We start from the raw sequence: 72,089 nt of genomic DNA on the forward strand, positions 1-72,089 counted from the left end.
GTGCAGGGGGTATATGGCACCTGAATATCTTGTTCGTGGGCAGTTATCAGAGAAAGCAGACGTTTATGCCTATGGTGTGCTGATTCTTGAGATTGTATGTGGTAGGAAGAACTGTATTTTTGTGCAGGGGTCAGACTCAGTTCTGCAAACAGTAAGTTCCATTTTCTTTCCGCATAGGAAAATTTTCTGGCCATTTTTTTTACTAGGATGATTCATGTCATCCTAAAACATTTTAGACATAGCTTTTAATTTGATCAGTCTGCCATTTGTAATCACCAAATTCTTGAATATTAATTCTGCTGCTTACCAGACATGCATCAATGCAGGGTAAGGTATTAGGCCTAATAGATGATTTCTGACCGGTTGATTTTGTCATTCTTATCTTTCTAAGGAAAGTTTCCAAATGACATAACAACTGGAGAGTATCCAGTGTAGGGTGATCTTTGGCATTGGAAATCTTCTGAATGTATGCATGTTTTGGTGCTCTGGCCACAGGTTTGGAAGCATTATAAATCAAATAGCGTTGTCCGATCTGTGGATCCCTCCTTGAAAGGTGATTTTCCACTGAATGAGGCAAGAAATGTGGTTCAGATTGGGCTGCTGTGCACGCAAGCTTCCTTTGCATTAAGGCCATCCATGTCCCAAGTAGTTCAGATGCTAACCGATCAAAACAGTGTGATTCCTGAACCTATGCAGCCTCCATTCCTGAATGCCAGTGTTCTAGACCCGAGCAATTCCCTCAAAAATTCTATTACCAGAAACTTGACTCCATCTTTTCACACAGCAACTGAACCACCATCCACTCATTCAAGCAATTCCTCTGCTATGGCTAGCCAGGAATCATACACTCCTTCAGCAATGGATGTATCAGGACCAAGGTAGATTTCAGTCTATAGAGGATCAGAAACACATGTTAGCAGGGTCAAGGGACTGGTTTTGGCAGCCATGGAAATGGACTTCTAAGAATCCATTCAATGTGGCTGTGTTTATTACTCCAACAGTTGATTAAGTTGCAGAGACGCAGGATAGGGAATCAAGCTAATGAGATGTTGGGGATTTATTGCACATAACATCAACAATACAAAAAAGGTTGTTCTTGTGTAGATAAGGCTTGAGGGTATTGCATAAGAATTTTGGTTCTTTTGTTGTATCTTACTTTTTCATTTCTAAGTAGAGGGGGAAATTCATATTTCAGCTTTTAGATTTTTATCATCATCTTGTTACACTACTTTTCCTGTCAGTTAGTTTGTTTTTTGTTGTTTTAGACATGAATGTATATCTCTTCCTTTTTGCCACTTCTTCATGTGTTCAACCATTTGTTTAATTTCTGTTGGAACCAAAGGTGAGATTCATGGTGATCTATGTGCTATAATGTGAAAACCTTTATGAATTGGGATCAATGCATTGTTAGGAAAAATCATACTTCCCATCATGCTCAGATCAAATCTTATAGATGATGAACAGACTAAATTACTAGCTATTCCCATTCTGACATGCAAGGAATCAATCTCATGATCACCTGCCATCATTGCAGGTTGACCCTACTCATAAGCTAGTGCGCAAAAAAATTTAGTGGAAGTATGCTCCAAAAGAAGTCAAGGGCAATGATGGAAGTATGTGTTGATGATGTGCTTGTAAGAAGAAGGAAAAGGCATATGAGCATTTCAATCAACTTCTTAAAGCCTTTGAGGTCCTAAAAGACTATAGTATGAAGCAAACATATGAAAATGCACAAACTCACTATAGGGAGCTTTAGATGGTTAGATGAATCTAGTATCAAATAATTCCTTAAATTATGTCCTTAGTATTTCAAATCAAGCGATGTTTTCTTGTAAGGCGCCATCCTAGGGGCTTAGATCCTATCTCTAATACAATCTTAAGATCTTTCTTCCTTCTAGGTAGAAATTTATTAGGTAAATCTAGTGGTATAACTATTGGAAACACAAGAATCATAAGGGTGCATGCTCTTTAGATCCTAAGGCTACTAATCTAAGCAAAGCAGAAGCATTCATATAAGAAAACTTAGATCTAGGTGTTATTAAAACCATACCGCTAGACTTTGGATGTTCCTAGTTCCTACTCTAATTAATGTAGCAATCAAGAAAACTTTGAGATTTTCTACTTGATGGCTCTGTCTTTAATCATTGGCACATGTGTAGAGTGGTTACATACCTAAGATAAAGGGATGGAAGTTAGAACTCGTTCTTTGGAAGAATGAAATGAATGGATTTACTAATCCTAAACACTAAGGGGGTTTATAATACCACTCTTGTGGGCTTAAGTGACTTTGGCTCAACCTAAGCTTAGGTCATTTAATCAAGTTTATTGGGTCATAATTAATTAATTAGATAGGTTGTGTTCCAATTAATTCATTAGCCAAATAAAAAAACCCAAAATTATTAACGATTAAATTCTATTTAATCTTGCACTTTTACCATAATGCCCTTATGTATGTAAATGGTTTATTCTCCATAAAACCTCAAAATAAATAATAATAAGCTCTTGTGCAACCTTGAACTTTTACCAAAATGCCCTCATACATATATATGATTAAATCTTTAATTTCTCTCAAGCCTTTATGTTAATAAAGACTATGAGTTCAAGTGGGGACCATAAAGACCCACAGGAAAATAATGACTCAAACATAATCTAGTTCTAAAGTTGACTCAACATTTCACTAAAAAAATCAATTGCAATTCAACATCCTACAAAATTATATTGAGATGAAAATTGATTAAAACCATTTTAATCAATTTCTTAGGTACGTGACCTGTTATTAATTGCAAGTAGATTTTCCATGAATTGGTATTCATAATCTAATAAGGTAGAAGCTATTAACCTTTTAAAGATTATCTTTACCATCCTTGAACTTCAAATCCTACTATTTTATGATCAACTAATATACTCTAATCCACAAATGACATATGCCAAAACTCACTTAAGAAATTATTGTGACGTTACAAATTTTATGATCACAAATCCTTTGGATCACCTAAGGGAACACATTGTCTCAAACCTATGAGATATCATGGTGCTTATCTTAAAAATACCTATTACCACCTACTTTAATTAATAGTGACCTATATAGGAAATATTTGGATAACTTCATTCCCATCCCTAAATCTTTTTAAGGTACATGTAACTAGTTCTAAGGTTCTATAGATCTATGCACAATAGAAAAATGAAATTAAAAAATATAGATCTAGAGATTAGGGGTGTTTTACCTTAGATTTGGATGTTCTCAAATTAATTCCAATCCGATAATGAAGTTGTGTAGACATTGTAGATCCTATAAACCAAATAATTTTTTGCCTAATCCTTATTTATCGCGGTTATAGGCACTAGAGAAAGACGGTCTTTTCTTTGGAGAAAGAGACTAAGGTTCCTCTTTAGAGTTTGAAAGACAAGAGCATATAATGAAACCCTAAACTTTCAAAGTGGTTTATATAGGCTTCCTTCTAAGCTTAAGTGATTCAAGCTCAACTTGGGCTTAGGTTACTTAATTCAACCCATTTAGGTCTTAATTAATTAATTAACCCTATTGAGATCCAATTAGTTAACCATATCAGTCTAGAAAGACCATTTACAAGATTTAGTGCAATCTTGAATTTTTACCAAAATGCCCTTATGCACACCTAGCCACCATTAATTAAGAGTTTTAACGGGGACCATTGGAACCCATAAGAAAACACTAACTCCCTTAGAATTCAATTTTGAAGTTGACTTAACATTCCACTACATAAGTCAACTGAACTTTAGTATCCTATGATATTACAATTAGATACAACTCAGTCTGTGACTTATTATCCACTACATGCAGACTCCTTATGAACTAATGTTAATAATCTATTAAAGTAAATGCAATCAATATCTTAAGATTACCTTTCTAATATTTGAGTTACAGATCTTTCTATTTGTAGACCCTCAATTTTGTCCCTTTAGCACATGCCTCTAAGTTCATTTTCAGTGCTCCACAATAGTTCTTTGGTGGCCCATTACTACTCGTATGACTTACCCTTTTTTGAGTCACCTCGGAAACTTTGGTTGAGGGATTATTTGATTCCTTATTGTGACCCTTGGCAGCCCTAATTTAGACTTAGGCTTTTGTTATTCTTTTTAGGATAACTTTTAGGCACCACACTTGGCCCATTAGGCATCACCCTAGGTCCATTTAGACACTTGGCCCATTAGGCATCACTTTAGGCCCACTTAGTTACCCTAGGCCCACTTAAATCACTTTAGGCCCATTTAGTTACACTTAGCTCACCTAGGTTTACCTAGTCTTACTTAGGTCACTTAGGCACCTTTTCATAATAGGTCACTTGGACACTTCTTTTGGCATAGTCCACTTAGGCGTGTTCTAGATTTTGGTTACTTCTTTTTTTGAGATGGGGATGTATTTGCCCACTACAGATAATTTAATCCATGCAAGAGATGGACTGGCAGATTGTAGAGCTTTGTGAGGTACACTCATTGGTTGCCTGGCATTAATGAAGGAGAAAAGAGCTGCTTGGAAGATTGTACAGTCACTGTTTATCCTTGAATCTGGAGAGCAGAAATGCCATCATAATCTGTAGGTAGAAAAGATGAAATCAGAGATGCTCAACCTATAATTCCAGCTTCAGAGTATGAGCACCAATTCAAACCGTGGTAAAACTTCTCCCAAGAATGAAAATCTAGAAGAGGCAGAATCTGGACAAGTGGATGGAAATTCTGAGAGAGGTGATCTGGGAAGAGTAATGAAGAGAAAGTTGACATGGATTTAGAGGCACCAAGGGAAGATGTCTTGAGATCTGGAAATTTTGACTTCACTAGTGATCATGTGCTCAATACAGAATTTGTGACACAACTAAAGGATGACATGCAGGCTACAGATTTAAGAAACAACGGCACCAGAACTCTAATAGCAGTAATATTCACAATAACCTTGCACCTGTAAATAGCTTACCTCCCAATGATAGTTCTGAGATGGAGATATTGGTGGTTGACTCATCTATGGACGAGAAACTCATCAATGATCAATCCAAAACTCAATTGCCTCAGCAAGATTCTTCATCCATCCAGAAAACCCAAGCCAACCTTTACCATAATGTTGAGGATGCAATTGAAGAGTGGAGAGAAGGAGCCGGAGTTGTCTTCTGATTTGCAGGAAGATAACACAGAGTCTCTGGATAATGTGGACGATGAGAATGCAGATGGATACAGATATTTTTTTGAGTTTGAGAAAGGAACTGCCTAGGCATTAGGACCTGCAACATTTGACTAGATTGACAAGAACATCACTCAAAATGAACCTGATGTTGATGGAATTATGACACAAAAAGAACACCTCACTAAGGAGAATGATAAATAAAATTCTGAAACAGAGAAAAGAATAAAGGAGCAGATGCAAGTTTTCAAATTCAGAGGTCTCACTTAAAGGCTCATCCCCATAAACCCTTTCTGCCCCCTTAGTTTTCATGTTGGTTGTAGTTTCAAAGAGTATTGCTACTTTTTTTTACATATTCAGCAATTAGGTGTAAGATCATGATTCGGACAGCAGTTTCAAATGATGATGAAGACAAGAAAGATCTACAGAGATCCCACAAAACAGTACATGGTGCTCTCTATGTTATTTGGAGAAGAGAAAGGGGACCGAGGTTCTTTAAGGAATTGCAAGCTTAGATCCTGAAAGTCGTACTAAGCTCAGCATTGCTTTTGATGATCAAGGAGAAAATTGCAGCAGGCACTTGAGTACTAATACTTGCAGCCGCCCCAAATTAAGCAAGAGCTGGAGTTGTCATTTCCTGTCAGTTCCCATTGTTGCCCATGATTAAATGAAGCCCTCAAGCTCTCTTCCAGCAATATCTTTGACATCAAATGCCCACCAGAATCTCCATTCAATAACTGCTTCAATTTGAGCTCATGGATCCAAGGAAAACATGGATAGGGAAAGTTGGTTGCACCAAGAAGCCCTAGAAAGTGCCAAGAGAGAGAGAGAGGGCAGAATGTATTTGGGGATTCAACACCAGCAAGATAGTCTCAAATCTCATTCCTAGGCTCCAGTCCATTATGGCTACCTTGCTACACACACTTTCCCCTTTTCTTGCTTCTTTGCTTGGGAATTTACTGTTTTAAATTGAATTTTTGAACCATTGTTCAACTAAACATTCCCGGCTTTGAAAAATTCATCTTAGGTCCTTTCTAGGTATAAAATCCATATTCTAACACACTCTTGCTGCCATTTTCCTTCCGGCATGCATTTTCACTATTTTATTTGATTTTCAACCGATTTTCTTGATTTTTCTCGATTTTCTTAAGCATGAACAAACTCCATAATTCCATGTCATAGAATTTATGGAACCAACTCATGCGAAATTAATTAGGGCTTTGGTGGGGGCCCGACTTCCATGATACCTTCTTCAATATTGTTTGCTTGATATGTTGATTTTTTATTCTTCTTGATGATATACATGAATTTGTTTCATATTTATTGTTGAGATGCTCTAGATTCCCATAGAGGAGTACTAGCTTGCTGTCCAGGTACGCTCTCTTCTCATCTATTTTTTAGAACTCTATGGACTTGTATGCCATTGATGACCATATCCATATTTGACGTGATTCTTGGATGTCTTGATATATGCCTGATTTGCTTGAATAAAACAAATGTTGTGTGCTACATTTCTACACTAACTTTTATGTTTTGTGATGGCGCTTGAGAAGTCGTTCAGGTACGCACTTTGACTCTCTCTTATAATCAGATTTTCTTGTTAAACATGCTATTTTATTTGGAATCACCTAGCCTACTTAGGTATCCATAATTAACCGGTTAATTGCCATATTCCCCTTAACTTAATTAGTAGAGACCTTTTTAGGGCTTAGAGGGGTGCTACCTCCTAGAGGTACCTTCCCAATAAGTAACCTGATCCCCGGACCTAGACTCAGGGTTCTCAAAGACATGCTTTTTCCAAAACTATGGAGTCACTTTTTAGGGTTTTTCTTTCTTGTTTTATTTTCCCTTTAAAATAAAAATAAAATAGGTGGCGACTCCAACTTTTTCAAAAAAAATCAAATTTTCACAAATAAAAAGCGAGTCTCGCCGATCGAGTGGGGACGCACGTGAAAAATGCGGGTCCACACTATTATGTGATCAACTAACATATTGTAACTCAACAAGGAGTATATGTCAAATTATAATTAAGGAATTACACCTAAGGGTGTTCGTTATCTCAAACTCATGAGATATCATAGTGGTTCTATCGAGAATACCTATTATCACATGCCTTAATTAATAATGACCTAATCCATAAGGAATATATGACCACCTTAAGGTCTCATTCATAGAGAATATATGACCACCTTTGGGTTTCATTCATAGGTTAAAACCACTAAAAACTCCAACACAAGCTTAACTATCATGGCCCTTTCTTGATTTTTCTTTGGCAACATATTGACTTTTCAACCATTTGTCTCCTCACATTTGACATGCTGGCTTTCAAAGGGTTTTAACTTGGAGGAGTCTGCCCTTTTAAGTTATATTAGGGACTTTATTATTTTCATGGTTGTGGCAAGGTCTTGGACACCTTGGCACCTTAAATCTTACTCGATCTAGCTCTATTTGTTATTCATGAAATTGAATGACAACTCATCTTCTATCATATTAAGAATCTCAAGCTTAAGTGTAGAGAATTCATTGACATTTTCATGGATCAAGCCTTATGCTTGAGACATCTCTAGGTGAGCCACATCTGATGATAAAATTGTCTCTTGATCTTCTTCTCAAATTTTACTATGTGTCTATGGTGTAAATTTCTTTCTCTATGTCAACGAACCTATGATGCCATCATAGGGTAGCAATAATGGTGGGGTAGAAGGTTACAGTTTGTCTGTAGCCTCATCGATTAATGGTATCACCTTAAAATACTACTCCATATGCCATAAAAATTGTCTTGCTCATTGACATCCCATTTGTCATTAAAGGAATGTGGTTTTGGCACCTCCACCTAAGGTGCCTTATGAGTGGCCATGTCTAGGGTTGAAACCTTAGTCTTGTAAATGACTATCTCTTTGACAAATATCTATTGGATCATTCCTAAAAATGACTTAAGCCCTGGATTTAAAAAATATGTGCATGTTATCTAGATCTTAAGCGTAATAGAATAACGATGACCATTAAAACTTCAAGGTTCATAGAAACTCATACTTGTGGATTTATATGTTCTTAAATCCTTTTTCAATTCATAAAAGACTCAATGATCTTGTGATCTTTGACTTGATGGTTCTCTTTTGTAACTTAGCAATAGAGAAGGGTGGATTTCTCCCTATAGGGAATGGTGGCTAGGATGTTTCCCTTCAAAAGATAATAGTGAATAATGCTAATAGAGTGTTTAACACTAAACTTTAAAAGAGTTTATATAAACTCTCTTATGGGCTTAAGTGATTTGAGCCCATCATTCTAACCCACATGGTCCTAATTATTTTTAATGAGTTTCAATTAATTAATTAGCAAAAAAAAAAAAAAAAAACGAAACCCAAATCATAAGTTCGTATGCAATCTTTTATTTTTACCAAAACGTTTTTTATGCACACATGAATAGAAACAATTTTTCCTTAAAATAAATGTTATGAAAGAGCATGAGCTTGGGTAGGTACCATTAGGATCTATAGGAAAATACAAGTTCCCTCATAATCTAATTTTGAAGTTGAATTAACACTCCAATAAAGAAAGTTAATTGTATTATAGTTGTTAACATCTTAGATCTAAGCAATTGAAGCAATACCAATTTTTGAAACAATTGATCTTTAAGATTAAAATACTAATATTTAGGTTTGAATGTTCCTAAACCTTAAATTCCAAGTGTTGAAGAATCAAATTGATGCCCTTAGAGAAGTCTTGTAGACCCATGATTTTTCACCCGATGACTCAACCTCATTCCTTAGTATACAAACGGTGGGGAGTTTGGGTGGTGGAGGCTAACGCTCTAGATGGTGAAAGACAAAAGTGATGAAAACCCTAACCCTTAGGGGGTATTTATAGGGTTCCTAATTGGGCTTAAGTGACTTGAGCCTACATGGGCTTGGATAACTTAATCTAGCTCAAATTAGGACATAATTGATTAATTAACCTCATAGAGCCATATAATTAATCAATTAGTTCAATCCAGAGTAGTCGTTCACTAACCCATGTGCAACTTTGCATAGTTATCAAAACACTCTTATGCATATAAGTGAACTAAAAGTCAATCTAATCCTCATAAACTATGTTAACAAAGTATATGAGTTCAAGCGGGGACCACTAAGACCCATATGATAGTACTTGCTCTTTCAGAATCCAATTCTAAAGTTGATTCAACATTCCACTACAAAGAATCAACTACACTCTGATACCCTATGTAAATAATAACGAGACACAAAGTGCTTAGATTCGTGATTTGCTATCCATTGCGTTCAGTTTCTCCATGAACTGGTGTCTATAGTTTAACAAGGTGAAAGTTATCAACCTTTCAAGACTATCTTTACTATCTTTGAGTTACAAACTCTCTTATTGTATGTTCAACTGACATATCGTAACTCTCCAAGAGTTTATATTAAGTTCTGCTTAAAGAATTACTATGATCATAATTTACATGAACATACCTCCTTAGGATCACCCAAGTGGATATTCTGTTTCAATCCCATGAGATATCATGGTGCCTTTATTGAGAAGACCTATTGCTACTGAGTTATATCAACAATGACCCAATCCATGGGGAATATATGATCACCTTACAATCTCGCCTAGAGATTTGTTGGGAACCTCGGATCACTATGTTCCCATGTCATAGATCTTATAGGGTGTAAGAGAATATATTCTAGGCTATCTAAATCTATCATAGCGGAAAACCAGGTATTCAAAAATCGATATTGATACCACAAAAATCATAGATCTAGAGAATAAAGCCACATACCTTTACTCTGGATGTTCTTGGACCGGTTCCAATCAATGTAAATAACTCCAAAGTAGTAATAGATCTCGTAAACATCATGATCTTCCGCCAATGACTCTTTCTTGTGTCTAAGCACTGAGATATTAGATATTTCAAGGGTAGAAATGAGAGTTCTCTTTCTGGATTGTAGGGAGAAAATGGCAAGACATGAAACCCTAACCCTTAAAGTGGTATTTATAGGCTCCCTACTAGGCTTAAGTGACTAAAACCCCCCATGGGCTTGGATCACTTAATCTAACCAAAAAATGTTGCTAATTAATCAATTAGCCCAATCTAGAGATACTACTCACTTATCACTATGCAACCTTGCGTAATTATAAAAAACGCCCTTATGCACAAAAATGAACTAAAAGCTCATCCAACCCTCATAAATTGTGTCATCAAGGAATATGCGCTTAGAGCGGGGACCACTGGGACCCATAGGAATATTAACTCATTCAAAATCAAATTCTGAAATTGACTCAATATTTCACTATAGAGTTAACTGTACTCTATTACCCAATGTATATTACAACGAGACACCAAGTGCTCGGATCCATGACCTATTATCCACTTCATGCAGACTCCCCATGAATTGGTTTTCATAATCTAACAAAATGGTACTATGACCTATCAAGATTACCTCTCAAATTCTTTAGTTAAAAATCTCACTTATTATGTGATCAACTAACATATTCTAGCTCCAAGGAACGTATGTGAAATTCCATTAAAGGAATTATTATAGTCATAGATTTCATGATCACTTGTCCTTTGGATTACCCAATGAGACACATTATCTCAATCTCATGAGATCTCATGATGCCTCTATTGAGAATACCTATTGTCACTAATCTCCATCAATAGTGACTCAATCCATATATATGATCACTTTAGGGTCTCACCCATTGGTCAAAACCTCATGTTGATTTTGGTATAAACTTAATATCTTTTTAAGGTTGAAAGTCCATAAAATATAGTAACTTGGTGAATTATGAAAATTAATAGTCTTGCGTCATGATTCACCATAGGTCATGTCTAGTGTGTATCACATACACTAGTGCACTTACCATGTGAACCCATTCTGATGGCCAAGACAAGCCATTCCTCCAAGTAGGAGATGGTGTACTATAATTTATATTAGATTGTCCAAATTCATGAATTGATTGTAGACAACTTATTTACTTACAAGGAACTCATGACTTGTATCTTCTATGCAACTCCTAATGCACCCAAGTCATATACAATGTAATAGACATGGGCTGAATGCTCAAATCAATGTTAATACACTAAAAGGATAGTAAGGAGTCTAACTTTGTTACATCATATCTTGCTTTTAGGGACTCAATCTTAACAAGATCAAAACCATTGTTAAGTTTAGCACAAACTCAGTATTCTCTTAAAGTTGAGAGGTAACACAATGAAACAACTGGGTGAAGTCATGACTACTTGATAACCTTATATCATGACTCACTGTAAGTCATGTCCAATGTGTAACCATACACATTAGTGCACTTATCATGGGAAACCCATCCCTATGGCCAAGACCAATCATCCCTCTAATCAGGAGGTAGTACACTACAACCTCTAATGGATTGCCTAAGTCCATAAACAAGTTGTGAAGAAATCATCTATTTACAAGTAACTTATAGTTTAGATCTTTCATGCAACTTCTAATGCGCCCAAGTCATGTACAATGCAAGAGATGTTAAGTTAGAATGTTTATAAAGTATAATGCATAGAATAATGATAAATAAAAGTGAAACTGGAATATCATTAAATATATAATGAATTCCAAATCTATTACATCATGTCATGCTTTTAAGGAGTCTATCTTAACACTAGCATTCTATGATATTAAATCAAGATGAAAATTGATTAAATCAAATTTAATCAATTTCTTAGGTTTATGACCTATTAACCATTGCATGTAAACTCCTCATGAACTAGTGTCCATAATTTCATGAACTGAAAGCTATTAACCTTTCTAAATTACCTCTATAATCTTAGAGTCTCATATCCTCCTACATAGTTTAGTCTACAAATGATATATGCCAAGTTCTATTTAAGAGATTACTACAACCACAAATTACATGATCACAAGTTCTTAGGATCACCTAAAGGGGCATACCATTTCAATTCCATGAGATATCATGGTACCTATCTTAAGCATACTTGTTGTTAGTTAGGAGGTAGTGCATTACAACATCAAATGAATTGCTTCAATCCATGGATTGACTTTGAACTATTATTATCTTTCAAGGAAACCATGACTTATATCTTTTGTGTAACTCTTAATGCACTCAATTTATGTACAATGCAAGTGATGTAAGCTTGAGAAATTCAAATTGGCTTTTTAGCCCTTCATTTCACTAACAAAGAAGCCATTTGGAATAAGTGTTGTAGAAGCAGTAGTATGGACCATAGGCGAGACTTCCCTTGTCGGGGGAGGATTTTAAGTGGTGTTTGCTCTAATTACAGTTATCTTTGCATCCTTCATAAAGCAAAACTAAAATAATAATATATTAATGGAATCTTATATTGTTATATCATGTTATGCTTTTAAGAGTTCTATCCTAACAACCTCCTAGTAACAAGTCATACTTGTAGTGAAGATTTTGATCTTTCTCTTTAGAAGTATGTCCATTACCTTGGCTTAAATGTGAATGAACTCACATAAACCAAGGTGTAACAAAAGCAAAAGCAATCAAAATAAAATAAAAGCATAAGAAAATTAATACCTTCTCATTACCTAAGCCTAAGGGATTACTTTGAGAAAAAGAGGAAAAACCTTGCAATTGGAAATAATAAAGCTCAAACTAGAATTGAGTAGCTCAAAGGATGTAATGAGTGTCTAAGTATAGAAAATAAGGAAATTTGTCTTTTTATATATCCTTCCTTCTACTCAAGGATGAAATGACACAGTGATGTAGATTCTTAACAATTGTAAGGAATCCCAAATCTCTTTATTCCCTGTCTAGGATTAGGTTAGGTGCATGCAAATCTTCCTAGGCTTTTCTAAATCTTATGCATAATGTAAAACATGCATTTTAAAACAATAATAGGATTCATATTTTAAGATCAATGTGCTTATCTTAAATTTGGATGTTTCTAAATCTATTCCATTTAGAGAAGATGGAATTTGGAGTATCCGAAGGTCATGTACGCCCAAGATTTTCCACCTGATGGCTCTAAGTTGATTTTGATACTCAAATGGTGAGGAGGTTTGGGAAGATGAAGGTTATGACTCTCTTGATTCTTTGAATGGTGGAAGATAACTAATTGGAAGCCTTAATCCCTAAGGGGCCATTTATAGGGCTCACTATTAGGCTTAAATAACTTGAGCCCATCAAAAGTTTGAGTCACTTAATTTATCCCAAAACGAGTCTTAATTGATTAATTAACCCCATAAGACCTTCTAATTAATCAATTAGCTCAATCCATAGACTTGGTTCACTAATCTATGTGCAACCTTGTGTAATTATTAAAATGCCTTTATGCATAAAAGTGAACTAAGAGCCAATCTAACCTTCATAAATCGTGCCAACAAGGTATACGAGCTTGAGTAGTGACCTTAGGACTAACATGATAGTTCTAGTTCCCTCATAAGCTAATTTTGAAGTTGATTCAGTATCTCACTATAGAGAATCAACTATACTCCAGTATCTTATGTAAATGACAATGAGAAAATAAATGCTCAGGTCTGTGACCTACTATCCATTATGTTCAGTCTCTTTATGAATTGGTATCCATAGTCTAACAAGATAAAAAGTATCAGGTTTTCAAGACCATTTTTACTATCCTTAAGTTACAGATCCTCTCATTGTGTGCTCAATTGACATGTCTTAGCTCTCCAAATGCTTATATTAAGTTCCAATTAAGGAACTTCTATAATCGAATTTTACATGAAAACACTTCTTTAGGATCACCCAAGAACACACTTTGTCTCAATCTTGTGAGATATCATTATGTCTTTATTGATAATACCTATCGTTATTGACTTCCATCAATAGTGACCTAGTTCATAGGGAATATATGATCAACTTATGATCCACCTGTAAATCAAAGCCATTGTTAACTTTAACACAAGCTCGGTATTCTCTTAAAGTTGAGAGACAACACAATGAAATAATTTGGTAAAGTCATAACAACTTGATTACCTTATGTTATGACTCACCGTAGTTCCTATCCAATGTGTAACTATACAAACTAGTGTACTTACCATAGGAAACCTATCATGATGGCCAAGATCAGTTATCCCTCCATTTAGGAGTGTGAAACCAAGGTTTGGTTAATCTTGATTTTGATGATAACAAAACAAGGTTTAGAACTAATGATCATATTTTAAGTGTGATTAGGCAAGACAACTTCCAAAGTGACAATCCAAAGACAAATCAAGCCAAGGAGAAATCATGAAAAAGAAGACCACCTCAAAGAGAAGAGTTTTTCAAGACCAAAGCTTCTTAAGATCTCTTTGTAAGGTTGTTGGTGCACTAGGACTTTCATGCATTTCATTCTTTATTTATGCACCAAAATCATTCAAGAGTAATATTGTTTTAAATATCTTAAGAATTGGATGATTTCATGTTTTCAACTAAAACCTTGTGTTAAATGATTTTCAAACTTGTGTTAAAAGGTTTTAAGTTGAAAAATGTCGAGTGTTGAGCCAAAAAAATGGCTCAATCAGTTCAACCGGTCGATCGGTTGTGCTCGTCCGGTCGAGGACCGGTTGAAGGAGGCTAAAAAGTTTCTCTCTCTCCCAGTGGCCTTCTTTTCCCGGTCAAGGTTGAACCTCAACCGGTTGAGGTCGGATTGAGGTCTGGTTGAGGCCCAACGATCACTTTTCCTAACGGCTAATCAACCGGTCGACCCCTAACTCGACCGGTCGAACCCCCAACGGCTAGTTTGACTTTTTTTCTTCTATAAAAAGGCTCCAATCTTCATTGTTTCATGAGCTTAACCTTCCCAAATCATTCTTGAATATATTTGAGCTTTGGAAGAGTGTTTTTGAGTGTACCATTGTTTCATAACTTGCAAGTCTTTAGTGCACCATTCAATCATAGTTTTTCTTGTATCTTTGAGCCTAAAGTTCTATTACTAGGATTTTTGTGAGATCGATCTTTGTATATCTTTGAGAGGAATTTTCTCAAGTGAGGGGTATCTGTGGACCCGCATTTTTCACGTGAGCTCTCACTCGATCGGCGAGACTCGCTTTTTTTATTTGTGAAAAATTAATTTTTGGAAAAGTCGGAGTCACCACTTATTTTATTTTTATTTTAAAGGAAAAATAAAACAAGAAAGAAAAACACTAAAATGTGACTCCATAATTTTTGGAAAAAGCATGTCTTTGAAAAAAACCTGAGTTTAAGTCTGGGGATCGGGTTACTTATTGGGAAGGTACCTTTAAAAGGTAGCACCCCTTTAAGCCCTATAAAGGTCTCTACTAACAAAGTTAAGGGAAGTGTGGCCATTAATCAGTTAATTATGGGTACCTAAGTAGGCTAGGTGATTTCAAATATTGCATGTCTAACAAGAAAACAAACCATAAGAGAGAGTCGAAGTGCGTACTTGAACGACTTCTCAAGCACTATCATAAAACATAAGAGTTAGTGTAGAAATCTATCACACAACATATGTCTTATCCGGGCAAATCTAATATATATTTAAACACTCAAGAATCACATCACGCATGGATGTAGTCACCAATAACATACGTGTCCATAGAATTCTCGAAAAAAAAAAGATGAAAAGGAGCGTACCTGGATAGCAAGCTAAAGCGCCTTTATGGGAAGCAAGGTTAGCCCAACAACAAATATAAAACAAATTCAAGCATATCTCCAAGAGGAAATCAAAATCAATTAAGTACCAAACAATCACCTTTAAAATCCATATTAGTGAAGATATCAAGAATGTAGGACACCTACCAAAGTCCATATTACTTTTGCACGAATTGATTCAATGAGTTCCATTGTTTGGAATCATGAAGTTTGTTCATGCTTGTTGAAAATCGAGAAAAATCAAGAAAATCGGTTGAAAATCAAATAAAATAGTGAAAATGCATGCCGGAAGGAAAATGGCAGTAAGAGTGTGTTAGAATATGGATTTTATTCCTAGAAAAAGACTTAAGATGAATTTTTCAAAACCAGGAATGTTTAGTTGGACAAAGGTTCAAAAATTCAATTTAAAACAATAAGTTCCCAATCAAAGAAGCAAACAGAGGAGAAGGTGTGTATAGCAAGGTTACCATGAAGTGAAGTTGGGGAATTCTGGATAGAAGGGACCAATTCACTGCAAGAGTGTTCAACTGTCAAATGCTTCAACTTAAAAAGACATCTTGATTTGTAAGCTCAATTGGAAGTTGAATCGTTCTCCTCTCCCATCTAGCGTCAGGAGTCGGGTGTGAAATATCCGGAGAAGGTGGAACGTCGGCCGGATAGAATGGCGGCTGTGAGACATCCAAAGAAAATGGGATGTCGGCCGGGTGGAATGGCGGCTGAGGCATCCGGGTGGAATGGCAGCTGAGGTATCTGGGTGGAATGGCTGCTGTGAGACATCCAGAGAAAATGGGATGTCAGCCGGGTGGAATGGCGACTGAGGTATCCGGGCGGAATGGCGGCTGTGCGACATCCAAAGAAAATGGAATGTCGGCCGGGTATGATTGCACTGAGATATCCGGGTGGAATGGCGGCTGTGAGACATCCAGAGAAAATGGGATGTCGGCCGGGTATGATTGCTCTGAGATATCCGGGTGGAATGGGCGATGCCATAAACTAAGAACCCTCAAGAACTATGGTAACCTCTACATCTGTTTAATACCAAGAAAACCCGTTTTACACAGCCTTTATCAAGTTCCCACCTTTCTCGGAATGCTCATGGTCCCCATATCCGAGAATACCAAGGTAAAGAAAGGGAAGAAACGTAGATACAGATGCACACAAAAAGGACCAAGAAAGAAAAGAAGAGAAAACAGGGAAAAGGAAGATGATAGGTGGGTAATCAGAATAAGTCACATTTTATGCTTTTCAAAATGGCTTGAAGAATTGAACACATCAAGACAAACTTAGTTCAGATTATACAAGATTTCACAAACATTAAAGCTCAGCCGTAAATCTTTGTTTCAACTAATCGTAGAAAGAATCTAAGAAATCAAGAACACAATCATAACAGAGCAAGCTTGAAAGAAATTTCGATTCAACAACGTAAATAAGTGGCCTTCAATGTCCACTCCAATTAGCAAGAATAACTTCTCGAAAACAGCCAGAGAATCTAGAGTGGAATGTAAATGGGAATACCAAAGAAAAAAAAAATAAAAAAAAGAACAAGAAGCGTACCTGGCAGATTTCTGGCTGCAATCTCCCTTTTCCTGCTCTTCTGCACCTTTCCACCCCTCACAATCAAAAGAATCTCTCCCTCTCCCTTTCTTCTCTCACATATATATGTCAGTCTCTCTCTCACAATCCAAAGAATCCCCTAAATATGCTAGAGGAAAATCCCCTCATTCCTTCTTTTTGTAATCTACTTTCCTTTCTTATTTTCTTCCCTTTTATAACTGATTCTCCCATGGAAATAATATATGTGCTATCCTTCTAAAAACAAAATCTCCTATTTTTTTTCAAAATTCTGTTGATTTTCCTTCCAAATAGATGACGGCTCGTTTCCTCATGCCCAAAAAGCCAAGAAATATGATGTAGAAAACTTGTAATAAGATAAAATAAAATAAAATAAAAATAATAAAGAAATCCATATAAGCCACACAAGTCATGTAGGCCATGCAATCATGCAACTCATATAAAAAGTGGGTTTAAAAGTGCTTAAATGGGCCTAAGTGAACTAAGCCTAATGAAGTGTCTAAGTGGACCTAAGCAGACTACACTAAAAGCTATCCTAAAAAAAGACTGAAAAGCCTAAGTCTAAAACAGGGCTGCCAAAGGTCACGATAAGGGGTCAGACAATCCCTCAACCAAAGTCTCCGAGGTGACTCAGAAAAAGGTAAGCCGTATGAGTAGTAATGGGCCACCAAGGAGTTACTATGGAGCATTAAAAAAATGAATTTAAAGACATGTGCTAAAGAGACAAAATTGAGGGTCTACAACATCACTTGAGAGGTTGTTCAAGAGTGGGATAACTCTTGAGAAGTGTAAAGGGTGCTTGGAGCCAAAAGTCTAAGAAGGTGAATTGGAACCATAATCTAATTGTAAAGAGATTGGAAGCTTGGTTGAAACTTCAAGATAGTTGAACCCTCACTCGGTTAGGAGGTTGAGGAGAGTGGACGTAGGCAAGGAAGTGTCGAACCAATATAAACTCTCGTGTTTGCACTCTCTCTTCCCTAACTCTTTTAAATTATATGCAATTGTGTTTATTTTGTTTATTATATATTTGCATATAATTGTCTCTTACTTTTGCATAGTTTAAATTTGTGAAAAAGAGACCATCACCTTATTTACCCCCCCCCCCCCCCTCCCTCTAGGGTGATTACCATAATTTGGATTAGCCTCAAATTCCTAACAAGGAGGTAGTGCATTACAACCTCTAATGGGTTGCCTAGGCTTAGGAACTAGTTGTGAACAAGTCATCTACTTGTAAGGAACATGTAACTTATATCTTCTGTGTAACTCCTAATGCACCCAAATTATTTATAATACAAAAGATGCATGTTGAAATTCTTACAATGTATAATGCATGGAATGAGGATAAATAAAAGTGAATTGAAATTTATTAATAAATAATAAAATCCAAAAATTTATTACATTATGTCATACTTTTAAAGACTCTATTATAATAACAGTTGCCTAAATTGACAACTACACCATTGATGTGGGCATGTGGCCTACACTTTAAGAAAAAGTTAAATTTTTCTTAGTTACATGTTCATAGGAATAGGAACAACAATAATGAGGGGTAAATAAAAGAGTACTACCACATGTCTTGACAATTTGTCACCATGTGACTGTATAAGGAGCTTAAGTCAAGCAACATGGCCATGAGATGATTATTCTTTTATAAAGCCTCGAGGCATGCTCGAGATGTAAACTATGGGAAAGCATTTGAGTTGTTGCTCGAACACCTTGAGCTCTCTCCTCTAGGAAAGTGAATTAATCTTAACTAGAATAAAAGTTTTTCCTCCATATAGATTGTCCTCATCTTTATCCTTTACTACCTATGTATAAAGATCCATAAGAATATGGTAATTATCTCTTGTTATTCATTTGTACTTATCAAGAGGACGGTAAATTGTTGGTAAGACATACTCATTATAAGTACAAGATATTCATTGACGAATATAACTACCTTAAGTATCAAAGGGTTTATCCTAATGAACCACTTTAGAATTAACTTTATTTACAAGTACATTCTTTTTGGTGATTAGAAGGTAGTAATACAAAATCAGCTTCAACATTTATTATAACTAGTGTTATATCCATTATAATATAAATATTCATATGAAATGTGCAATACTATGGACCAATATTTTTCAAGATGCGTCTTTATTAATAACAAAACTTTTTTATTTTGGAAAAATTAGTTTTACTTTTGAAAATTGTTTTTTATTATTTTCTTTTGGAGTTATCATTTATTTTATTTATTTATTTTTAAAAAAAATAAGAAAGAAAATCCTATGTGACTCTAATAATAGAAAAAACAAATCCACGAATAAAGAATGAATTTGAGGGTCAGGTTGCTCAATGAGAAGGTGTTAGGTGCCTCATTAAGCTTGAAATAAATTTGCTCTTTACTAAGTTGAGGAAATTTGGACATTTTATTAATTAATCTATGATTATAAAAATAGAAAAAATTACTATACAATAAAGGATAAACATAGCAGAGCATATTGGATGCTAATATATAACAAAGAATGTGAAATGCATGAATGGATTGAATGAGATTCAAGATCAAGCCATAATGAGATCTTTTAATTTTAAAAGGGTTTCCCATTAAAAACCCATGTCAAAAACCTATTTTGGAGAGTGAAAAGGTCGATGAAAGACTAAAAGCTAGCTTAAATGGTGAAAGGATGGAAATGGGCAAGGGATATTCAAATCGATACCACAAGTTATGGAATCTAAATTTCCTACATCAAGCCATAGTTAAACAACTCTCAATGTACGACAAAATCAATGATGGATTCGATATCCTAATTGACATCAACACAAGAACCAATATTAGTTTCCATGTTAAATATGGCGTTGGTGCTCAAAACCAAAATATGGCCTTGGTGGAAAACTTATAATGGGTTCTAGTAAAAATATTGCCAACACAATCTATGCTTGATTCTCATGATTTTCCAACCATTCACCCCAACCCCTTTACTATTACAAACTTTACATTACAAGAGCAATTTTACAAAATTGAAGCATGAAAAATGTGATTTATCACATTTACAACCAAAAGTCCAAGCTCCATAAAACAAGATTTCTCTTGAACATATTCAATCAAGGTGTGGACCCCGCATTTTTCAAGTGCGTCCCCACTTGAATGATGAAACTCATTTTTTTATTTATTTGTGAAGAATTGATTTTTAGAAAAAGACTTGGAGCCGCCACTTATTTTAACATTTTTTAAAGGGAAAACAAAATAGGAAAAAAAACCTTGTGTGACTCCTTATTTGGAAAAGATATGTTTGCAAAAATAGAATCTGGATCCAAGGGTTAGGTTACGTATTGGGAAGGTACAGTGGTGACCCGTAACACCCCTCTAAGCCCGTATACGTACGGTCTATCCTAAACGAATTAAGGTAATTATGACAATTAATTAATTAATTATGGATACCAAGAAAAATAATCATGCAAATGAGTATGTATAAGTCATGGTGAAAATCAATATACAAAAAAATAATGATGAAATCTAATTACAAGAATATACAAAATAAATAACAAGAGAATTATGTAAAATGATTTATTGAACTCAATAAAAAAATATATTTTAAAAAATAGTTTTCAAGAAACTTCAAAGGATTTTATTAAAAATGATTTTGAATTAATGATTTCAATTTATTTATTTATTTACAAAAAAAGAGTCAATTTATTTTCTCAATTTCATTTGTATTCAATTTTAAAAAAAAAATTATTTACATTTATTGTATCAAAAGAATTTATTACAAAATTTCAATTTAACAACAAAATTTATTTTACTTACTTTTACAAAAAATGAATGATTTTTTACAATTTTATTTACAAAAGTATTTTAATTTGTTTTCACTTAAGAAAAGTGATTTATACAAATGATTTAAAAAGACATAACTTTATTTGCAAAAGGAATTTTAATTAAAAAATAAATAAATCCTCTATTTCTAAAAAAATACTTTTAATCCCATTTTAATTAAGGAAAAAGAATTCATTTAAACAAAAAAACATTTTTTTGGATAATTTTATTAAAAATTAATTTTTGGGACAACTTTATTTACAAAACAATTTTTCAAATTCTATTAATTTTTTTTTTCAAATTCTATTCAAAACAATTTTTTTGGATTTTTCTAAAAGCATTTTTCTGAATTTTTATTAATAAAAAAAACTTTCTTTTATTAAGAAGAATATTTTAAAATTATTATTTTATTAAAACATATTTATTGAATTATTCCTTTTATTTAAACAAAATTTCTGATTTATTCGATATTCAATTTTATAATAAATATTTACAGAAACCAACACAAATAAAGCCAAATATAAGTGAGAAATCAAATATTTACTCAAACAAGCTTACAACAAGCTCAATGTCTTCCTACAACTTTTTGATTTCCACTTTCTTCTATGAAATTCCATGCACCACGTGTCATAAATTTTTACTGAGCCAATAGATTTACAGAATGGATCTATGCAAAAACAAAAATAACTCAAATTCCATATTAATTAACAAAGTTAAAAAATTTCATATTAATTCAATAATTCAAATATCACAAACAACAATTACTATTAAAATTAAATCAAGAAAAAATAAAGAATAATAATAATAATAATAATAATAATGAAGATAATAAGAAAATGGGGGATGGAGGGACGCCGGTGTCACGCCATCAACAATGGCGACAAAGACCGCCAAAGATAGGAAGTGGTTGTTCGAGTGGAGATGTGGGTGTTGGGGGAGGAATAAGATGGAGAAGAATGAGAGAAATAATGGGGCAGAAAAATGAAGAGAGGAGAGGGGGCATGTGGCCAACGGGTGTGGCATGGCAGTGTTTGGGAAGGGTTGTCGGGAAAAGAAGAAAAAAAATAGAAGAAAAAATGGGGGTTGACTGGTGTCTTTGCTAGTGGGTGGAGTGTGTGTGTTGGGTTGTAGGGAGAAGAAAATGGGAAAAAAAATGAAGAGCTCCTGATTGTTGGTGTATGCTGGAACTGGTCGCGGAGTGTGGGGAGGGGAAAATGAAAGAAAGCGAAAAGAAGAAAAAAAAAAAAGAAAAAAGAAAATGAAAGAAGATGGGAAGAGTGTGACAATGGGAGTCTTTAGAAAGTGGTAGTGTAGAGGGAAGAACTGTGGGGATGAGAAAAAAAATGGAAGAGAAAATGAGGGCCAACTACCAAAAAAAAAAAAAAAAAATGGAAGAAAAAAACTAAAAAAGAATAAGGGCCATGATAAGAGAGAGAAGAGGGAAGAGATGAGGGGGGGATGGTCTTTGCACGTGGGGGTATGGGGGGTAGGTGGAGGAGAGAGAGAAGAAAGAGAAAATAAAAATAATATAATATAATATATTATGTTATAATAATAATAACAATTAAAAATAAAAATAAAATAATTTATAAAATAATAAAAACTAAAAATTAAAGGGTGAGTGGACAAAAAAATATCAAATGTAATTGGGATTTAAAATCTAAGGACAAAATTGAGCTCAAAATTAATGTAAAAATAAAATTTAGACAAATTTTGGGGTCTACATAAGGTATCCTTCCATTTCATATACATAAATTATGACAAGTTTATAACTCTAATATAGTGTTAGGTAGTGTCTTGGATTCCTAATCAGAATATACTCTTTTTTGTAAAAGTAATATTATATAGAATATTTCATAAGTTAATATAAGTGTTTGTAATTAGCGTTTTTATTAAATAAGGAAAGCTATTAGGTGTATATTTATAAATATTTTAGGGCATAAGGGGAAATGGTCATGCAAGAGAGAGATGGGATTACAAATGTGAGGAAAGACGAGAGACACCTAGTGAAGCAAGAGAGCTCACTAGGGTGTAGATGTGAGGAAAAGTGAGAAACACCTAGCGGAATAAAAAAATTTATGGTTTAGAGTGGAGATACGAAGGACGTGATAGTTGTATATATTTTTTTATCCTTTATAATATTTTTTTTCATCCATAAAGACAGACATGGCTGGCTAAATCATTTTAAAACTTCATGTACTTGTTAAATGATTTGCTTTATTTTTGTGTTCTTTTATATGTTTTCATTGACCTTTTTGCTTGCATAAGATGTACATCCAAAGATTTTATTTTCTTTTATTTTTTTTTCAAAGGTATAAGTAAGAAAACAGATATACCAAAACGCCCTGGTGCCCCACTTGATGCTGATGGAGGACTAGACTTCTTTAGTCTAGCCTAAGTCCTCTTCTCTATTACTTCATGATGCCAATTGTTTCCTCTCATACTCATCCATGTCATTCATATTATTATTATTATTTAGTGTGTTTAGTAATGGAAGGTGGACCACAAACCCACATTTAGGTTCCATCATTAATGGTCCATAAGATTGACTGCTTTATCCTATATTTGGATTTTGGAAATTTAAGAAAAAATATAAAAAGAGAAAAATAAAAATAAAAGAAAAAATTAATTTAAAATTAGTTTTTTTTTTATATATATATTTTTAAAAATTTATTTATTCTTTTTCTATATTATATAAAAGATTTATGATTTTTATAAGTTTTTAAACAATTTTCATTAAATTTGATTTTTTTCCATAATTTTCACGAAAATTTTATTTCATTCTTGCTTTAGGCCTTTTGTCCTATTCAAAGGGACTTGCCCTAAAATATATGAATTCCTTACCCAATCAAAACCGATCGGAGATTTGTGACGCACAGGCTGCGCATGTTAGCAGCTCCCACCTGGCAAAACAACTATACCCACGTGTCACCAATAAATCATAAAAGCCTTCCGAGAAGGTTCGAATGGATAACAAACACTGAGGGCAGGAGCCAGACGACAAAGAGCGCACTGGGAAATACAAGATGCAGCTGGTGAAAGTCTCCTGAGCCTATACCAAAACGTCGCCGTTTTGGAAGCAGCCATGACTCTCACTACGGACTCTTCCTCTTCCTTGCAATGGAAGTTTTCTCAGGCTTTCGGCGAACGAGCTCCTGGAGAAGACGTTCAAGATAGTAAGGGTTTCTGCTTCTCATTCTCTCTCTATATGAATGATTACAGTGGTTGTTGTTATCTGGAGTACTCTGTTTGGTTACTGAGAAATGGTAGGAAAAGGAAATTAAAAAATATTGAAAATTTGAATCTCGGATCTTTTATTATTCAAAACTGTAGAGAATTACTCCTCTGATTAAATAAGCGTAATTGAATAAGTTGGCTCAGTGGAGTTCGGCTCTCTCTCTCTTAATTTTTTTTAGGGAATTGTTGTGGCAGTGGAACCTTCAATACCAATTTGTTCCGACGACAGCAGAATCTCTAGTACGAATTTGTTATGGTGGCAAATTTTTGACAATATTGCCAGGCTCATCTTTCCGCACTCTTCCTATCTGTATCTTGAACCTGAACTCCGAAATAATACGGAGATGTTTCTAATATCTTTCCTTATTCAACAACAAAATCTATTTCCGCTGGAAATATGAATGCACGAAAGCTCCTGCATAATATTATCTGTTATAAGCAATACTTATTGAATTAGTAGTAGAAGCATTTTAGGAAAGTGAGATGTTTTTAACAATTTCTGCCTTGTCAAATTCCATCAAGTTATACACACGTGTTCTCGATACGAGTCTTCGTTGATGACTCATCCAATCTGACACCATCAACGAATACTTCTTTTCCTTTTACAAATGTAACATCTGTTCCCTATAGACAGACCTCTCCTTTTAGATGATCCATGGTGAATATCTTTCCCCATATTGCTTCCCATCCAAAAAACCCTCCTCTCATCAGAATCCACAGGTTCCAAACAATATCAGTTGGAAAAGGCTCTGAACCCAACCCCTTTTGGCCTATCTATCTCTCATTTTTCATTTACACTCTTAGCTACCCTCGTCTATAAAGCCCCAAAAATGAGAAGAAGGCTTTCACTAAGAACTTTTCACTCTTTGAATCTAACCAGCTGATCTTATCCTTTGTATTCCATCTTACTATTTCCTTTTGAAGATTCCTCTTGTGAAATCCAAAAAGATTCAAAGAAAGAGGAAGAAAAGAAAATAGAGGATTTCTTATTATGAACACTCTTTTAAAAATAGGTACAACACCATTAGAGTTTAAATAGGCCTAATAAAATGAAATAAAATAACTTACTTTTATTTCTAAAAGGAAAGAGAATATTTCTAATCGTAAGAGAATAATTCTAATATAGTAACTAAATAGATAATTAACAATAACATGCCCCACTAACTCACAATGTGGTTGCAAGTAGTATGGAGAGTTTGCCAACCAAAAACAGAAAATGCAGAGGTGGATGTGGCTTGGTAAACAAGTCTACAATCTATTGGGAAGAAGGAACAAAAGGCAAAGTGAGAGTGTCATGTTGAAGGTGATGGCAAGTGAAGTGACAATCAATTTCAATATCCTTAGTTCTTTTATGAAAGACAAAGCTATGAACAATCTGAATAACACTCTTATTGTCGTAATACATAAGACTAGAACAAGAAAGATAAATACTCATATCAACAAGTAACTAACATAACCAAACTATTTCATTGGTGGTAGAAGCCATATCCCGATACTTAGCTTTTGTGGAAGATTGAGAAATGATAATCTATTTCTTGATCTTCCAAGAAATAAGAGAATCCCTAAAAAATATATAAAATCCAATGGTAGACTTACGATCTTCGAGATCACTAAATCAACATTAGAATATGCATGCAACTCTAAAGAGGAAGTAGATAGAAATAAAAGACTTTGAAATATAGTGTCTTGAAGATACCTTAGAATATGAAGAACAATAGCTCAATGAATTGTTGTAGGAGAAACAACAAACTGACTAACAATGTGAACAACAAAAGCAATGTTCGGGTGTGTAATGGTGAGATAGACCAAATTTCCAATAATAGTACGATACAAAGTAGGGTCTGACAAGGGGTTACCATAGGAAGAAGAATACTAAACATTAACATCAGGAAGAGTATCGACAGTCTTAGTATCAGTTAGGTGAGCACGGTCAAGAATATCAACTATGTACTTAAACTACAAGAGAAGATGACCTCTTGGAGAAGAAGCTACCTCAATACCTAAAAAGTATAGTAGAGAACCCAAATCCTTCATTTCAAAACAGGAAGCCAAATCTGATTTCAACACCGGAATCCCATCAACATCATCATCTGTAATAATCATGTCATCAACATATAGAGAAAGAAGAATATGACCAATAGTGGTGCACTTTAGAAAGAGTGTTGGATTGTGATGACTAGGGTGAAAGCTAAGAGAAGTAAACACATCAGAAAACTTTGCAAACTAAGCATGAGGTACTTGTTTGAGACTATATAAAGCTTTCTTGAGCCTACAAACTTCTCCAAGGTTATGAGAAACACTAGGAGGGGGGACTATGTAGACTTCTTCTTGAAGATCACCATTTAAGAAGGCATTTTTAACATCCAACTAAGATATGTGTCACTGAAGAACAAAAACAACCGCAATAAGAGTACAGATAGTAGTCATCTATGTAATATGAGCAAAGGTCTCCTCATAATTCATACCATATTATTGAGAAAACCCCTTAGGAACCAATCGGGCTTTGTACCGCTCGATTGAACTATCAGACTTAGTTTTGATTTTATAGACCCAACAAGAACCAATTGCACTCTTACCAGGTGGTAAAGGTACCAAATCCTAAGTATTAATCTAATACAAAATAGAAAGTTCCTCAGTTATAATTTGCTACCAAATAGGATCAAGAATAGCTTCTTTATGTGATAGAGGCTTAAAAAGGTTGCGAATATAAGTTAAAAATGATGTAAAAGAATTTGAATTAGAGGAATAAGCAAAATCTGGTAATCAAATAGACTTACGAAGACGTAGAGAAGAATGTGTGGGAGGAGGATCCACAATCTTAGAAGGTGCTAGAGTAGCCATAGGAGGGGAGGGAGGAGCATGACGATCAGGAACCAAAGTACTAGTATTTGCAGGAAAACTATTTGTATCATCCAATAAAGGATTAATGTAAACAAGTTCAGCCTTAGAAACATTAATAGAAAAGAAAGATATATGGTCACGAAAGAAAATATGATGAGAAACATATAATTTATGGCTAACCATATCAAAGCAACAATATCCCTTTTGACTTTCACCATATCCTAGAAAAACACAAATGATAGAAGGAGAAGATAACTTTCTACGCTCTGCATGAGGATGAAGAATAAAACAAGTACACCAAAAACCCTTGAAGAAAGATAATCAGAAGCATAACCATACAACTTTTCAAATGATGACAAACTAGAGGTGTGGGATGAGGGGATTTTATTAATTAAGTGAACTACAATAAAAATTTCTTTCCCCCATAATTTAGTAGGAATATATGCTGGTAATAAAGGAGAACTAGAAGTTTCAACAATGTATCTATGTTTTCTTTTATTGACACCATTTTGCTCTAGAGTGTCAATACAAGATGTTTGGTGAATAGTTCCATGTAAAGCAAGTAATTCATGGAATGCATTGGAAGTATGCTATCCACCTAAATCACACCTAAAACATTGATAACAACAGAATGTTAAGTTTTGACATAGGCTCGAAAGGCATTATAGATATTTAAGAAATCAGATCCATGTTTCATAAGATAAACCCAACAATAACAAGTATAATCCTCAATGAAGGAAACATAATATTGAGACCCTCCTTTTATAGAAATTGGAGAAGGTCCCCACACATTAGAATGAACTAAATCAAATGGTGTGGAAGAGGAGGAAACACTTCTATTAAACGGTAAGGCAACAAATTTTGCTAGTTTACAACCACTGCAATCAGAAATATGTTGTGTTTTCAAATTTCTTAATGCTCATATAGAAACTAAATATTTTAAATGAGAAGCTGACACATGTCTTAAATGAGGATGTCCTAAATAAAAACTGGATGAAGGAGGACTCAAATAAAAAGAAGACAAATCAAGACTAGGAATTGCAATTGCTGGTACTTTTAGCTAGTCCAAAATATATAATCCCCTGGTAGCCTGTCCTAATCAGCTTTTGGGATTAAGGATCTTGCACAAAACAAGAAGTAGAAGAAAAAGACACTGAGTAACCAGAGTGACATAATTGACCAATAAAGACAAGAGTCAATGTAAGATTGGGAATATGATAAACACGAGAAAGAGAAAAATGATGTGTAATAACAAAACCAACGTCAGCTAAGGGCATAGGAATGCCATCAATATTCATGATAGATACAAAAGATGCAGGGGATAAAAAAGAAAAAGATAAAAAATTAGGGGACATAAGGCGAGAAGCTCCAAAGTCTAAGACCCTTATGAAGGAAGACATACTTGAAGAACTGAGGGTTGACAAATTTGAATGGGCAGACATCACACATGGTTGTTTGGCGAGGAACTTCTGGAATTGTGTAGCTAGGGAGGTTATTGTGGTATTTGAGGATAGTGTGGGTCCAATTCCAGACAAGTCAGATGGATGAACAACTATGGTGGTAGACTGTGGAGCCTATAAAAATGTTGTTGGCCAATATTGAACTAACTCTACTAAGACTGTTGAGAAGGTTGGTTTGCACTGTTTTAAGGAAGAACTTCGGACATTGAGCCTTCCAGTGGCCTTTTTCCTTATAGTAGCTACAATCATCCGCGACAACCCTTGAGTAAGGCTTGTTTTGATTGTTGGAAGGTGACTTAGAAGGTATTGCCAAAACAGATGTATGAGGTGTGGAGAGAATTCCTTTTCTTGCTTAAGACTTAAGATGTATCTCCTTAGCTAATAGTCACTGACTACTGAATCAATAGAGGGAAGTGGGTTACGATGCAAAATTGTCCCATGCAATGCCTTAAAATCACTATGAAGGGCTATCAAAAATTGAACCAGACATTGTTCCTCTCTATGAGCAATATAAGGTGCAAAAGCCCGAAGCTCTATTGATTTCGTGAGAGCCAATTGGTCTTAGAGATAAGTCATAGTAGAATAAATCTCCTGAATACTCGTGTCTTTTTGTTCAAGGGCCTAAATATCAATTTCTAATTGATATTGTTTTGCAAAATTAGACTGTGTATACAATTTGTCCAAATGTTCCTAGATCTCTTTGGAAGTTTCATATTTCGTCAATTGAGTACCTATCAAATTTTTAATAAAGTTGTTGATCCAAGTAATAATTTTTGAATTGCTTACTTCCCAAACATCTAACTGTTCTATATATTTTTCATCCTTTTCATTCCTAGGTTTACGTAAAGTGTCAATAATATAAATTGAAGGGAATAGTTTTTATCACATAACTCCTATTTGAATAGTTTTCCAATTAAATCTCACACTAATAAATTGAAGGGAATCGTCTCATTAACTAGCCTGACAAATAAACAACAAATAGTCACCAAACAAAAGAAAATAGATACGAATCACATAAAACGAAAATAAAATCAAATACTATGATCAAATAGGAAAAATCAATGTGATTGCTCATTGTGAAATCCCACGATCAAATATGATGAAAAGGAATTTCATGATCAAACGGATATGAAAAAAAAAAAAGGTTCCATCAATTTTGCTTTGATACCATGTGAAATCCAAATAGATTCAAAGAAAGTGGAAGAAAAGAAAATATAGGGTTTCTTATTGTGAACACTTTTTTTTTTGATAAGTAAAAGAATTGTATAAAAACTAATGTTTTCAGAACTGGACCGGTCATCGAACCGGAAAAGTTACCGGTTCACGATTCACTGGTTAGACTGGTGGTCGAACCGCGGTTGAACCGGTGACTTCATAAATATGTAATTTATATATTATTAAAATTCAAAATAATTATAAAAAATTTAAAATATATATGAATAAATTAAAAATCAATAATATTATTTTATATCTTTGATATTATCAAATTAAATCATATTAATATTTTAAATTTTATTAAATAAAATATGTACAATATTTAAATGTGAATATATTAAAAATGAAAATTTAAACTAATTTTATAATTTTTAAAAATATTATATTATTTTTATTTAATATTATAAAAAATGTTAAAATCTAATATATATTATTTTGTTTGGCATATTAGATAACAAAATGCATGCAATCGAGTGGTGCCCTAGGCTGATAGTGGAACTTGAAGTCCAAGGGTCAAGCCCTCTTGGTGGATGCTTGTTATATTTTTTTCATTGATAATTAGTTAGGAATCCCATATCGGATTTTGAGAGGAAACATGATCCAAAGGATGCCTATAAAAGCCATCCTCACTTAAGGCAAAGGCATCATCTGGGTTCAAGACTCAACCCATAAAATTGTGGGGGTGGGTGTGGGCTTTGTCGTAATAAGATAAGGCCCAACATGGGCTTTAGCCCAAAACATTTAAACCCAATGGAACCCTTCCATGTTTGCAAAATAAGGGGGATAACTTGAATTGCTCGGTTCGTTTAGAATCGTCCGGTTCCATCGGGTCAGCGGTCCGACCGTTGGTTTAGGCGGTTCGATACTGGTTAGTACTTAAACGGTTTAATAGAGCAAACCGGACTGGAAATGCGACCGATTGAGGGTTGGACCGGCCGGTCCAGTCCGGTTTTTAAAACATTGATAAAAACCACCAAAGCAGTGGAAAAAGAATTGCAAGAAAGAACACCCCCCACTCCCTAGCTAAAAGCCAAGGTCAGAGGAGCAACCCAACACACACCCTTAACGGGTTCCCACCCAACCAATAAAATCAACTAAGGTCGAGGGATCATCTTTTATAGACAATTTCGTCTCTGACCAAAGAAAATATACAAACGAATGCTTAAGCCTTTGAATAGACAATTCTTCTTCCTCAAAGGCAATTTTGTTCCTTACCTTTCAAATCATCCAAAAAAGACACAAATGACTTGCTCTCCAAACACCCTTCCTCTTTTTTCCCACAAAAGACCCATTCCACCCCAAAAGCGTCTCCTTAACAGTGGCTGGCAGCACCCACAGCACACCGAACATAGAGAAAAGCAACGCCCAAAGAGTCTTTGTCTTTACACAGTGGAGGAGAATGTGATCTATTGATTCTTCATGCCTTTGACATAGGTAGCATCTGTTCACTAGAGCCCATCCTCTCTTTTGAAGTTGATCCAAGGTAAGAGCCTTTTCCAAGTTGCTTCCTACCCAAAAAAACTCACTCTAGGCTGCACATAGACTTTCCAAATGGCCGACGAAGGGAAAGAGGCTGGAGGGCCTGATACTAATGATTTGTAAAGAGACTTAACTGAAAACTTCCCACATTTAGTCTCTCTCCAAATCACCCTATCATCCACTGCTTGCTGAACTCTCTTCCCGTTTAAGGCCAGAAAAAATATGCAAACCTCATCCAGCTCCCAGTCATTTAATAGTTTAGAAAAAAGCGGGCTCCAATTCCCCCCACTTTCATTGCTACACTACACATCTTTAACCCAAGCATCCTTGAAAACAACCAAAGCAAATAAGGAGGGAAAAGAAACACAAAGAGGTTCGTTCCCACACCAAAAATCTTTCCAGAATTTTACCCTTTGCCCATTCCCCACAACAAAAAATAACCTACTTCTTACAACATCCCAATCCTTCCTGAGAGATTTCCACAACCCCACACCATACCCCCCCTTTACTTCCTTAGAACACCATCCCCTTTGTTCCTCTCCATACTTTCTCTTAATCACTTGATTCCAAAAAGCCTCTCTCAATAGCAAATCTCCAATTCCACTTACACAAGAGAGCCTTATTGAGGATAGAAAGACACTTTACCCCCAACCCCCAATTACTCTTCTCAAGGCAAACCAAGCTCCACCGAACAAGATGAGGCTTCTTTTCAAGGGCCCCACCTCCCCTAAAAAAATCCCTCTGAATCTGCTCTAACCTCAATCTAACTTTTCTGGGCATAGAGAACATAGACATATAGTAAATGGGCATACTCGCCAACGTACTCTGAATCAACGTGATCCTACCTTCTTTGGAAATGTATTGGCTCTTCCATCTAGCCAATTTCTTCCTCATTCTCTCTTTCACTCCATCCCAAATAGTCAGCGATCTATGAGGCGCACCTAATGGCAATCCCAAATAAGTGGTCGGAAGACTTCCAACCTTGTACCCAAGAGTTGCAGCCAACTCCTCCGCATTTTCGACACTACCTACCGAAATTAGCTCACTCTTGTCCAAATTAATTCTCAAACCTGACATGACCTCAAACCACATTAAAATCTAACTTAAATACAACAATTGCTCCTTGGAAGCCCCACAGAAAACCAAAGTGTCATCAGCAAACAGTAGGTGAGACACCTGAACCCCCTCACCACCCCTACTCCTCTCCTTGCAAGCTACCACAAAACCCCCACCTACTACACTCCTTAAGAGACTACTAAAAACTTCCATAATTATTACAAAAAGGTACGGAGAAAGAGGATCTCCCTGCCTTAAACCTCTGGAGCTTTGAAAGAATCTTGAAGAAGACCCATTGGCCAAACAGAAAAACTGGTTGTGGAGATGCACTACTGCACCCACCTGATCCATTTCTCCCCAAAACCCATCATGCTCATGAAAACAAGAAGGACCATTCCACATGATCATACGCCTTTTCTATATCCAGTTTACACATCACCGCCTCTTCATTGCTCTTTAATATTGCGTCTATAACCTCATTAGCAACAAGGACAACATCCAGAATTTGCCTTCCTTCCATAAACGCATTTTGAGCCTTAGAGACCACCTTTCCCACCACCATCTTTAATCGATTAGCTAGAACTTTAGCCAACCACTTATACAGTCCTCCCACCAAACTAATAGGCCTGTAATCCCTTAAATCTTCTGTTCCCCCTTTCTTTGGAATCAAAACAATGAAAGTTGCATTCAGACTTCTAACAAACCGACCATGATTATGAAACTCCCTAAAAAACCCCATGATCTCCTCATTCACAAAATCCTAAGAAGCTTGTCAAAAAGCCATAGTAAATCCATCAGGCCCAGACGCTTTATCCCCACAAAATCCCTTAAGAGTTTCCAACATCTCTTGCTCCGAAAACGGCTCCTCCAGCCTAGTTGCAACCACAGGCTCCAACCTCTTAAAAGACATCCCCCTAATGCAAGGTCTCCAACCTTCAACAGTAGACAACAATAATTTAAACTCATTCATCACCCCATTTCTAACCTCATTCTCCTCTGTTAACCAAGAGCCATTTATTTTGACCCGGGATAACAAGTTCCTCCTTCTGTGAGCATTAGCTATCTTAAAGAAGAAACTAGTGTTCCTGTCCCCCTCTCTCAACCTAACTTCCCTTGATTTTTGTCTCCACGAAATTTCTTCCAATAAAACCCACTTTTTAAAATCCTCCTTTGCTCCACTCCTTGCATCCACCTCTTGAACAGAAAGAGGTTGGGTTAATTCTACTTTGTCCTAGAAATCCACTTGATTCAAGGCCATAGCCTTCCACTTTACCAAATTCCAATCTATTCTAGTCTTTTAACAGCGGCTTCAGAGCTTTCAATTTAGCTGCCAACACAAAGCTAGCAGACCCACTAAAATTGAGCCCTACCCACCACGCCTGCACTTTTTCCTTAAAACCCTTTTCCTTCAACCACATATTTTCAAACCTAAAAGGCATCAGACCTCCCCTCAGTCCTCCCCCATCTAAAAGAATTGGGAAATGATCCGAAACAGGCTTAGGCAGGACACTCTGCACTGCCCAGAAAAATGCTCCTCCCACTCATTCGAGACCAGAAACCGATCAATTCTTGAATGAGATTGATTATTTAACCCACCCTTCCAAGTGAAAGAGCCTCCCTGCAAAGGCAGATCCCTCAACTCTAAATCCTCAATAATCTCTGAAAATCTCTTCATTGAATAAGTTAATCTACCTCTCCTACTGCTTTCCTCAGGAACCTCACCACATTAAAATCACTTGCCACGCACTAAGGTCCACCCCATAACCCTCTCACCGCACCTAATTAAGCCTAACAAACCTCCCTCTCTTCCTTCAGCGTAGGCCCATAGACCCAGAGAAATTCCAACAAAAATCATCCTCACAACTTTTGAATCTGCATGACATCGAAAAAGTCCCCACTTCCGCTTCCAATAAATGTAACACCCTCTTATCCCAGAACACCAACACGCCACTAGAAGCTCCCCTCGAGTTTAGGGCCTTCCAATCCAGACATCTTCTCACGCTAAGGCTTCTGACTATCATCCTTGACATCTCTTGCATCTTAGTCTCCTGTAAGCACACCAAATCCACCTTTTGTCCCTTAGTCAACGCCTCAATCACCTTTCTTTTCTCACAATCATTAGCCCCTCTAACATTCCACAATAAAATTCTTAATTTCATATCACCAACCTCGAAAATTCCCTCTCAACTCCTAGAACCACCAAAACCCCAACTTCAGTTATCAGTCTGAAGTACTCCCGCACTTCTCCCAACACCACAGTAATTCACTGAGCTCTCCAATTTTTTCAATTCTCTCTCTGATCTAGAGACCTTTTGAAACTTCCTTCTTTTTCTTGCCGCAACACCCTTAAGATTTTTCCTTGCTTCCATTTTTCTCAACAGCTTCAAAATTTCCCCCTCAAACCCCTCAGTAGGCATACCCAGACATCGGCAAAATTCACAAAATTACCATTCATCCACGAACCCAAAACACTTTTGTCTTCCTCCTCTAAAACTTTTTCCACAACTTTTGTCGGCATCTCTCCCCCCTCAAACTCCGTGACTCCCTTCTCCAGAACAAACGGAGCTTCGCTCTCCCTCCCATCTGCCTAAATAACCCTCAAGGGGTCAACCGACCCCTCTCCGTTCACAAAAGAGGGCCCCTCGAGCACCACCAGTTCCCGATTAGCAACAAACACCTCTTTTTTCCCCCACAGAAAGAAGAAGAAGAAGAAGAAGAAGAAGAAGGATGTTGACTCCCAAAGCTAAGAAAAGAGAAGGTTTCAGAATGGGGGTACCTGGAAGCTTCCTCCAAGAGGGCCTCATTTGCTCCATTCTTCTCTTTTACTACAACCAACGGCATAGCACCGACGATGGCCTCAACGAGTCTCGACTCCACACATGAAGAAATAGGAGCCCTAACTCTCTTTAATCCTTCAACGTTATCCAATTGGGCCAAGCCTTCTTGACAAATGGGCTGGCCTGAAACCCTAAGCCCACTGTCCTCTAAACCCCCCGAAGAAAGACGATGGCCCTTTTGGGCCAAGGACTCCCTCAAGCCCACAGACTGTTGACAGACCTCGTGGGCTCCTAACAACTTAATGTTTCCCCTCTTAACTGACTCAGCCCAATGTGCACTAAGCCCATTTCCTTTCCCTTTTAAAACCACACCCTCTGAACCATCTCCAGACACCTCAACTACTCCCTTCCCCTTCCCATCATTTCCTTCACTTGCCTCGGTACCCCCCGCAATACCCAAGCCATACTCAATAGAAACAACTCCAACCTGCTCAACTTTGTCTTCCTCAATTGCTCTCACTGCTCCTTGTATCCCCGAATGTCCCACGCTGCTTCCCACGTGTGAATCCATGCATCCTTCGTCACCCTTCGACCACCCCCTTCCTTGCGTCGGCACCGCCACCGAGACCCAAGGTGGCACTTCCCACCATAACTGGATTGTGAAGCATAATGAACCCACCACCACATGTAACGACCTGGGTAAATTCTTCCCATCCGTCTTCACTAAAAGCCTAGCCCATTGAAGCTGTGTGAAATTAGTTGTGTCACCATCTACAACAACCAACCCTCCACAACTATCCCCCAATTTGTTGAACACCTCCTGGTTCTTGAAATTTAGAGGAAGCCCCACCGCCCTCACCCAGCATTGATCTGCATGAACTCTAGGCTGGAAACAACATGCTTCGGGTCCCCATCTCTCTAGATGAAGAATCCTGTCTTGGAAGCGTCGATTCCTCCTTCGCAACACTCTTTTAGCTTCCTCTGCAACCTCAAATTCTGCAAGAAAAAAGCCTCCTCCCAGAAATGAAAAACACACTCCCCATTTCAAATTCCATAACCTTCTCCCCCAAGTCCTTAAACAATCTAAATCCAGACGCCGGCCAGCCTCTGCTTCCCACTTTCCCACAAGACAATGCCCTAATTGCTCCTCCCTGCTTCTCAAAGCTCTCCCCCCAAGTTGAAGCCACACTGCATCCTCTATCCTTCCCGCCTTTGCCTTTGCTACTTCAACAAAAGACCGATTTTTCTCCTCTTCCTCCGCCTGTGCTTCACCTCTCTTTCTTTCCTTGGCACCTACAATGTCTAAACCCACCTTGTCTTCAGAATGTAGAGCAACAGCTAGAGAACGAAGCTTGTCTGCTAGCAGAACCCACACCCCTAATATCCCTCTTCCCTTTGGAAACACCAAACTGAACACTTTTTTAAAAATAAGTATAACTCCATTAGAGTTTAAATTGGCCTAATAAAAGGAAATAAAGACCAATTTACCCTTATTCCTAAAAAGAAAGAGAATAATTCTAATATATTAACTAAATAAATAATTAACTCTTAACACTTCTTACTCCTAATCATGGAATTGCCTTAAAAAGCAAGGGCTCTAGTGTCCCCTCTCCTTGAGTTGCTCCCACCTCCTATTCACAAGTCACAAGTCTTTAAACTAGCTATCACAAATAAGGCAAGGAGTCTCTCAAAGAAGAGTCACTACACCATCTATCTAACCAAAACTTTACTCTCTTTTAATCCCCTACAATAAAGTGAGCGTTACTTATAAAAATCTCCCATTTGTTCTTAATTTTCTTCCATATTCCCACATTGAAAGCTTCCCTTAGCACATTAAAGCATTGAACTCCCCCTTCGCTCCCAAACTTCCCACTAATAACTCACTTACATAGAGGCCTCCTTTTTGAGGCAAAACTCTAATTCTACTTGCCCAAAAGAACAACGTTGAGAAGAAAAAAATTCTAATACCAAGCCCCCATTTTTTCTTAGGCATACATATTATAGACCAGTCGGCTAAATAAGTTTTCCTTCCGATAGCTCCACCTCCTCATATTGGATTTTTTCAAGTCTTCAACTTACCTTTCTTGAAATTACCAATAAGGACATGCCACAGACTAATAGGCGAGATAGAGTGCTTTTCATCAAGATGGGCAACCCTCTTTCAAAAAATATTGTTTCCTCCGTAGGGCAAACCTTTTCTGAAATTTCTCCTCCACCACATCCCACATTGTTGTCGGCTTGAAAAGAGCACCCAAAGGTAGGCTCAAATATGCGAAAGGAAACTTCCCTACCCAACAACCCAATTTAGAAGCCAACTCCAAATTATCCTCCCTCCCAACTAGGGGAAGCTCACTTTTCTCCATATTGATCTTCAACCCATAAATCATATCTAATCACATAAGAGTCCAATTCATATACTAGTTGCTCTCAGCTTGCCTCAAAAAAATGATGTCGTCATCAACATATATAGCAAGTGAGTCATCTCAACTCCCTTAAGGAAGTAAGAGTCTCTTTACTAGGAATTTGGACTCTAATATGATCAAAATCACTATATAAACCAGCTAAGAAGTAAAAAAATTCTTCTTTGAATAAACTCCTGATACATGGTCGCATCTTTGCCCACTCCATTTGTACATTCTGATATTGATCTAATTAAAGCCATAACCCTCGTATGATATTGTAGTATTTAGGCATTGAAAGATTACCATATTGGATATTATGAGTTCTAGTATTTAATTTAAAAAAATGACACATTTTTAACCTTTGAATAAGTCCAACAAATGGCTTCCCAAATCTCCCTTGCTGCAGAGAGGAACATATAAGTTCTGTTGATCTTCAGCTGCATTGAGTTTCATAACTAAAACATTATTTGGCCATCTTCCTTATCGCAAGCATTGAATTTGGGTCATCCTTACTCATCTCTAGCTCGGGTAAATGACTCAATTTCCCTTTCCTTTTAGGTACATTTTTACGAACTGTGACTGATTTAGATTATTACCTCCATTTAGTTTAAATGTGGCTGAAATACTTGGAGTTTTCCTGGGATTGAGATTGGTTTTGAGCGTTTGTGGTTGTTTAGGTAGTAGTGGAAGAGGCATCAAATTTTTCTGTCATCTTGGGTTGATTGGAGATAGGATGAGATTACTGTTGTGGGAAGGATAAAATTTAGTTTGTTTTTTCTTCAGACTTGGCTCTACAACCAAATAAAAAATGGGTTTCAAATCAACCCCTTGAATGAACACCAACAATGAAGGTTGGAATACTGAACAATTCCAGCAATTAAGGCTGGAAAAAATTGGGATTAACATTGGCAGTTGGGGCTGGTCAATGGAAGAAAAAGAGGCTACTGTGCACAAAGCTTGGATACTATGAAAACAAAAAATGATTTCTGAAGAATACTTGTACATTCATGGAATATATTTACAACCTATTTATAATGTTTACAATTGAGAAAGAAAAAGAAATTATTCTATTCTAGGCTTAGAATTATTTTACTAAATTAGTCACTAATTATAGGAAATAAATCAGCCCGCTAATTATAGAAAGTAAATACGTCTGGTTAGTGGCTCACAAGAAGGTAAATACTAACGACATGCTACAATTGAGAAGACCATACAAAGCACTTAGTCCTGACATTTGCATGATGTGCATGAAGCATGGAGAAACAGTAGATCATCTTTTTCTTCATTGCTCTTTGACGATGGGGTTGTGGCACAAATTATTTCAGTTAACAAAGACAGATTGGGTCCCTCCTAGGAGCATCTTTGATATGCTATCTACCAATTTTAATGGTTTTGGATCTTCTAAGAGAGACATTGTTTTATGGCAAGCTGCGTGCATCGCTTTAATATGGGCGGTGTGGCAGGAAAGAAATGCAAGGATTTTTTAGGATAAAGCAAGGAATTCAGAGAACCTTTGGGACATGATTCATTTCCTTGCTTCTCTTTGGGCTTTTTGTTCTAAGGTTTTTAAGGGGATTCCCCTTAATGTGATACATCTTGATTCGTTAGTGGTGTGTAACTCCAATGGGTTGGCCTAACCTAGAGCAGTTGTTTGTTTCTACTTTGTATTTTCTCGCATTTGTTTCCTTGTAGTTTTGTTTTTCTTTGGTGGGAGGATTCCTCATCCTTCTCTTGTACTTCCTTTTTATCAATATATTCCTTTGTTGTTTCCTATCAAAAAAATTATAGAAAGTAAATACCAAGTCAACCATACAAAAAAAGGAACAAAGCTAAATAAAATCTCAGCCCATACAGGCTGTACACTCCGATAATTACTACACAGATTCTCCAATGAAAACTCCTAGACATCATAACAATTTCTTTAAGAAAACTCTTAGACATGATAATTTTGCAAAGAAATAAAAAAAGGGAAAAAAACTATATCAAGACTAAACATTGGGTTTAATTCATTCTCATAACCAAACAGATGAAAGGAATAATTATTCCTTTCCAGCATTGTTTATTTCCAGCTATAGCTATTCCTATTCCATTAGGAATAACCACTGTGTACCAAAAAGTTATTGGAGAATTTATGAAAAGCATTACATCTTAGCATACATTTAACTCTTTTTGTGGAGTTCTATGGTAATTTACAATTTCATTTTTTCTTTGAGCACATGCATTTAATACACTTTTCAGTTGTTGACATCATGAGTTTTGGCCTTTCTTCTAGTTGATATGATATCAGCAATGGAATTTGAGAAGAGTGGTGATTACCTGGCTGTTGGAGATCGAGGTGGTCGGGTTGTAGTATTTGAAAGGAAGGATGAGAAAGATGTAATATACAATGTGGAATTCTTCTGACTTTGTTTATTTCTAAATTAGTAAAGACTTTTTTGAAATCCATATGGGCTATCTTTCTTCTTCTTTCTTTTATTTTTTTTAATCTATGCTGACAGTTCTATTGGTTGTTTGACATCTAGTGTTGGATAAATTGGATTATGATCTTTCTACCCCTAATTATGGCCTTCTTAGAGTTTAAATCAGTGGCATTCTCGAAATGAGTTGGAGCAATTGGATTTTACTACCATTCAGCATCCCATATTTCATTATAAGACTGAATTTCAGAGTCATGAGCCCGAGGTATGCTTTGTGTTAATTATGTGGATAGTAGAATATAGCATTGCCTGTTTTCAAGAAACTTATCCATTGCAGATCCTGATGTTATCATCTTGTCATAGTTTGATTATTTAAGGAGCTTGGAAATTGAAGAGAAGATTAACAAAGTAAGATGGTGTGCAACACCCAACGAATCACTATTTATTCTTTCAACAAATGACAAGACAATTAAACTGTGGAAGGTATGGACATCCTTGAACAAATATCCATAATTTCTTAAGGTGCTCTCTGTTTCCTTCGAAAATACTTTACAAAGAACTGTAATTTTTGTTTGAAAGCATGTCAACAAGCTGAAAATGTCCTACAGAAATAATAAGGATTCTCTTCATCCTTTATTTTGTTTGATTATGATCCAAAATATTATGAAAGATCAAAAAGTTATAATTCATTGATCAAAAGCATAATGACCTAAACTTGAAAATGGAGAATGACCTAATTTGTAATAAATGCACATGTGTCTGTATGAAATTAATGTAAAATTAGCACATGTCCCTCGCAGGCAGCTCAGTTGGCAGGCATTCCCACTCAAGAGCAGAAGGTTCCAGGTTTGACTCCCGGGCTTACTTAATACATGGCTATTTGGGGAGGTTGTGTGTCCATAGTTTAGTTTTTGTGAAGAGCAACTCAATTTCCATTTGCTACTTCTACTCCTTTCCATATTGATATGGCTGATTCTCAACAGGGCATATTTGCTCTTTTGCCTATCAGTTATTGAACATCCAATTTTCTCAACTGACTGTCCAACATTACCTCTAACTATGCTGTTTGAGGACATCTATGGCCTCTAGCTTAATATGAATAAGAACTCCATGGTTGTTCAAACATCCTAGGGTGTGGGACAATAAGGATGGCCACCTTCTTAGGGTGTGGGACAAACATTTGGTCCTTCAAACATCTTGATGTTCCTTTACAAGGTAATTGTCATGTATTTAGGTCTTGGAATGTTGAAAAAGAGTTGAAGTGTTTAGATGAGTTGAACAAGTCCTAGATCTCTCTTGATGATAGAATCGCCTTCTTCAACCTTACTGTTCTAATGTTCCCCTTGGTTTACGATTTCTGCTTATGTGATATCCAAGTTTGAGAAGATTTAGAGAGATTTTTGTGGTTCATCACAAGTAAATCTAAGTGAATCTAAGAAATAACTATTGGTTAAGTGGGACAAGGCTTGTGGACCTAAATTGGATGGTAGTTTTAGATAGGCAATGTGGTTTTTAGGAATACAACCTTCTTAACATGGTTATGGAGATTTTGAAAGGTCCCTTTGGATTTTAATGAACAAAAAATTTGGTCATAAGATAAGATATGATGCTTAAGTGGCCTCTAAGAGAGTATTGCTAGCCTTTGAAAACCATTTCATTTGGCTTCGTATTGGATTCATTATTAGAGATGTTCTGTGATTTGTTTTGTTGAAATCTTGTTGCTAGGGTGATTATCCCATTAAAATAGTTTATTGTCTTTATACATTGTCTCTAATGAGGAAATGGAGGTCTAAGTTCGATGATCCAATACAAGATAGCTTCCTTAACTGATCATAACCTTAATGAGCTTGCCTCCCTTTTCCCAATTTTGAGCTAGACCATTTTGTCTACTTCTATCCTTAAGAAAATTTTTTAGATGTTTGGAGAGCAAAGGTTGCCTCTAGAAAGTTTGATTTATATTTTCTCCTATATTCTCCATAAATTCAATACTTTTTCTTTTTCTACCAACTTAAATTGACTTCGAAGATGCAAGCTCATCCAAAATTCAAGGCCTTGGCTTGGAATTTGGTTCATGAAAGGATGAATACCAAATAGATGCTCCATGCTTGCAGAGGTTAGAAAAACTTTTAAATAGATATTTTGTATGTTATGCAAGAAAGCATTGCAAATGAACCATCTTTTAATCCATTGCATACCATATTTTTTACAGGCAAATAGAAGTTATATTATAAGTGACTAACAAAATGTGCAACCAACGCACACGGGTAGTATATAATGTTTGCTAATCAACAAAGAAAAAGATGGAAAAGCAACTAAACCTCCCTCCTTTTTAAAAGAGCCTAACTAGTTAATGGTCTCAGAAAGAATTCTCATCAATGAATTTACTAAATCAAAGAAGAAAGGTACAAAGGGTGAGCTTAAGGTTATATGGGATGCAGTGGAAGAGGGGCTTTTAGAAGAGGTTGGCAATGTGCAAGAGACAATATCTATTGAAAGGGGGGAGAGGACTCACTCTATCTAATTGTCAACTTACCACATGTCTTTACTAGTGATTCCAAGAAGGGTAAGTTTAAGGCTCAAAAAGATTTAGAGAGATTTCTTTTGTGTGTGTGTGGGTGAGGTGGTTGGGTTTGGGGGTTAGGAGGTCTTGAGGGGAACACCCATTTGGTTAATTGGTATAGTGTGCATGACAAAGAAATTAGGGAATCTTGGCACCATAAATCTTTGGTTCTCAATACTATTGTTCTAAGCAAGTGGAGTTGGAGACTTTCTTTAGGAGTAGGTTATTTTAGGGAAGTTTGAGGAAGAAAGGGGTGGTTGGTGCTCCAACATGACAAGGGAAGGTTTAATTGGAGAAATGTGGATACTTAACTTTGAAAGACTCTTTCCCCACCATATTTGTCATAGTTTAAAAGACATGTGGGTAGTAGATGCTTGTGAGTAGGTTGGGGAGAGGGGACACTGGAACCCATACTTTTCAAGATAGTTCCATGATTGGGAGTTAAGGATACTGGAGGACCTCTTGTAGAAAATTCAAAAACAAGTGGTGAGATGGAATGCATATGACAAAATGGCCAAGATGAATATAAAGTGTGGAAAGTTATTTGTTTAAGCTTTGTTACGCCTTGACAAAGATAACACTAATTCACCATGCTCCATTCTCTTCTTTTTAATTAATCTAAAGTTTGCTTCTTCTCTCCTAAGAAAATAACTCCACTTTTAGAGGGACCTCTAAGTTCCAAACTAACTTTGCCAGGAAAATCTCTCTTTCCTCTAGATCTAAAAAAGAATAAAATGCTTTGATCAATATTTTCTCATCTTTAGAATCCTTCAAAAAACTAGTCTGCCCTAGCCATTCCTCATAATTGGTCTCTCTTGAAGCCTCTACACTTCCTAATTCCCAATTATGGAGCTGTCTTAGTCTTAGGAAACAAAGGCTCCAATTCCCTACCCTACTTCAGTTCTCCTACACATCCACAATCCTTAGTAGTAGCAATGGAGAACAAAGTGGGAAATAAAGTATTCGATAATAAATCCTTATACTAAATATATTGCCAGAACTTCACATTCTTGCCATTCCCCCTCTATTAAATTGGTATGACCGTTAAAGTCTTTTCTATCTCTCCTTATAGCCTTCCACAACCTTATCCCGTACCCTTCCCTTCCTTTACAAGAACACTAATTGCCTACTTTATCTCCAAACTACCTAATAATGACTCGCCTCTATAAAGGCTCTAGCAAAGCCTTATTGAGTATAGATAACACTCTAAAGCCCAACCGCCTTTCCTTTTATCTAAGCAAATTGTAAACTATTTACCAAATGAGTTTTTTGTCAAGGCCTTTGCCCTCTCAAAGGAAGTTTGTTTGAATCTTCTCAAGTATCAAGCCCAAGCTGCTTGGAATAACAAAAAGGGACATCAAATAAATTGACAAATTGGATAACATCCTCTTTTTCAACATAAGCCTTCCACCTTTTGAGGGGTACTAATTTCCCCACAAAGCAAGACTTTAATGGAATTTCTACTTGACCACATCTCAAACAACCATAGACTTAAAAGAAGCTCCGAATGGAAGACCAACGTAAGTGGGGTGGAGATTGCCTATCACACATCTCAACATAGTTGAAGTTGGAAGCATCTCAAACAACATTAATGTCTAGCTCAAAGATATTAATTGCTTTGGACATGGATCAAGAATAGGATATTATTTGCAAAAGAGATGGGTCATGTCCACCCCTTCACCTTTCGTTCCTCCCACCTTAAAGGCTGAAATGAAACCGCTCTCCTTAACCCCTTTTAGAAAACAATTGAAAGCCTTCATTGTTACCAAAACAAATAAGAGAAGTGGGGATCCCCTTTCCTCAGGTCTCTTGAACTTGGAAAGAAACCAAAGGGAGTCCCATTCATTAGCATAAGAAACCTTGCAGTTGAGATGTAAATCATGTAATACTTGATCAGTTCAGTAATGTGATTCAGAAAAGACTGCCTCGGCCTATTTCGGATCTCTTTCCTATTCTAATTGAGGGGGGTGGCATAAGAAGAGGCCCTTCACCATTTAGGTTCGAAAATATGTGGCTGAAAGTGGAAGGGTTTAAAGACCTCATGCGGAGCTGGTGGCAGGGGATGTTGGTCAGAGGAAGGGCTAGCTATAAGCTGGCTACAAAACTGAAGGTGATTAAACAGAATTTAAAAATATGGAATAGGGAGGTGTTTGGGAGTTTGGAAAGTAATAAATTTGCAGCTTTATAGCAAGCGGATTACTGGGATCAGGTGGAAAGTGAGAGGAGGTTGACAGAGGAGGAAATCTCTATTAAAAAAGAAGCCAAAGAGGGATATGCTAAGTGGGTAAACCTGGAGGAAATACACTGGAGACAATTATCAAGGGAGTTATGGCTAAGGGAAGGGGATAGAAACATGGGCTATTTTCATTGTATGGAAACTGCACACCGAAGGAGGAATACCATGGACAGAATAAAAGTCAATGGGATATGGCTGTCAGAGGAGCAAGAAGTAAGGACAGGGATTGCAGACGCCTTTAAACAGTTGCTAACGGAAGACTCGGAGTGGAAGGCGGATATAAGGGGGTTAAACTTGAACCAGATCAGTTAGCAAGAAACAGACACCTTGGAGTTTCCCTTCATGGAGGATGAAGTTCATTCGACCCTAATGGATATGAACGGGGACAAGGCTCCAGGTCCGGATGGCTTCACTATGGCCTTTTGGCAATGCTGCTGGGAGTTTGTGAAAGAGGAGGTTTTAGAGATGTTCAAGGAGTTCCATGAGCAAAATGCTTTCCTCAAGAGCCTCAACAACACATTTCTAGTCCTTTTACCAAAAAAAGGAGGGGCGGAGGAGCTGGGGGATTTCAGGCCTATCAGCCTTTTGGGGGGGTTGTACAAATTATTGGCCAAGGTGCTGGCCAATAGGATTAAAAAAGTGATTGGTAAAGTGGTTTCCCCAGATCAGAATGCTTTCATCATGGAGAGGCAGATTTTGGACGCCTCTTTAATTGCAAATGAGGTGATTGATTCTTGGAAAAAAAGGGGAGAGAAAGACCTAATTTGTAAATTGGATATTGAGAAGGCGTATGACATCGTTAATTGGCATTTCTTGATGAGGGTTTTACAAAAAATGGGGTTTGGGGCTAAGTGGAGGGAATGGATGTGGAGTTGTATCTCAACTGGTAAGTTTTCAGTGTTGGTAAATGGAGTGCCTACTAGGTTTTTTTCTAGCTCAAAGGGACTATGTCAAGGTGACCCTTTATCACCATATTTGTTCGTCATGGGAATGGAAGTGTTGAGTGTTCTTATTAGGAGGGCTGTAAAAGGGGGATTCATTTCTGGGTGCAACATCTGGAGGGGTAGTGGGCCGGTTGGCAATATTTCTCACCTTCTATTTGCGGATGACACAATAGTGTTTTGTGAGGCAAAGAAGGAAGACATGACCTACTTGAGCTGGATCTTATGTTGGTTTGAAGCTGTTTTAGGGTTAAGGATAAATCTGACGAAAAGTGAAATTATTCCAGTAGGGGAGGTGGAAGAGATTCTTGAGATGGCTATGGAGTTGGGATGCAAGGTAGGTCAGCTGCCATCTGCCTATCTGGGGTTGCCCTTGGGGGCGCCCAATAAGGCCTCTTCCATGTGGGATGGGGTGGAAGAAAGGATGAGGAGGAAACTTGCCCTTTGGAAACGACAATATATCTCCAAAGGTGGAAGAATCACCCTCATAAAGAGTACTTTGGCTAGTATGCCTAAGATAGTGGCAAGAAGGCTAGAAAAGTTGCAAAGAGACTTCTTGTGGGGAGGGGGAAATATGGAAAGAAAAGCCCACTTAGTCAATTGGGAGATGGTGTGTGCGGGTAAGGAGAAGGGGGGGCTTGGCTTGAGGAAGCTAGTCCCCTTGAACAAAGCTTTGCTTGGAAAATGGGTTTGGAGATTCGCTCGAGCCAAAGACGAGCTGTGGAAGCAAGTGCTTACGGCAAAATATGGGCAAGAGGAATTTGGGTGGAGGACTAAGAAGGCAAATGGGGCGTTTGGTGTAGGGGTTTGGAAGGAAATTCTGAAGGAATTTGATTGGTGCTGGGATAATATGGTTTTCAATGTGGGGAAAGACACCAGAATTAGGTTCTGGTCTGATCCTTGGTGTGGGGATGTGGAGTTGTCCCTAAGGTTCCCTCAGCTCTATGTCGTGGCTGCGCATAGGAACGCCACAGTGGGAGAAATGTGGGACCAGAATTCTGGTCAAGGAGGCTGGAATTTAAGGTTTATTAGAGACTTCAACGATTGGGGGTTGGACTTGGTAGGTGAATTACTCCAAGCCTTAAGGGGCCAAAGAATTACCTTGGAGGAGGACTCGGTCTCTTGGAAGGGAGGAAAAAATGGGAAGTTTGGTGTTAAGAAAGCGTACAACTTGCTGATCAACCCCATTGTCTCCATTTTCCCTAGAAATGGCATTTGGGTGGAGAAAGTTCCAACTAAATTAGCGTTCTTTGCGTGGGAAGCTGCTTGGGGGAAGGTTCTTACCCTTGATAGACTTCAAAAGAGAGGGTGACAGCTTCCTAATCGATGTTATTTATGTGGTAGCGAAGAGGAAAATGTAAATCATTTGCTCATTCATTGTACAGTGGCCAGAGTGCTGTGGGAGATTGTCCTTGGTTTGTTCGGTGCCCAGTGGGTTTTTTTAGAAACTATAAAGGAGGTGGTACTTAGCTGGAAGAGCTCGTTTGTGGGTAAAAAGAGGAAAAAATTTTGGAGATCCATTCCATTATTTATTTTTTGGACGGTTTGGAAGGAGAGGAATAGATTAACTTTTGGGGGGGGGGGGGGGGGGGGGAGTTAGCTATCCAGAAAATTAAGAATTCTTTTGTTTGTAATGTGTGGGGTTGGGCAAAATTGTATAGTGGAGCAGAGCCACGTTCCCTTATAGGATTCTTGGAGTGGTTAGCCTCCACTTAAGGGCTGGAGCCACTTAAGGGTTTTTTGTCTCTTTTGTTTGTGAGGCCTTTGCCGCCTTGTATACTCCCTGTATGCTATGAGGCTTTGTTGCCTTGTGTTAATATATTCCGTGTTTGCTTATAAAAAAAAAAAAAAATACTTCTTTAGCTAGAACTCATCTTCTCTAGAATTGCAAAAATAAAACTCCAACTAACATCGTCATAAACCTTCTTAATAAATAGCTTACTGATCACCCGACCTTTGTTGGTTTTCAACCTTGAGTCTATAACCTCATTAACAATAAGCGATACATCCATTGCCTAACATCCTATTCTTTGTAGCTTAAGTTGTTTGCCATGGTTTGGTTAGGAACTCAGTAGGGTGTGGGTGCTTATTTTTTGTGTTTCTGCACCATTTTGTCTTTTGGTCGCTTGTATACATCGTGTATACTCTTCTGTTTTTAATACAATTGCTTTTACCTATCAGGAAAAAAAAAAAAAAGAAGTTGTTTGCCATGGAAGGTATTAGCTAGACTGCATCTATAGAAATCCCAGTGGTGGAGTTCTATTTAATAGCTTCTTGGGAAGGGGAGAAAGGGAAAGTTCTATGGCCTTGTTTTGTGCTAGCTTCATTTTTGGTGATTTGTTTGGAAAGAAATGCTATGAGCTTTGAGGATAACTATTTGTGGATTTGTTAAGAAATGTGATCATCTTCCCCCTTCCTATGGGTCTTTATCATAAAAATATTTGCAAGGGTGCCTTATGTATCATTATATGTGATGATAGATTTGGTTTGTTCTTAATATTGGCCTTGTCTAGTGGCCTTTTGTTTTTAAGGACTGACTCCCTTTGGAAGACTCAAGCTTAATTTAGATGGTTGTTGTCCTAAGAATATATGCTTGACTAGGATTTGGTGTATATTATTAGCTCTCTCTAAGCTGACTAATCTTAGAATATTATTTTCATTTCCCTCTTGTCAAATATCTGGAGAGGGCATCAGGGCTGGAGTTTTTGCTTAGGAATTGGTTGAGGAGACTTTATCATGGTTTGTGGTCACATTAGAGAGATCTTGAATCTCTTTTCTTCTGTTGGGTTGAGTATAGGTAGGTCACAAATTGGCCAGAAAGGAAATTGATTTTTTGGCCAATAAAGGAGCAAAGCCTTTAATTTTTTAGAAAAGCCATAGTTTCTGTCCTTGAGTTCTAGTTTTGAGGAGAGTGGATTTTACTCCTCTTATTTCTCCCAGCTCCCAATAAAAAGGTAAAAAGGGTGGGGGGGAGAAAACCCTCCCTACTTCTGAGAAGTGCTTGTCAGGGACTTCCTAGGTTTGGAAACTTTTCCAAAAATAGTTCTCAAAAATTATTTTTGTAAACATTTATTAAAACCAATTATCGGTATTTTCAAGAACAAAATTCTGTTGGGAAACTCAAGTGCGAAAAATAGTTTTTTGGGCCTATTCTTTAGGCACTACCCACTTATGTACAATGCAAAAGTTCTTAGCCTATTCACCATGTTTCTAATTGTTTTATGAAACATTTTATGAAAAACACTTGAAAACATGTCAAATTGTTCTTACAAATCCCCTTGCTTTCAGAACAAGCTCTAAAAAAAAAACTGTTTTCAATCTAAAATTTCTGAAACATGTTTTTGAAATTGGAAAACTATAAACTGTTTTGAGAAACAGTTCCAAAAGAGGCCCATAGGATCTGCCAACCAGGAACCCACCACCTGCCCTCTTCACCTTCTGTATTTTGTTTTTCCTGCTTCTTCTCTCATTTTTCTTTTGCATGATAGACTGCAATGCAATAGTTGAAAATTCTAATGACCTAAACTACACTAACATCTAAAGGTTATGAGTTCTTTGATCCAAATACGAACATGTACATCCACATCCCAAAATGAAAGATTGTATGTTGTTTGATGCCAAAACCAACATGTTTACTTTTTTTACTGTTTTTATACACAAACACACACAAGGAAAGGAATAATTTTTATGGAAGAAATTCATGTGGGAATTAAAAGGTGCCTAAAATGAGAGCTGATGAAAAAGTTTCTTACCTTCAATCACATACTTACCCAGTATGGGAAGTTTCTTGTTACTTCTTTTCTGATCCTAGCCTTTTATTCTTGTGATTTTGGAGAGCAGGTAAAGGATCATAAGCCGAAGAAAGTAAAAGAATTGAACCCTAATCCATTCGTGCATTCGGAGAATGTGCTTTTGGCTGAAAGTAGTTTTGTGAGTGGGCAAGATAAACCATCTGTTGCTAATGGTTATGCTTTAGAGTGGACAGAAAAAATAGATAACATGTCCCCATCTCAAGACACGCATGCAAAGGTGGGTATTTGTGGATCATAAAAGGTTCTTACAGATTCTTGATTATTGGCATTGTCCCTTTTGCTTAGCCTGCAAGATTAACATACCAGTTTGTTATGTAACTAGAGAGCTAATATTGGAGAGACTGTCTCTGCAAGATGTCGGAAGGTGTATGCTCATGCTCATGATTATAATATTAATTCTATCTCAAATAATAGGTAAAGTCTGTACCTGTTCCCCTGTCCTGTGGTTTCTTTCTAGCTTATAAATTAGCATTTGTCTCTTGGAGAACAAAAAGAACAAAAGAAGGTTTTGTTGTTAGCTCACTTTATCATACTGAGCCTTTTTGTTTTCTGATCAATTAAACTTCTCTTTTGACTTTTGTTTTAATCTGTTAGCTTTTACTTATACTTGGTAGGGTAAAAATGGCTTGTTATTTTGCAGCTTTTAAGATAACTATCTAATTTCATAATTGCTGAACAGTGATGGTGAGACATTTGTTTCTGCGGACGACCTTAGGATAAACTTGTGGAACCTGGAGATCAGTGATCAATGTTTTAATATCATTGACATGAAACCATCAAACATGGAAGATCTTACTGGTAATTCTGTCCATTCTCTTATCTTTATAATATCATGTAATTTATTTCTTACCTTGGATTTGACTTTGACATCACCCTTCTATCTTCCGTTTAATTCTGTGTACTATGCCTCCCTTCTGTGATGAGAACTGAGATGCTTTAAGATGGGAGGATAGCAATGCGAAGGCACACATAATGAAATGGTTTATACATGTTTGTTGTCAATGATAAAATGTCCTTTAGGATAGATGGAAGAACCAATTGAAGATGAATAAAATATTTTTGGCCAGACTCGGCAACCGCTTTTAATCTCTTGTATATAACATTGAATAAACAATCCATTCCCTTCACAAAGTTGACTTCTTTGATTTGATGATCTCTAAACTTTTGAAGTTGTGATACTTTAAAGGTGATGGGCATTTGAATCGCATCCAAGCATGATCTCAGTTGGCTATTATTTTTTATTTGTTAAAATTTTCAGAGGTGATAACAGCAGCTGAGTTCCATCCAATTCACTGTAATCTGCTGGCATATAGCAGCTCAAGAGGTTTTATTCGGCTAGTTGACTTGCGACAGTCAGCAATATGTGATCACAATGCAAGAATGTGAGCTCTAGCTCATTTTTCTATTTCACTTCTCTGGTATCTGCATTGCTTAATATTCACAATGCATGATACTATTTCATTTGAAATTTCTTTCTACAGATTACAACATGGAGAGTCCAGTGGGCTTAAATCGTTTTTTACAGAAATCGTCTCATCTATCTCAGACATTAAGTTTGCATCTGATGGAAGGCATCTCTTAAGTCGTGATTACATGAATCTAAAGGTCATCTAGCTATCAAATTGGCATGAAAATTTTCAATTTAAATGTTCTCTATCCAGATTTTCTCCTCTATATTTTGGTTCTCTGCTTCATACATGATACTAAATTTCTTTTGACGTTATTCATTTTATTCATAATTCTGCAAATGTTTCTTTTAGTTATAATAATATAGTTCTCATCTATTTTCTGTAGAATAGAATAATATGTGGTAAGTCTAGACATTAGAGTAGTCTTGGGACTTCATACCACAAAGATTATTTATTAGTTTTTTCATACTTTCTTTTTGGGAAAGAGCAAGCACATCTTAGATTTTTTATGGACTGCAGAAGTTTATTATTCCTTGCTCTGTCTTTGTACGTTTTTTAGTTTTGTGCTTTTTAAATTTTCTCATGCATCAGGATGGAAGGGCTTATTTTACTTCAACAATAGGTTCCCGTTGACGTTTAATCTTGGTAGCAATTGTGTCTTCTAATTTCTGGTTCATCATTAACATCATATTTCTGTCTCTTGCGTCATTATCAGTGAGAGAGATCATAAGTTAACAATCATTATACTTGTACTAATAGATACTTTGATCCCTTGTTTTAGCTATGGGATATACGCATGGAGACTTCACCAGTTGCAATTTTTAAGATTCATGAACATCTTCGCCCTAAGGTCAGATTATAATTATGAAGATCAATTGAAAAAAGATAAATACTTTTTTACTTAAATACTCATGTTTGATGGTATTAGAGTTTCTGAATTTACCTTTATTTCCCCTCATTGAGTATGCATCAGTTACTGCAATTTGAATCGATGCAAAATTTTATGCTATTGATACCAAGTAAAGAGCATGATATACATTGTGACCCAAATCCTACAGGATTAAGCTTTTAAGAAAATTGGTTGTTCAACATGATATTAGAGCATCGTTTGGTAGGAGGTCATGTGTTTGAGTCTCATTGCATAATTATTTCCCCAATTTGTTGTGTGAGCCTAAAAGAGGCTAGTTGTGGTTGTTTACCTATGGGTTTGTGTATCTCTCCATGTGCAGGTATAGGGCAACATGTGAGGGAGGTTGTTAAAGAGCATGATATATATTATAAATCCAAATCCTATAAACTTAAGCTTTTAAGAAATTTTTTAGTTCAAGAATACCTTATCACATTCATCCTTCAGGTTCATTTTTAATTTCCTTGGAGTATTGGTTGTAGAAACAAGCTAAGGCCAAGTGAAGTAGTGCTAGCTCCTTGTAGGTGACATGAGCTTAACGGAATGCCTCTACCTTTTTCACCCTTGAAGGTGTTAAAAGCCTTCCTTATTATGATTTGCTGCCTCTTTTCTTATTCTTGTTCACTGGCTTAAATTTCTCAAGTTTAGGGACTTTTACTCAAAAGTTGACCTTAGCTCAGTGGAAAGAGCAGAGGACAGATCCCCCAGGTCGCTGGTTCAACTCCTGAAGGTCGGGCAATTCATTTCTTGATTGAAGCTTTAGCCTTATCCCACGAGTCTTATTTTTTTAAAGTAGTCTATAGCTCTCAATCCCCACATAAATGCTCAAGTTTATTATTTATGAATGTTATGTTATTTTATAATCTGATTAAAATGAAAAACATCTGATTAGAAGGGATGTACTTGATGAATTTGATGCGTCTTTTAACCATAAAATAGAAATACCCCATTTAAACTCTTTGAGGATTAGTTTACTATGAACAAGCCTTTTGTTTCCACAGAAGTATATTCATTTTTGAACCCTTTTGAGACATTCTCCAATCCCTGATCTTGGTTATCTTTCGATCAGCTTCTTGCATTTAGTTGAAGGAACTTACATTAGGTGGTTCACAGCTTCAGGCAAATTGGCATCTCTCTTTTGTTCAGGATAATGGGGGAGTCTCATCTGTCTTTTGACAGAACTGTGTTACTCTTCTAATGGAACCTTGTACCACCTTAACTAATGTTCAAACTTTTAGGAACTCAAGATTTCTCATCTAAAAAAATTGCTCTTCTGTCCCTTTTGATAGTAAATACAAATTTGATCAACAGAAGAAAGAATGGGTGAGCAATACAGGAAGAAGTCCCTCAAAAAGAAAAAGAAAAAGAAGAGAATGAGGAAAACAAAGAGCAATGAAACTAAAAGTACAGGCCACGCCTGGGCAAATCCATTTCAAGGGTGATAAATGCCTCCCAAACTCAAATCATGTTCACCCCCTTTTAAGTCAATAAATCCATCTCTCTATTAGAGATCAAACAAATTCTAACTCCATCCTAGACAACATAGTGGCAATTTCCCATATCACATGGATATTGCTCCTAGAGCTATGGAAGCTGGATATTGCTCATTTAATAATTGTTGAGAAAAATCCTTTTCAACTTTTAATTTGCCAATGGACTCTGTAAGTTTCTCTAATCCCTTCACGAGGCATAGAACCTTAGATTTGGTAGCTTTGTGAGCTCTGAATATGTGCAGAAAAAACCTTCCCCGTGATTTGTAAGCATACCTCCAGCGATAGCTTGCCTAAATTCTCTAAAAAGGCCTTAGTGTCAAATTATTGGGAAGGATTTGTCAGAATTCCTAGTTTAGGAGGAATTTTTTGGACCGAGAGTTGACTTTGGGATTCTCTAATGCATCTGTTGAGTTCTTTTTGTGTGTCTAATGATTGTCTGCTGGGAAGATTGCCAAGGAGAGCTTTTTATGTTAGTCGGTCCTACTCTAAGGTATTGTTTGTTTATTTTGTTTGTTTGAAATCTGAATAGACATGTATTTCACTTAAATCTTAATAGAGCTGAATGTTGTTAAGTACTTAGGCTATTAGGCTATTTGATTTTATTGGTGTTTGAATGTTGTTTGTTTTTATTAACGTTTGAATTCTAGTAAGTGTTAATTTTATTTTTTTTTAACATCTATATAGTTAATTATTATATTTTTTATTATTTTAATTTGAAAAAGAATAGTAATTTAATACAATTTCAAAGATTCCAAAATATTAGAATTTGTTATCATAATAAAAATTTTATAATTATTAATTATGTAATTAACTAAGAAACTGGTAATTGACTAATAATTTGGTTTTTAATTGTGCACATTTGCTAAGAAAATGTTAGAAACTTTTCTAAGTTAGTACTAGTTTTCATGTGTATATTAGATTTATGGATATGTGATTGAAAATGGGTTTCATTATTGAGATTAATTCATTAATTTTCAGATTTTTAATTTGGGAAAGAGTATTAAATCCTAACTTTTTATTTTCAAAATTAATTGGAATTGTTGGTTCTAGTGGATATTTAGATGAGTGTGATTTATGTTTTGGAGTTTTAATTAAAAAAATCTTATTAGAATTTATGATAGTTAATTAATTTTGGTTTTGTTGTATAGTAAGAGGTTAAATTTTGAAAATTTATAGTAAATTTATTTCTAAGCCAAAATTTATAATTTTAGTGTTGTTATTTTCATTTTTGAATAAGAAATCTACCAAAGTTTATGGAATTTAATTTTGTTAAGAATTTGGTGAAGTATGAGGCAAAAATAATGACTGCATGTGGTAGAATTTTTGTTTCAGTTTTGGAATTTTGTAGATTTATTTTAGATTAATTTCTTATCCAAATTAAGTGATCTTTATGTTATTGGTTTCATTTTCTAAAGAACAACTCATAAGAAGATTTTAGATCTAAATTTTCATGAGAAACAAGAGAAAAATTGGACAAAAATATAACATCTTTTAGTCATATTCAATTTTTTCTTGATGACAACTTTGCTAATTTATAGTAAATTAATTTTTTATTCAAATTGTACAAAATTAAGTTATTTTAATTTGTTTTTAAGACAAAAATTATCCCTTAGTTTTAAAAATAAATTTGGTTTATTATATGAAAAATTAAGTTTAAGTCAAAGAGACATGTGACTTTTTCCATTAAGATGGAAGTTAAAAAAATTCACTCTTTCCATGGAGACAAAATTGTCTTAAAAGAGTGATAAGTTAAAAACAAACAGGACTAAAAATGTTGTAAGCTTTAAGACTTAAGTCAAAAAAATTAACCACCCCTAAGTCTTTCAACTTGAGAAATTCTCCTTCCTTGGAACTCAGGGTGCTCTCCAAGGTTGGTTTTTTTGCATGGGATGGGGTAAATTCTTACCATGGACCAAATTATAAGGAGAGGCTAGAGTTTGGTCAACTGATGTTGCCTCTGCAAACAAAGCTGGTCTTATAGACCACATCCTCATGCTCTGTAACTGGGCTTCTAGATTATGGTCCTTTGTGTTCTCCTAGTTTGGTGCATCATTATGGGTTCTCTCTCATCTGCCTAGAGATGTTCTGCTTAGCTAGCAAGGTGCTTCTGTGGGTGGTCTAGAGCAAAGGCAGCTGGAAAGTTTATTTGTTTTTATCTGCTGTGGACCATTTGGAAGGATCATATAATTTTTGAAGGAAAGGAGAGGTCGTGTTGGTTGGAGAAAATCTATTTCTAAAGATTTTGTTCTTGTGGCTAAGTGCAAGGTTGCATTTAGTTAATCTTTCCTTTATGGTTTTTTGATAGTTAGGTGTTGGATAGCTGATGACTTTCCATCTGATGCAGTTATGTGATTTGTACAATAATGATGCCATTTTCGATAAATTTGAGTGCTGCTTAAGTGGATATGGACTTCATTTTGCTACGGGATCTTACAGGTTTGTTCTTTTTTATTGTAACTGTTGACACATGCTAACCCATAGGAGATACTGTTGTGAAATGATTTTATCTTACATGACCTAAGCCTAGTAGTTCTCATTGACTTGATTTCCTCTTATTTGAATTGATATAGTAATCTTTTACGTATTTTCTCCTATGGAGTTGGAAGCGAAGAAGGAATCACAATGGAAGCTAGCAGAAATCCTAACAGGTTAGATGTTCTCCTTCTGCAGTAGAATTTTTTTTTACAAGAAAGATGAGGAAATTCCCTGAAGGATGAGAGATTCTTCATACTTTTTTTATCATTTTATTTTTAAGAAAAATACTGAGAGGCCCCCACCAAAAGAAAACTCAGAAAAAAAAGTAACCTCAACAAGAATTCAAACCCAGTCCCAAGCCACCATCTTTTAGGGTAGAATTTTCCCAAAAACTCGAAGGAAGGATGCCCCTTTTAAGTTATACTCTCTACTTCTGGATTAGCCATGTTTCCATGAAGGTGGAAACCTTGTTACTCAATTTTTGTTTTTGGCCTTAGTTTATTTATTTATTTTATGTATCTGAGTAATGGTTCCTTAAGACCATCCAATGATAGAATCCTTTGTTTTGATAACCTATGTTTTTGGACTCTGTTATTCGCTTATCCTTTGTTCCCTTGTCCCTCTTTTGGGCAACAATGCCAGTCCTCACACATCTATCTTTCCCAGGTACAGGCTGCCCTCTGGAAAACCCCATTCCCTACCCCCATCTTAATGTAGATGGTGAAAGCAACCCCATGTTTCATATGTCCAGGAATGGGAGACTAATAAGCAGTCCAGTAAATAATCTATTGTCAAGCAATTGTTGTCAAGCAATTGGGCTTATAAGCTTTAGTTACTGTTAGAAGTTCTCCTTAGTAGTGTTTCCCTCTTAAAATGGATTTTCTGTATCTGTACAATTGTTGCTGTTGCCAGTCAATCTCCAAACACAGCACACTATATAATGGTATGGTGGGGGTACTGGTGTTACTTCACCAAGTAATTATAACTGAAACACTCCTCAGGGTGGAATCCTTTAACTAGTATAATTCAGACTTATAATTTGGTAAACGCCTGCAACATTTTTATACTTCAGTGAGGTGTTCTAATGCATCTTGTTTTTATTCAACTCAATTGTAATTTAACTTGGAAACAGGAAGTCACATCTCCAAGCTGCTCCAAAAGCTAGAAGGTCATCAATAAGCAACCTAACACGGGGATTTAGCAGACAAGGTTGGAGTTCTTATGGCCTTCTTTCTAGAGAAAAGTGTGCTTTGGGGGGAAAAAAAAAAAGAAAAAGAAAGAAAGAAAGAAAGAAAATAGAAACCCTCTAAAAATAATTAGAGTTTCATGCACTCTGAAATCGATAGTACTCGTTTAAGTGAAACATAGGACCTAAATTATTAAAAGGTAATGTCTAACCTTTGACTCAAAAATGCATAAAACAATAAATATTCTGGCATTGCATGATATGGTTTGAAATCTGAAAAGATGTCCCTATTTTGCTTATATTTTCAAATGAGCACATCAAAACATGTTTTTCCCTTCTTTCTATGGCTTTCTCATTTGCTTTCACTTCCATACTGGGTTAACAATTTAGATTCTTTTTCTTCTCATTTTGCAGCAAATGAAAATTTGAGCTCAGGTAGTAATGAGCTTTCTTGTAACTTGAGCTCCAAGCTGCTACATCTGGCATGGCATCCAACAACAAAGTTCATTGCTTGTGCTGCAGGGAATAGCTTGTATATGTATTATGCCTAGCTCCCACAGGGTACCTCGTCTTTTTATGCATGATCTCATGCACAATTTGGTTAGAACAGAACCTCAAAGAACAATGATCTAGAGGGTTCTGTTGATGTCTCAATTTAAAATTGTGTTTGTGCTCTTGTTTATTAATCTAATTAAAGGTTGTTATTTGGTACCCCTGTTCGTACCTACCCATATTTTGACCCATTAATGTACGACACCTATAAGTAGATATTGTTATAAAATGCAAAAAAGAAAAGAAAAAAGAAAAGGGTGCTAAAGTGGTAAACGTTATGTTATTAACTGTTCAACATAAATATTATACCTTTTTTTAAAAAAAAAAAAAAATTATTAGCAAATATCATTTACTATTCATTATTAATGTAATAATTTTCAGCATGATTAGGTTGAAATTTTCAAGATAACCATGACTTTCCTATAATGATTTCATTCTTTGTTCCCCTTGTGGTATGACCTTAAAACTTCTTGGCCTTCCTCGTATAACCTAGTGTTACATATTTTGTGTGTATCCTATTGATACTGAGGAATGATCCTTAGGTTGAGTGACAATTGAGCTTTGGGTTAACTTTGGTTATGAAGTCTTAATATGCTTGATTTTTCGGTTGGAATTTTAGTAGGACCAAAACTCACCTAGCTATCTTTACAAGGGTGCATTCATAAGACTTGCATTATCTTACATTCTATCTTTTTTTCCCTAACTCCACTACTATATATCAGACATCAAAATTCAAAAGTCATTTCAAAATTTTCCCCTCCCCCAATCAATTACCAACATTTTCCTCAATGTTTAGAGGAATAAAGAAAAGAGGAACAGAGTTGAACAACAAGTAGTTGATGAAGAACATAAATTTTTGAATGACAAAATGTAAGTTTAAGCAAACATATTGAATAAAGACAAGGAAACAAGTTAGGACCTTCATTCATGAGATTATAGGAAATGAGGAGTGGTTCACTAAGATGGAAAGGAAAAGTTGATTAGTTCAAAATAAGACCTAAGAAAAAGAAAAAAGAAGCCAAGCAGTGGAATTGGCTTCTCCCATGGGGTCTTGATTCATAGGATCAGCTGCACCGCCTTGGTTTCCTTGGAATGCGTGGAAAAGGTGGTCATAATGGATTCTGTTGAACTCATCATATACCCGATTCTCAAATTCCACATGTCATGGGTCCATTGCGTTAACAATAGTTTGGAGACCCTGAATAGCCTCCATAATAGAATGCATGGACCAAACAGGCCGACCACGGGAGTGTGTGGCTATTGAAGCATGAAAACTCGATGTACCAGGCTATGCGGGCCCTTGAGAATGCATCCCCACATGCACACCCTTATTGTCATCTTCCTCCTAATCATCCGAATCATAGGCAATGGTGGAGGAAGGCATGACTTGGGGAAATTATTGTTGTAGCCTAAAATGAGTTCCCTTAAGTAGTCGGCCTACCTTACTACCTCGAAGATCTCATTAGCCTTGTAGTGCTCTCGGATTTCTTATTATGATTATCAACAATGAATCTCTTGAATGTAGCCTCAATTAGACATAGAATTGAGAACCATTCCCCTTGTAAATTGCATAAAGGGCTTGAAGGTTGATGCCTCTTCATTCATGATCATGGCAATTAGGGTACATGTTGACTTTCAAGATGTGTTCCAACAACCGTAAAGCTTAAGGGAGATGGGATGCACGGGCTACATTGTGCACCAAACCGACCCCTTGTGTCATGTTGGCAAGGATAGTGGTGCGGTCATACAATTTGTGGTGAGTGAGCCCTCTATCATGTGGACATGAATCATGAAGGCAAAGAGTAGACACAATCTCTTTAGCTGAAAAGTTGTAATCAATCCCATCAATCATCCAAAACGGTATGCTGTTATAGGGGTGCATGGATTGATAGGTTAGTCGCACTAGCCTCGGGTACACCACTATTGGTAGAGTGGTTACCCAATCAAATTGGTATTGCTCAATCAGACATTGAGAGCCATATCACTCCGGATCCCTTTTAAATCCTTTATAAGTCATATGTAATTTCATGATTTAACTCCAAGGACATTAACTCTTTAAGAGTTGGATAAAGTTGTTGGATCTCTTCAAACATATGAGGTGTTGCTTCCTAGTTGAAAGAAGTTTAAAGGTATTGTTTTAAATGTTCCTTTGAATGAAAAAAAAATTTTAAATTCTTGCTTTGATAACATGGATGAAGTTGCTCTATTATCAAAAAGGGTTAAAAATATAATGAGATTTTAGAAAAAGCTTTTCCAAAAAACAAAACTCAAAGCTATCGAGTCCCGAAGATATTAAAAAAGCGATGTAGGTTACTTGGAGTGACACACTCAAGTGAGCCTTCAAGTTATAGAGACATTAGGTATGACCAAAATGATTATGTAATTTTTATTACTTCTATAATATCTGATAGTAGTGCTTTAAGTGATAGTGATTATGATGAGAATACGCATATATTTTAGGATTTGGGTGAAGCATATCAAAATGTATTGAATGATTGAATTAAGTTGAAAAAAAGGAATTTTGTTTATGAATGATAAATGCGATAAAGTGTTTCATAAGCTTGCATCCTTAAAGAATGAGAATGTCATGTTAAAAGATGATATATATATATATATATATATTTAAAGAAAATTCGATTTTCTAGAGAAATCTTTACTTGAGGGAAAAAAAAAAACATTTTGTCTTTAGAAATTGAATAATAGAAGAAAGATATGGCCTCAAAAAATTAGGTCTTCAATCCAGGGACTAAGATCTTAAATAAGATCATTAGTAAATGTAAGTCTTCTAGAGACAAGAAAAGCTTAGGCTATGTGAACAAAGTTGAAATTCGCACTAGTAAACAATTGACATTTGTTAAATCCAAAGAGAAAACTCCAAACATTGTAGTTGATGAGAACTTAAATGCAATACTTGGATAACTTTAAAAAGCCTATTTTAGTGTGTTTGAGGCACTTATAACAAGCCCAATGATTCGATTTGTTATTTATACCTTAGAAAATTCTTTTTGATGTGTTTTATGAGATTCTTATAGAATTAAGCCATGTTTAGTGCATTTCCATCACTTCACAAAAAAGAGAGTACCTAAGTGGAGGAGGTTATTATCGATAGCAAACTCCATTGTTAGCATGACCCCTAATAGCGCACTAGGTATAACTCATTGTAGATATCCCACCTTAGGAGCACCAATCTAAATTGTGCACTTAGAGAAACACACTTGAGATAACACACCCTTAAGTGGTGGTTTAGATTGTGCAATTAAGGGTTGGGTCTACACTATGTACTTTATAGAGCACATTTGAGGGACTCCGCTTAGCTTACATACTTCTTAAGTGTGCTAAGGTGAATAGCGCATTTTCCTTACGCGTTTCAACCATTATGTACTTCTCAAGTGTGTTAAAAAGGAAGTGCACCATACTACCCTAGCCTGCATAGTACTCACAAAGTGCACCCTAACAACCACAAGTGAGTTATTTTTCATCAATAAACTAAGTGCACCTTAACAACCCTACGTGCATAATTTTCCTTTAATAATGTAGTGCACCTGCCCAATTCATTATTGCGTTGTTCTCTTTTCCATCAATAAAATGCACCCCAAATAACACCTACCTCAACACATTGCCTTCATCACTCCACCTTGCACTCATGCCACACCTTCTGATCATTACACACTTATCAAGGTTGCATAGGAAATAACATCCTTTGAGTTTTGATTGATCCATCCATATCACCACGCTAACACTCTAAAAAAGAGAAACGCAGTCAACTACCCCTTACTAACATCTCATGACTGATGTTTGCACTGGCATACTTAGGTCACTAGTATTGGTAAGAGGTATAGACAAATAGAAATAACTTTGGAGCAGTTGGGGAGAAAGGAAAATTTCACCTATAAATATGGGAACTATGAACAAACAAGTAAATGGGGATGATAAGGAAATAAGTTTGATTGTTGTTAGAAGTAAAAGAATATTAGTTTTAATTGTAATCTTGTATTTTCTTTTATTTCTTTTTTTGAAACTTGTTTTAGTTTTAACTTTAATGAACTTTTTTTTAGTTTCATTTTTCATTTTTTTTATTTATAGTTTTATGTTTTCTTTTCGTGTTTTCAATTCCAAGGGGCATGAGGAACTAAGATATTTATATATTGGTTCAATTTACTATTGGTTTAGCTATGAATAGTTGAAAATAACTTAAGTTAGGTCAATGGTTACAAAGACTAAGAGGAATAACCTTAGGAGAAAAGGCTATGTCGCTTCAATTGTAAAAGCCGCAAGTCAAGCAACCTTAGCCATATACCTATGCTTCACTGTAGTCAGTCTTATAAACCAAGCATAAGCCTTTTGATATGAGCAGGAATCCACTTAAATCATCTTATTACGAGGATGCAAAAAATAGCAAGTAGATTGAGTTGATCTTTTGTTGAGATAGTTAATGCTCACGTTAATTAGAACCTTATTGGTATAAATTCTCTACTTAATCCTAAAGCTGCAAACATAGGTTCAAAGCCTTATTGGTGAGTTAAGCTTGAGAAAAAGAATTTTAGTGAATTGTTGCTCTTATTGTTAGTTTTCCTTTAATTTTCTAGTTTTTAGGTTTTTTTCCTCTCTCAATTTTAAAAATTATTTTTTAGAGCTTCCAAACAATACCTATACCCCAGAAACTTAACTCTAGAACGATTAATATAAAATTCCCTATGGAGATGCCCTAATTGTTATATAATTGTTAGTTCTTTTCATTTTTGGTTTACAAACTATAAGTTTCAATGATAAATTTGTTTTTTTTCCCTTTTCAAAAATATTTCTTTTAAACCTTAAACCAAAGGATTTTAAGCACAAACAATAGCCTTTTCTAGCTCATCACCTTAATATAATATATGAAAAAAGTTCAAACATACTCAAAGTAGGCTTTTAGAAGACTTTTTGATAGATTCAATCTCACATGAATAAACTAGTTAATGAGTCTAATTTTCTTAAAAATAAAATTTTGAACATTAAGAAATGGAAGAAGACTACCAATAAGCCTAGGGATAAAAAAAAAAAAAAAAAGTCGTATAAACACACTTAAGTTTAAACAAATTTAGCTGAGAAAAAACAAAACTAAATGTAATGGTGTTCACTAGACTTGGAGCTAAGGCATCTAGTAAATGATACTTTGATAGTAGTTATTGTTTGGACATTGAGTTTTGTTTGTATCTTAGCAAATTGGTTCCTTTTAATGTTTGTCCATAAAAGTCTTTTTAGATAGTGATTTGTTTTCCATTGAAGATCACAAGTTGTTGTTTGTCCAATCAGGAAGTTACAAGTACGTCTAAAAAGGTTTGGCTTGGGGCAAGTTAGGCTCTGTTGAGGTATACAAAGGATTGGTATTTTTTTTAAAACTTATAATTAATTTTTATAATTATTTTTAAAAAATAGGGGAAACTCAAGTGGGGAATAGCCTTCAAGCATTGATTGCTCAAGCGATCAACATGCTTAAGCCACGTAAATGGGCTTGAGTGGTCATGAATTTTAGCTGAGATTTTTTCACTCAAATATGATTTAGAACTCTTCTAAATTTAAACCTCTTCGGAATTTATTCCTATAAATATCTCATTATAACCCCTTGAGGGTAAAAGATCCTATAAAGCTCATTAGGAGATCTCATATTTTTTAGAAAGGGTTTCTTAAAAAGAAAGCCTAACATGTCACACTATTCCTAATATCTCATTCAAGCATTTGATCTTTGAATCTTGGGTTGAAGACCTTCATCCATTCAGTGAGGCTGAAGTGTATTCATTGGAGCAATAAGAGGTTGTTGCATCGCGAACATGGATTAAGTTGTAGGTACTGGAGAGTAAGTCCTTAGGGTAAAACAACAAGGTAAATTTGTGTAACTTGATCTCATACAGTAGATTTAGATTAGTTGTCTTAGACCGCTTGGTTTTTTTATCTCCACAATTAGTGTGGGGGTTTTCCACGTAAAAGTATTTATGCCTCATTGTTTATATATTTTGATTATTTTGTTTGAATTGTCAATCATTGTTTGAATTGATAATTCCTAACTACTCGTAGGGTAAAATATTGGGCATAATATTTAATCCTTATATTGTAATATTTAAAATACACCCATTCATGAAGGGAGTGAAGCCAATGCTAAGGATTTATTTAGTATCTTAAATGGAGTTTGTCCAAATGAGTTTCACATTATTGCAAATACTATGTGTGCTAAGGAAGTATGTGATATTCTTTAATTGCAAATGCTTATTACTAAGTTTGAAAATATTAGGATGATGAAAATCAAAACTTTTCTTTCTTTTATTATGAACTAAGACTCTTTTTTAACCTAGGAGAACCTATTTCAGATTCAAAGGTTGTAAGAAAAATATTGATATCTATTAGAGAGATTTAAACTTAAGGTTATTTCCATAGAGAAGAGTAAGGACATTGATTCCATGAGAGTTGATGAACTTGTTGGCTCCATTAAGACATATGACATGGCCTACCTAGTTCTCAAAAGCTTAAAGACTCTATTTTAAAGGCTTCCGAGAATGAAGAAAAAAAATATTGAAATGCTATATAACATAACTAGGGATGAATTGGCTCATATGGCTAAAAAAAATTAAAAATGCCATGAAATTCAATAAAAAGTTTAAAAAAAAATCAAGAATTTGGAAAAAGGAAAGAGACCTAATGAACAATCATCCAAAGAAAAGGATAAAGGTTTTTCGAAAGGTAAAAAAGTTGAATGTTTTAACTATAGAGGTTTATGACACTTTGCTACTAATTGTCCTAGCCCCAAAGATATCAAAAAGTCTATGCAGGATATATGAAGTGACACAAACTATGAAGAAAGTAATTCCACAACTTCTGAAAATGTAAGGAGGTATGATCCCAATGACTTTTTAGTTTTTATTGCATCTATGAAATCTGTGCATGATAGTGATTGTGATAATGATAGTGATAATGAATTCACTAATGAACAAAAAATTGTTTTCTTGAATAATCTTGTTTTTTACCACGAAAAGCTAATTAAGAATTAGTTAAATATGTGACAATGACCATAGGGTGAATTTTTGCCAAGACTTATGTGTGGTAGTTAACAAAGAACAAAAAGTCATTATCACAGGACATAAGATAGTTGATAATTGTTATGCAATAAATCCTATCTCTAGAATACTTCTTGTGTGCAATAAGACAAAGCTAGATTTTACTTAACTATGGCATAGAAGGCTAGGTCATATAAACTATAGGGACCTTGTGCACTTTGTGAATAGTGAAAAAGTTAGAGGTATCCTTAGACTAAGTGGTGAACCTAAACCCATTTGTATTGAGTGCATGAAAGGTAAACAAACTAAAAGTTCACACAAAAAAGGTTAAGGAAATTAGGACCACTAGACCTTTAGACATTATACATATGGATCTCATGGGTCCCATGCATATTGAAAGTAGAGAAGGTAAGAAATATGTTCTTGTGGTTATAGATTATTTTTCAAGATACTCCTTTATGAGGTTTCTTAGAGAGAAGTCAGAAACCATAGAACACTTGAGGTCATTATTCAATAGAATACAAGTGGAAATAGGCCCTATTTGTACGGATTATGAGTGATAAGATGAGAGAGTTTGACAATGTCGATGTTGACCTATTTTGCAAGTCAAAAGATATTAAACATGAATTTTTAGCCCCTAAAACTTCTTAAAATAATAGAGTGGCTAAAAGAAAAAATAGTGTTACAAGAAATGGTCAGGTTGATAATTCATATGCATAATACCCCTATGCAATTTTGGGCATAAGTTATTAATATAGCATGCTATACCACTAATAGGATTTTCTTAAACCTAGAACAAAGAAGACATCTTATGAATTATGGATTGGGAGAAAACCTAACCTTAAGTATTTTAGGACTTTTGGCAATGAATGCTATATACTCAAGGATGGGGAGGACCTAGGGAAGTTTGAAGTAAAATATGATCAAGGTATCTTTCTAAGCTATTCTATTTCTAGTAAAGCCTATAGGATGTATAATCAAAATTCATAGATTATTCAGGAATCCTAAAATGTGGTTATAAATAACACTGTGTATGATAAGGATATAGTAGAAAGTCAAATTTTAACCTAGGAATCAATTGGGGATAACCTTAAAGATATGGAGATAAAAAATAAAAAAAAAAGATAACCCTAACGATATGATTGAAAGAGACATTGGCCCCAATAAGGATGAATCTATTCTTCAAGAAGACACATCTAAAGAAGCGAGGAATAGGTATAAATCTAAAGTACTCAAGAACCACCCTATCTCAAATGTTATAGGTAACATGAATGAATATGTGGTTACTAGGAGACAATCAAGACTAAATGAGATGGGTTTTATATGCTATACTTCCCAATTAGAGCTAAGGAATGTGGATGAAGCTTTAGGAGATGAGTCTTGGACTACCGCACTCTAGGAATAGTTAAACCAATTCATTAGGAATGATGTGTGGTACTTAGTCCCTAGGCTTAAAGATAAGCATGTCATAGGTACAAAATGGATTTTAAAAAATAAACAAGATGTAAACAGGGTTGTTGTTAGGAACAAAACAAGATTAGTTGCCCAAGGATACTCACAGATAGAAAGGATTGATAGTGAAGAGACATTTGCACCAGTAGCTAGATTAGAATCAATTAGGATGTTTTTAGCAATAGCATGCTCCTTAAGGATAAAACTTTACCAAATTGATGTCAATAATGTTTTTCTTAATGAGATTTTGAGTGAAGAGGTTTATGTTGAGCAATCTAATGGTTTCAAGGATTCAAAATTCCTTAATCATGTCTATAGGTTAAAGAAAACCCTTTATAGATTCAAGAAAGCTCCTAGAGCTTGGTATAAGAGGTTCATTACCTATTTTTTGGAGAAAAGATTGAGAGATGAGGAATTGATAAAACCTTATTTATTTATAAGTCCAAGGGTGAATTGTTGGTGGCTTAGATTTATGTTGATGATATAGTTTTTAGAGCCACCTCTAGTGACTTTACCCTTAGTTTTGCTGAGAAAATGAAGACTGAATTCAAAATGAGCATAGTCGGTGAATTAACTTTCTTCCTAGGATTTCATATTAGACAACTAAAAGATGGAATCTTTTTTTCTCAATCTAAATATGCTAGGGAGTTAGTTAAGAAATTTGGTTTAGAATCCTCCAAACACTCTAGGACACCTATGAGCACTACCACTAAGCTACATCTAGAAAGGATATTGAGCACAAGAATTATAAAAGTATGATAGGAAGCTTACTATACCTCACAGAGAGTCGTCTTGACATATATTTTAGTTGTGCTAGGTACCAAGCAAACCTCAAAGAGTCATACTTAACCTTTGCTAAAAGAATTATAAATTATATAAATGAGACTCTTGATTGTGGTTTGTGGTATCCCTATGATTCTTCTCTTGTGATTGTTGGTTATTTCGATGTTGATTGGGTCGAAAATGTCGAGGATAGAAAAAACATATTTGGTGTTTTTTTTATTATTATTGGTGATTGTCTTGTGGCTTGGTTTAGTATGAAACAAAATTTTGTATCTTTATCTACTGTCGAAGCTAAACATATTGTTGTTGGAAGTTGTTGTACACAACTCTTGTGGATGAAGCAAATGTTAAAGACTATGGAATTGAGCAAAACCTTGAACATACATTGTGACAACTCTAGTTCTGTAACTACCTCAAAGAATCCTATTCTTCATTCTTGTACTAAACTCATTGAAATTCGTCATCATTTCATTAAGGATGAAAATGTTGTTTCTCTAGAATTTGTCCCCATTAAACATCAATTGAAAGATATTCTTACCAAACCCTTAGATTTTCTTCGATTTAAGTTCCTTAGGAAATTGTTGGGCATATGTCGAATCAACTAATTATCTAAAGTAAGAGGCCTAATAGGTTTTGAGCTTCTTTGTATCTTTATTTACCTTCTTTTGGTTTGCTTTGGGCATATGATTTTTGTTTATTTACTTGAAATATTAGCATGATTTTTAATATCTCAAGTTTGTGAACTAGAGAAATATACTTTGTCTACAAGAGTTAATGTGGTTTGATTCTTATATACTTGTTAATCATTATTGACGTATATGATTCCTGATAATTAAATATCTTTGTATAGTGGAATTTCAACCTTAGTTACATCTTGTGCTTGATCAAGAAGGTACTACTTAAGCTTAATTCATAAAGTATACTTTGCTCTCTATGGAAAGATCCTTTGTCATGCTTAAATCTTATTATTTACATGTTTTGTTAGACTAAGATCATTATATTTGTTTCTCGAAGTGAGTCAGTGACAAAATCTTGAATAATTGGTTAAACATAACTCTCACACTCTTTCCAAGATTCATGCTCTTAATTGTAAGCTACACTTACAACGTTTGGAAACACCCCAAAGTGGATTCAAAAGTAACCATGATAAAAAAATAAAATGAAAAACCAAAAGAGTTCATGGTGTGGTGTACAATGCCTCCACTTTCAAAAGAAAAAGAAAAATAAAATAAAAAAGAAAAGAAAAATACAAAAAGAAAAAGAAATATATGATATCAAATTAAGGAGAAGTCAAGTTATGTTGTATGTAGATCAATGTGGTCGTGCTAAACAGAATTCCAACGATATTATAACAAACTGACTGGATGTGTACTTTAATTTGACCAAAGTCATGACTGGATTTTTTCTAAGTGATCAATTTTGAAATATAGAACTAAACAGTAAGTCGTATTCCCTTAAATATCAATACTTATGTTTCTATGTTGACTTTTTATACATTGATGGTTATGCATTGGGTTTCAAAACTGAAATTATGATTAACTCTGAATTTTGAACTTGACAACTCATTCTTGATGGATTGAAGTATACTTTATAGGAATTTAATTGGGTACATTATTGATTGATCTAATGCTGAGAGTTTAAAGACACTATGACTCTACCTTAAGGTGTTTACCATATCTTTACTTCAATTCATATGAATTTCTATTAATTTCAATGTTATATTTTTTTTTTCTTAATGCTTAGCTCTCAAACATTATTACCAACACTTGAGCATTGTTATTAGTGCTCAAGTACTCTTTCTAGCACATCATGCGCTCATTCCAGCACACCATGCGCTCAAGCGTTATAAGTTGTTTCCAATACCACTTAGAGCGATTAGACCACTTGAGCGCTCTAAGACATATCCAACGTTGTTTCTAGCATTTGTGATCCTTGAGTGCTAAATTTCATCTAGCGCTCCTGTAGACTATTTAAAGCCACCTCATTTTCCTTTTAGAACATTTCACTTTTCCAAACAAGAGCTCTGGGTTTCCACTTCTATGTCATTTGAGGTCAATTCACTTAGTTTTTTTGCATTTTCATTCATATCGTATTGTTTTAGACTTCATTTTTAGTATTCCTAATATTTTAGTTTTCTTTTAGATTTTTATCTATTATTCTTGATTTTCCGTGTGCTTTCATATTCCATTGCTTATAGTATGGCTAGTTGTAGACATCTGCAAGAGGTAACCCCTCTTGGGTCACTTGAGCCCATTCAAGGCATCACACTATAGGGTTCTTTTGACCTAGTAGATTTTCCAGTAAAATGCTTCCACTGTCAAGAAGCACAAGATTGTTTCTATATCTCTTTTCATGATAAGCGAGTTGAGATTGAGTATCTGGTTGATCTTAGAGCTTTTTAGGACGCTCATCTCCCTACTATCATTAGAAAGCAAGGGTGGAAGACGTTATTCTCTCTTCAGGGGACTTACTATGCTCATCTTGTTCGCATGTTCTATGCAAACATGCATTCCATTGTCATCAGATTCACCTTTTAGGTGACTATGTATGACTAGTCGTTTCTTGTCTTTTTTTATTCCATTAGGCATGCACTTGGCATGTTTAGGTTAGAGGCTCGTGTTTTGTCTCTCTCTAAAGGTACAAGCTCTCACAAAAGAGGAGCTTGATGTCATTCCAACCTCTCTTTACAATGCTTATTGCCCTTTTCCATCATATATTTCAATTGTTGGCTTTTCCAAGCCAACATAGCTACTTACTACTTTTTCCACTTACTTCTTCTAGCCTTCTACTCATAGTACCCGAATTCATCAATCGTTTTCTTGGTTTATTCATGCCATACTCTCTGGCTAGTAGTTTGATATTAGCTAGGTGATTCTGAATGCAAAGACTCTTCTTCACAATCCATCTTATAAAAGAGGCAACCTTCCCTTCGTCTTCTTTATGCCACGTATTTTTGGAGGATGAGGGATTTGAGATAGACCTAGCATTGGTAGTCCAGGCTATCCATGCCTTCTTAGATGGGAACTCTTAGATCAAGCATTACAACCATGTTTATAAACCCATAACACTCCTAGCTTACTATGGTCCTCAGGATGCGGCACAACAAGTAGCTCTAAAGGCTTTAGCTAAGGAAGATGAGTTCTGAGCTATGGAGTAAGGCATAGTTCATGAGGCAAATTTTCCCGAGCCTACTCTGAGGATGTGCTTCAATTGAGGTCATGCGAGTTCTTCTTAAGCTACACACAAGGCATCTTCTTCCGTTGACTCTACTTCTCGAGAGACATTAGATTTTATGGCCCATCTTCATTAGATGATGGACTCATAGGACATTCAAATTTGTGAGATTCGAGGTTAGCTTGACTACATCATATCCTGGATCCACTCTCTAAGCTCCTTGAGTTTTGTACCTCTTTCAAATGCTTAGATATTTATTTTTTATGTTTTATTTATATTATTAATCTGGATTTGTTTTTTTACTACATATCTTATGTATTCAGAATCATATTTTTGCTATGTATAAGATGCTCTTATTTTCTCTCTCTTGTGTGCTTTCCAGTTTATATATTTCATATGCTTTGCCATTTTTGTGACAAAAAATGGGAGATCATTGACCATATTTGACTCGCCTAAATAGGAGGAGCTTAGGCATAGGAAGAGCATAAGCATAGTACTTTTGAGAACTAATTGAGCATAAGAATTAATTGGAAAATGATAATTAAGAAACTTCCTTGACAAAAAAAAAAGTAAATATTATTTCAGGGGAGTTAATATTATTTTTAAATGATTTCATTTATTAGTTTGTTCATTTAATTTTTAAGGGAAATTAATTAAAATATTAGAGAAAATTAAACTTTTTCTTGCAAGACATTAGAGAGAGTGTTATGGGTTTATAAACATGGTTGTAGTGCTAGAGATATCTAACACGGATGCTTCCTACAAGACATTTTCTTTTGAATCTTCTATCTTTCTAGAACAATTCTGAGTGACAAAAGTTTTTTCCCATAGTTTTCACTACATATATCATGTTTGATGATAAACCTCTAAGCATTGTTATTGACCTATTGTGTCTTATCAAGTTTCTATTATGTTTGGTTGATTTGCATACATTTATATTTCTCTTGAGCTTAGCTTTGTACCTTTGTGTCACTATAGGGATTTTTTTTCACCATTCATGCTTTCATAATGCATCAAACAAAATCTTCTAATGTCCAATTTTGTTCATTTGATCATATATTATCCTACACAATGTTTTACTTTTGGTATAGTTTTTTTATGTGTGTAGGTTATAGGATTGGAAGATACGTACTACAAGATGATGCAAAGTATTCTCTTAGTTTATTTTTAATTGAACATTAATATGTGTTTTGTAAACTTCATTTTGAGAGTTCGGGTGGGTTTGTGTAACGATGTTTTGTCATGAAAATGATAAAGAGAGAGATTGTTAAGACATTGAGTCTTGTTTGTATATTGACAATTTTGTTCCTTTTAATGTTTGGTCATATAAGTGTTTTTATATAGTGACTTACTCTCTATTGAAGATCATGAGTTGTTATTTGTCCAACCAAGAAGTCATAGGTATGTTTAAAAAGGTTTGGCATGTGGCAAGTTAGGCTTTGTTAAGGTATAGAGAGAATTGGTAATTGTTTTGAAATTAAAATTAATTTTTTAAAAGTTTTTGAAAAAGAAGGAAAAATCAAGTGGAGAGTAGCGCTCAAGCGTCTCACACCACTCGAGCACCCGAAGCGCTTAAGCCACCTTAGTAGGTTCAAGCTATCATGAATTTTCAAGATATTTTTTCACCCAAATCTGATTTAAAAGTCTTCTAAAACCAAACCTCTTCGAGATTTATTCTTATAAATACCTCATTATAACTCCTTGAGGATAAGAGATCGTGTAGGGATCATTAGGAGATCACATGTTCTTTAGAAAGGGTTTCTTAGAGAGAAAGCCTAACATGACACACCATTCCTAATATCTCATTTAAGGATTTGATCTTTGAATCTTGGGTTGAAAACCTTTAACCCTTCAGTAAGGTTAAAGTGTATTCATTGGAGCAATTAGAGGTTGTTATGTCATGGATGTGGATCAAGTTGTAGGTACTGAAGAGTAAGTTTTTGAGTAAAGTGGTCAAGTAAATATGTGTAACTTGATCTCAAATAGTGGATTTAGATTAGCTATCTTAGACCTCGTGGTTTTTTATCTTCACAATTAATATAAGGGTTTTCCACATAAAAATCTCAATGCCTCATTATTTATATCCTTTGATTATTTTGTTTGAATTTCTTATCATCATT

The 72,089-nt window shown here is 35.5% G+C and overlaps 2 protein-coding genes across 6 annotated transcripts in view; both read left to right on the forward strand.

Annotated features, from left to right (window-relative positions):
- The window catches only part of LOC100250205 (cysteine-rich receptor-like protein kinase 1), a 4,166-nt gene extending 2,749 nt beyond the window's left edge, over positions 1-1,417 (forward strand). The window contains exons 5-6 of the mRNA XM_010664845.3: positions 7-151; positions 496-1,417. Coding sequence (XP_010663147.1) covers positions 7-151; positions 496-882 — 532 coding nt within the window. The 3' untranslated portion in view covers positions 883-1,417. The remainder of the gene's footprint in view (positions 1-6; positions 152-495) is intronic.
- A 22,523-nt stretch (positions 1,418-23,940) lies between these two features.
- On the forward strand, positions 23,941-57,694 carry LOC100243351 (serine/threonine protein phosphatase 2A 55 kDa regulatory subunit B beta isoform). Of its 5 annotated transcripts, XM_059733933.1 has the most exons (15): positions 30,299-38,398; positions 38,430-39,731; positions 39,820-39,923; positions 40,122-40,229; positions 40,328-40,447; positions 49,542-49,730; positions 49,836-49,927; positions 50,193-50,311; positions 50,772-50,895; positions 50,995-51,118; positions 51,704-51,772; positions 55,667-55,758; positions 55,893-55,970; positions 56,930-57,006; positions 57,398-57,694. In XM_059733933.1, the coding sequence occupies exons 3-15, from the start codon at positions 39,825-39,827 to the stop codon at positions 57,532-57,534; spliced, it is 1,428 nt and encodes a 475-aa protein (XP_059589916.1). In that variant the 5' UTR covers positions 30,299-38,398; positions 38,430-39,731; positions 39,820-39,824; the 3' UTR covers positions 57,535-57,694. The 5 variants fall into 5 exon arrangements, with proteins under 5 accessions (XP_010663144.1, XP_010663145.1, XP_019082088.1 ...); XM_010664842.3 differs by lacking the exons at positions 30,299-38,398; positions 38,430-39,731 and adding an exon at positions 23,941-24,256; XM_010664843.3 differs by lacking the exons at positions 30,299-38,398; positions 38,430-39,731 and adding an exon at positions 24,045-24,256 and having other exon boundaries at positions 40,134-40,229.
- Positions 57,695-72,089: the final 14,395 nt, after the last annotated feature.

The sequence above is a fragment of the Vitis vinifera genome, chromosome 17 (assembly GCF_030704535.1).
Source record: "Vitis vinifera cultivar Pinot Noir 40024 chromosome 17, ASM3070453v1".
Taxonomy (NCBI): Eukaryota; Viridiplantae; Streptophyta; class Magnoliopsida; order Vitales; family Vitaceae; genus Vitis; species Vitis vinifera.

What these genes read in the sequence shown, in the direction of transcription:
- LOC100243351 (XM_010664842.3), top strand. Translation starts at nt 24,166, where the DNA reads ATGACTCTCACTACGGACTCTTCCTCTTCCTTGCAATGGAAGTTTTCT. An exon ending in AATTCTATCTCAAATAATAG is followed by an intron (nt 49,928 to 50,192) that starts GTAAAGTCTGTA and finishes ATTGCTGAACAG; the next exon opens with TGATGGTGAGACATTTGTTT. An exon ending in TGTGATCACAATGCAAGAAT is followed by an intron (nt 50,896 to 50,994) that starts GTGAGCTCTAGC and finishes TTCTTTCTACAG; the next exon opens with ATTACAACATGGAGAGTCCA.